Source organism: Octopus sinensis, linkage group LG3 (genome assembly GCF_006345805.1).
Source record: "Octopus sinensis linkage group LG3, ASM634580v1, whole genome shotgun sequence".
NCBI lineage: Eukaryota > Metazoa > Mollusca > Cephalopoda > Octopoda > Octopodidae > Octopus > Octopus sinensis.
In genome coordinates this window covers 130,012,105-130,084,193 of record NC_042999.1, presented here as the reverse complement: position 1 = coordinate 130,084,193, position 72,089 = coordinate 130,012,105, and the positions used below count along the sequence as shown (strand labels likewise).

At 36.1% G+C, this 72,089-nt stretch overlaps 1 protein-coding gene across 2 annotated transcripts; it reads right to left on the bottom strand.

The window, feature by feature from the left end:
- Positions 1-13,872: 13,872 nt before the first annotated feature.
- On the bottom strand, positions 13,873-50,779 carry LOC115209346 (thioredoxin reductase 1, cytoplasmic). 2 transcript variants are annotated; one of them, XM_036501326.1, is made up of 19 exons: positions 50,771-50,779; positions 40,306-40,437; positions 38,240-38,300; positions 35,862-35,948; positions 34,250-34,377; positions 32,883-32,955; positions 32,226-32,294; positions 31,312-31,359; positions 30,313-30,350; positions 29,420-29,524; positions 29,179-29,294; positions 28,790-29,015; positions 27,120-27,206; positions 24,320-24,396; positions 22,125-22,281; positions 20,543-20,647; positions 19,911-20,006; positions 15,168-15,302; positions 13,873-14,056 (listed from the first exon to the last, which is right to left on the bottom strand). In XM_036501326.1, exons 2-19 carry the CDS (start codon positions 40,411-40,413, stop codon positions 13,994-13,996), a joined length of 1,779 nt encoding a protein of 592 aa, XP_036357219.1. In that variant the 5' UTR covers positions 40,414-40,437; positions 50,771-50,779; the 3' UTR covers positions 13,873-13,993. The 2 variants fall into 2 exon arrangements, with proteins under 2 accessions (XP_036357219.1, XP_036357218.1); XM_036501325.1 differs by lacking the exon at positions 50,771-50,779 and adding an exon at positions 50,192-50,319 and having other exon boundaries at positions 40,306-40,438.
- Between the last annotated feature and the right edge of the window lie 21,310 nt (positions 50,780-72,089).

Sequence of the window (72,089 nt, the reverse complement as noted above, 5' to 3'; positions counted from 1 at the left end):
TTGCAAACCTGGCTCCTCGAAAACTTAGGACAGCACTACAGTGTCTGCCAATCAAGCAAGCATTAAACTATTTCCATACGCCTCTTTCTACTCACCTCAGTAGTAAAATTTCTGTCCATCTCTCTAGATTGGCAGATAGTTCGCTATATAGATGCTTAGCTAGATTATCTAACAAGCGAACAAATACATGATATTTAAGGCAGGCAATTTGTACCAGTAACATGTTCTAGTGATCATTCGCACAAATTATGCAAAGATTCAAGTGTTGCTCGTAGCTCTACGCGGTTATTGTTGCCTAAATGTTAACCATGAAGCTTTGTTTCTAACATTTTTTAGAAAGATAATTCAGAGAATCGAAATAAAAAAAGCAAACACACATGAAGTGAAAGTTATATATGTAATGAAAGCTTCCACGGAAATGGTGATGTCAACAGGTTCAACAGTAGAATGAAAATCGAAGGTAGGAGTTGAAGAATAATCTAGGCAGCCACTGAGTGTGGTATATAATCACTTTGACAAAATATGCTGAACTGTAGCTTTAAAAAACTGCATTATTCATGTGCTTAAGTAAGACGAGAGTAGCATATGACTCCAAAACTCAAAAATGGATCTCCCTTTGCAAATACCTCAAAAAGAAACGCTGTAATTATCAGCAAAAAGTTATACATATGTAAGTTTTCTGTGGACTTGAAAGCGATGCAAACATCGATTCGAGATCATTATATGATGCGACATTTTGAAGTTTTCTTCTATAAGCTATATTAATCTAAAGACACATTCTCAGAAAGCTCCAAACATTCACGAAAAGGTGCCTCAGAAACAATTTTAACATAAGGTATCCAGAAACGTTGAACAACAAAGACATCTGGATCAAAAACAAGCGAAAACCCATCGACCAACAAAGAGCGAGGCTTATGTATGTAGAGATGAGTGAACTATATGTTAACAAGACCAGAGAGATTTTTGACAAGGGAAACTTTGGATTGGAACTCAAGAGGCAAAAGGAAGGTAAGGCACTCGAGAATAATCTGGTGGAGAACGATAGAAGAACTGAAGATAACAGGGGTGACATAAGTCAAGTGGAAAGGAAAATAAAGGACAGCGCATTGGAAAATTGCTGAGAAGAGATTATATGTTCCGCCAGGAATCCGAATAATTCATGATGATGTTAATAAATATACAATATACAAGGGAAGAACTGTCCGAAATAAACGTAAACTAGAAATATTGGTGGAACATTTCCATCGAAGTTTCCACAAATTATAAAAACAACAGGCCTGGCAGAAAATAAATATATTGAGCATTCATTAAAAACCAGTGGGAAAGAGAACAGTTAAGGTTCAATGCTTTTAACCAACATTTTTTAAAACCATATTATGAATTATTATATAATTATTTAGGTACTTTACGCAAGGAAAGTTAAAGTTCCCAGCTATAAAACATATCTGCTGTATTCTTAAGATTTAATCTGAGTGGGACATAGAAATAAGGGGTTTTTGTTTTTGTTCTTTTTTTTAAATTCAGCATAAACTGTAGTCGATACCTAAATCTCAATTATAAAACTTTACGTCTGTGTGAAAAAAAACACCTTATTATTTATGAGAAGAATTCGAAGAATTAAAATGGTAAGTGGCTCAAATGATATTGAAGTAAAAGAATGAGAGACTTACGTAAATCGTGGAAATTGAGGGATAGCAAATGAAAAATATGATGAACAACAATTAAATTATGAAAATCAATAGAACTAGAATAAAACAAAGAAATACTAGCAAATATGTAAATATAATTTGATGTGTCAGGATAAGGAGAGGACGAAGAATGCCAGGAAATGGCAGAGATAGAGAGGGTAAGAAATTTTTTTTTTAATATTACTGGAAAAGAAGAGTTGAAAAGAAATTAAATGCTCAGTCTTGGTGAGAAATTTAAATCAATTCAGAATATAGAGTTAAAGGCTACATTTGGGTGTCACTGCATCAAGTACCCTGTTTCGATACCCGGTTGTACCCATTTCCTTTTCGACTTCAAAGCTCATGAGAAAGGCAAGAGATATTCCTTCTCATTTTCTCTCATAATCGTGTAGCAGGAAGTGAGCTCTCGATCAACTGAATTTGCAGCACTTCTCGGTAAGAAGCAATTAAAACAATCTCTCTCTCTCTCTCTCTCTCTCTCTCTCTCACTCTCTCATTCACTCATTTTCTTTGCATAGAACAAACCCAGAATGAAATCATCTGTTGTCTATTCTCACTTAAGATAGTCTTGTCACGTTTCAATCGAAGAAGACATGGATTCCACCGGGTTACAAAGCACGTTATAATGCAGGAGTCAGTCCTGATTTAATTAGACTTGAAGCTCCAAAATACTAACAGGGCACAATATGTCTACAAATGGTCCTAATACCATGAAACGTGATTCTTAAGTATGCTTAGGCATGGATTAATTAATTAATTATGAGATAATCAACTTGCGTAAATAATTAATTTAATTAGACTTTAAGCTCCAGTAATGAATTACATTGACTATTACTCCTTAGAGACAAGTGATACTTAAATGAAAAACTTAAGAAAAAAACTGGTATGGAAAAACAAATTAAGAAGTTTTAATTAGTCACGTAATTAGTAATTAATTAGACTTTCTGCTCCAGCGTCAATTACTTCGCAGAAATGTTCACTAAACCCAACTGAATCTATTCATGTCACTTAAGAACCATATTAGGTGTGGATTTCTAATTTAAGAAGCATTTTCTACTAATCACTATACACTAATTAAGAGGAAACATACAGAAACACTGTTTTCAAGCCACGTGATGAATGCAACATAGAATCATGTCTTAGACAGAGTTAATCTTATATGAACATCGTGTTTTGAGGCACCGGACTTCTTCAACAGATAAGTGATAATTAAGCTGATTTTTCGCATTGCCGCACTGATTCTTCATCCATCTTCGGGTTGGGTATAGAGATGTGAAAACAGCTATTAGGAGAATCGCGCTGGTTTGAGTATGAAGCTGTAAAAACAGCTATGAAAGAGAAAATTCGATCGAGATCGATTCAACGAAATTCAAATTCTCCCTGCCTTTTCTCGCTAAAATCCTTTGTATTTAAGACTTTCGTTGAAAGTTCTAGAACTTATCACGAGGACAAAAATTCTAATTGACTGAAATGAGGTCTGCACGCATGATAAACTCGTGATTTACATGTGATCGGAAATTGAGTTAAAACAACTGCCATAAGTTCATGAACTTACATTGATAGAGTCACCCAGCTTTTATGTCAAAAAAATTAAGAAAACTCAAAATCTAGCAAGGCAGTATACAGAAACTTGAAACGAAAGTGAAATATCTTCTCTTGCACTTTTGGGGTGCAAGTTGGTGCAATCACTTTCCGTTGCTTTAATATCCAGATTCTACCAGTCAGAAACAACAAAACGCAGACGTAAAAAATATATATCTACTTTATTCTCTTATGACAGTAACAAATAAGTGGTGGACTTGGTATCCCTTTGGTATGGATGTGTCTCAGCTGAACTTTATCGCTGTAGAATTTACAGTGTTCAAATGCTAACGACACTGGTCAAAGATGGCGTCCGGAGAAAGGAAGATGATGTGGTCGGCAACAAATGTCAGGGAGAAACGAAGATAATACGCGTCCTCTTCTATGAAAAGGCTGACTGCTGCTATCAAATCCGGACAGAGAGAAATATACGTGTTGTACCTTCGATAGCCGTGTCTCAAGTCACTGCTTACTGGACGCTAGTGGTCAACGTCCTACGATCCCCTTGCCTCGCGGCTAAACTGCCACGTAGGCAAATGGTCCTACTTCCGGTGGTGAAAGCACCAACCTCGCACGCGCGAAACAGAAATGGACGGTGCGCGAGCGCGCACCGTTATATAGGATCACTACAAAGCTCCCCTCCAGTGCATAAGCACGACACAAAATTCCTTGTAGTGACTATAAAACTCAAGGTGGATAACAGATAACCAAATAGCAAAAAATATACAAAAATGGCAGAATTTATAACATACATAAGAAATTTACCAAAAGGAAAAAAGAGAAAAAATACTCAAAATGAGCAAAATCAAAAGTGCATGCGTGAAGGTGGATACGTCACAAAGTATAGAGCCTTCCGCTGAAGGGAGCGGAAGGAAAGCAAACTCACAGTTAATGAACCTAGGCGAAGTTAAATCCAACTCCTCTAAAGGTAGTTGATCCTGCGAAATAGCAGTTAAATCAATTGCTGCAGGAGAGAAAATGGAATCGACAGATAGATCGCCAGTAACACAAAAGGCAGACAGTGCTTCGGCTAAAAGTGAAAGGTTAGCAAGGTGACAGTGCAAGCATGCTGGTGTGATGCGCGAGACAGATAATTTTCTCTGTTAATTACGTGACCAACAGGGGTCTAACAGGGAAAAATTACGCCTATACATGGGCGCAGCGCATGTGAACATCCGACGTTCTAGGAGTCGGGAAAAGAATTAAGCTAACGCAAACGTGTTGCAAAAACAAGGCAGTACACGTGCAGAGCAAAGGTGCATGAATGCAATAGGGCTTGCCAGACCGAAAAACAGCAATGAATATGCCTCGTTCGTGCAGGAACAAAAGTGTGACATGCTGGCGCGTTATAATGGACAAACAACCCTCTCTATGTATACGTGACCCCTAGGGTCTTACAGAAATGAGGTGTGTCCACAAAGGCAAATTAGCATGGAAAAAACAAGCGAGAAAAGGCATGTGTGACGTATGTATGTGAGAGAGATAGCATTTATGTGTGTGTACGTGTGTGCGACAGAAATACAAACAAGGTGAATGCGAGCAAAATAAAAATACAGCGCATAGGAAAAAAGTCTCTCAGAGCTATTTCAGACAAGATGGAGTTAATTTACCAGTCCGTAATAGCCTGATGCATAATAGCAGTTCGTTCTGTAACAGAATGTTGAGATCACAAATGCAGATGCCGGTTGAACACATGTCGTGTAGCGGTTGTGGCTTCAATGCTGTGACAGGTTAACTGGGTACAGAAGAATCTCGCAGATAGACTGTGCTGTTAATTCCGGTGTGTATACACGAACAGCGAGTGGGCTAAACTTCCGCGAGTTGCTATTTACATCTTGTTGAGGTCGACGGTGTTGAAGGCGACGGTGATGAAGGCGACTGTGGTGGACTTGAGACACATTGTTCTTAGTGGTGATGGCGACGAAGATAGCGACGACGTGAAGTCGAAAGACGACGATGGCGATGACGGTAGAGAAAAGACATCGATGATATGATGGCGTCCGTCATTATTGTTGAAGAATAAGAAAGGCTCCTTCTATAACTGTTTGAGGGGACCGGAAACAAATCGTCGAAAGATGAATGCGTAGAGTTGATCGTGTTCGGACTTGGCAGAAAAACTGGATTTTTTTGTTGTTAAGTGATCTCTGGTTTAAGACCAGAATCACGTCGGAGGTCACCAGTGTAACGAAAGTGAACGTCTTCTCTTGCACTTTTGGGGTGCAAGTTGGTGCAATCACTTTCCGTTGCTTTAATATCCAGATTCTACCAGTCAGAAACAACAAAACGCAGACGTAAAAAATATATATCTACTTTATTCTCTTATGACAGTAACAAATAAGTGGTGGACTTGGTATCCCTTTGGTATGGATGTGTCTCAGCTGAACTTCATCGCTGTAGAATTTACAGTGTTCAAATGCTAACGACACTGGTCAAAGATGGCGTCCGGAGAAAGGAAGATGATGTGGTCGGCAACAAATGTCAGGGAGAAACGAAGATAATACGCGTCCTCTTCTATGAAAAGGCTGACTGCTGCTATCAAATCCGGACAGAGAGAAATATACGTGTTGTACCTTCGATAGCCGTGTCTCAAGTCACTGCTTACTGGACGCTAGTGGTCAACGTCCTACGATCCCCTTGCCACGCGGCTAAACTGCCACGTAGGCAAATGGTCCTACTTCCGGTGGTGAAAGCACCAACCTCGCACGCGCGAAACAGAAATGGACGGTGCGCGAGCGCGCACCGTTATATAGGATCACTACAAACTATTTATAGTGTTAGAAGTGCTGTAGAATGAGGAAATCAGTTTCGATTTGCAGTTAGACACAATGCCTTCTTCAGACTAACTTACTTCACTTCTACAAATTCACTAAAAATATCAAATTTTGTATATCTTAGATATTAAAATTTTTTTTACCTCATTCATAAAATAATCGGTTGCAGTTTCTATGAGGAATAATATGGGGGAGGAGTCGTAGAACTGCAGGTAAGATTTTTCTTCTTTGAGAAGGATAACAGGAGTGAAGATACCAGATAGAAATGTTCATTACAGAATGTTCTTGCAAGAATAAAAAGAAACATCAGAGAGTATTTCAGTTAAAATATTCATCCTTGGAATCATTTTTATTCTGATTAAGTTTTCCAACGTGATATTTTTTCACGCGCAAACATTTTGGTCACCTTATACATATTTATATACAGCAAAATTAACTGGATTGAATTCATTAATGACAGACAGATGAAATTGCAAGTGCAGCAGCTTACACGTTTGTGCGCGTACATGCGTGTGGCTGTTTCTTCACGCGCGCACGTGTGCGTGTGTGTATGGGCATGTGTATGTGTGTGCAATGTAATGTAGTATATCGTCGTACTTCGCTAACACTTCAAGATTCAAATGGTATTCATGTCTTGTGATTATATCAGTATTTGATATTATATCAGTATTTAATATTGACTGTTCACAGTGTTTCTCTTTCTAAGAATTCAGGCTTTTCACCCGGCACCGCGCAGTAACCAGGCTAGTATTGAAGTTATAATTTCATCCCCAAACCTAGTTTCTATCGACACCATAACTGTTATCTGCATACTCATCGGATCGCCCGACCACTTGCCTAATCGGAACTACGATGCCTTCTATCTCCTGGACCTTATGGTACGTCAAGACAGCAAACTGGTTGGAACGCCGCTAGTTTTTCGCTGGGTAAGCCGGACAACAAATGTGTTTCATTCTTAACCCATCCGAGATAATTAAGCAGATGGTGGAAACCATCTTCTAAGGCAATGGTTTTTAACCATTTTCGTCGTCTTACCCCCTGAGACTCTCCAGGGTATTACCGTGATACATATAATAAATTTTGTAACGGTGACTCCTATAATAAATTTTGTAATGGTGAACTTTGTGCAAAGGTAAGTTAAAACTTCTCTGAGAAGATCCTAATTTATTGAAAATATTATAAATAAATGACCTTGAAAAATGCTACAAGTGCTAAAAAACGCATGGAGCTACTGTACATCATACAAAACCTATACATTCACTCAGTGAGATGATTGATATTGTTTTGTAATCAAAAGTACATCAAAGCATGCCTTCGTTTTCAGTGCCATCATTGCTGAGAATCCAGCCTCGCAGCTATAGGTCGAGGGGGACTGGATCAGCATGATCGTGCAGGCATCGAAAGAAGAGAAAAATCGTTTCAGTTTCGCCCAAAATGTCGGAATCCATTGTTCAGAAAAATCGACTTTCAACTGAATATCCTCACGAATTTGAAGCAATTCTACCTTCGCAGCAACATGAATATCACTGATGGCACTGTCCTTCGCTGAAAAAGGTCTGTAGATCCACGCATCAATACAGCGGTCATCTAATCCTAGGAAGTTAGCGTCATTGCCAGAAGACGAGCTATCTCTTTACGGAAACTGCATTCAACTTCTAGCATAAAATCCAAGATAGTTGTCATCTGAGGGAACGCTGCAACGCAATATGAAATAAATTATTTTCTCCCAAACCCTCCGTGACCCACTCCCCCCGAGAAACCCCAAATGACCTTCTCACCCCACAAGGGTCATGACGCCCGGGTTAAGAGCCGCTGTTCTAAGGCGTATTCCTTCAAATCTCCCACATAAACAAAGCTCATAATCTCAGCAGGACAAGCTAATAACGATACCTACAACGCCTGATGAGTAAAAAATCCACTTCTACCAATTAAGTGTCTTTTATCTACAACTGCAACTCATTCAAGACTACCAACTGCCGTCTTCGTGCATTGCACAGCATGCAAAACTTCCCCACCTCTCAAATTGCAGCTGATTCTTCTGGTCTCTTGTCAACAACCAACTTAACGGGATACATCTATCCACTATTCCTAAAGAGAAAGCTTCCGCATTTTCTACTAATTTGCAACTGACTCGACATCGTACACATGCGGCAAAAAAGTTTATTTGCATAAAACATTTCAGCGAGTGAAAAGTAAGGAAAAATGTAAGACTTATTTTGAAATGAGTTCGCCAAATGAACTTGTGGTGGCAGCTTGGGCACAAGCTCAATGTCGTTAATGCCTCCTCTGTTTATAAGACCACAGTGCACGTTGCACACTGGACATATGTGAGAATTCTTTAACAATCCACGGCGGACACGCCAAGCAATACCAGTTGCTGAATCTGACAAAGATCGAGCCAGTGTCTTAATTCTATGCCTTTCATTGATTATAATCAATGAAAGATGATTATCTGCTGATTTGTAAGTACTTAGTTAAGATTTACAATAAAACGAGGAGCAGTAGCAGGTCCACGAGACATGCTTATTAAGTTGAAATGAAACTGAGAATAAAACAACTAATTTTACGAACGTAAAATAGGAAATTACCTACTTTCTGCCACTTCAAACCATCGAAAACCAACGGATCTGTCTCCTCCAGTACTCTCACTGTGTGCAAGAGCTAGCCTATATATTCACCAAACTTTTCAGTGTTACAGTCTCCAGGATTTATGCTAAACTTTGAAACCTGCTGTGTGTCCTATCTCCAAGAAGATCAAATCATCTTCTTTCACAACTTTTAATCCATCAATCCCATTTTTATTATCTGAAAGGTAATTTAAAACAATTTCAAAAAACTAATGTTCTCCAGCATCATGAGCTCCTTTTCCCCCTCAACAACCATCTAATATTTCCATTGGGCCAACTGTCTGGGTTGTGCAGTGCCAATCACTCCATTCCCCACTGCCCCCGTGGTCTATCGACCATAAGAAATTTTGTGAAAATAATATCTTTACTCTTAACATTAGCAAACAGTTGGACCGCATCTGGCATGAAACTATCCTGCTAAAAGTTCTTTCGTCTTTTGTCTTTTGGATCAAAGCTTTCCTGCTAGATCACATCAGCACAGCGTGCAAAAATAGGATTCCTTCCGAGCCAAATCCCAAGTCTGGTGTACCCCAGGGCTCACAGAAATGAGGTATGTCGCTCACACTCGTCATTAACAATTCTGCTTACAGTCATCTAATAACTCATTCTAATGCAGATTATACATTTCCATAGATGTGTCATCCGTACACAACCTAAACGTCGCATGAGAAACCTGCATTTCCTCACTAAACAAAGACCTTCAAAGCATTCTCCAACAAGGACATGACATACCTTCTTCAACAGCGCAGTAACAGCCACTGCACAATCAAGGTAGCATCTTTTTTTAAATCCAATGTCTCTAATCTTGGACAATACACAAATAAAACCATCAAAATCGCTCGTTTCCTAATAACAAAAACCGAATCCCAGAGGCTAACTCACCTCCTCAGAACTAAAAATATTTCCTCGCTACAAAGCTCGGGAAGCCCTCAATGGAATATTGTTTCTACATTTGGAACATTTTCGTCACATTAGAAATTCCTGAAGGTCACGTAACTTATTGGCAGATAGTCCTCACTAACACACTCAGTTTTCTATCCCACAAAGGTAAGACCAGAATTTCCGACATACGTGCCTTAGCACCTATTTTTGGCGATTTTGAAATCTTTGCATCTCTTGCTCAGCCCGGAATAGTTGGGGACGCGATGGTGGTGCTGTTTTGTAAAGGACCCGAACAGTATCGAAGGTGGTACCTTTAGACTTGTCACCTGCCGGAGCAAGGTGGCTGAATTTCTTCGCTCCCAGAGAAAGTCCTGCACTTTATCGCTCGTGGGCGATTGGGACACCATCCTGAATGTACGTCTGGACTGTGTGGGGTTAGCTGATAGAAGGGTGTAAAAGCTTCACAAACCTGCACTCTTTTCTCACTGACTAACAGGTACCGAATGAATGTTCCAGTTGCGCCAATGTAGACATGGGTTCACAGCATTGTGTTATTCAAATCGAATCTATATAATGTATACTGGATAGGAATAGCAGAGATTGTCAACAATTCAATTGTCGGCTACACAGACCACAAGTTTGTGATCTGTTCAGTCGACCTAAAAAGGCTGTATAGACGGAAACCTGGTTACAGGAAGATGAACGTATCTTTACTCGTGCGCCTAGTTTACAGAGAGTTGATTAAAGAACTAGTTAAGAGGCGGTTGACAGGGGTAGTCGTCAACAACCAATGGTGGTAAACCCTGAAAATGGTAACAAAATCTATTAGGTTCAGTAAAGAAATAGTGACAGAGAATTCTAGGGTAGAGAGAAAGCTAGTTAATAGCCTAGAAAAGGAATTGCTACTAGCGTGCTGACATCGAAATTAGCTCTTGACCGGTTCATCAACGCTAAGCACGAAGATTGTGTTGTCAGAGCTAGGATGCACGCTCTAAAACATGAAAGAATGAAAGCCATTCGAGGGACCTGAACTACAACAGTAAAACGTGGAAACAAAGCCACAATTCGGTCTTTGACAATCGGAAAGAACACATACGACTCGATTCCAAGCAGATGTGTATGGCTTTTCAATGGTAATTCGCTCAGCTATTTGGAGATGGAGCGGAAGCAGGATTGGATCTTACAGTCTATCTTAACAGCCTACCGCAGCTCTCGACCGGGGATATAGAGTTCTGCAAAAGGTCGATAACAGCTAACGAAATACGGAAAGCGATGGAGGAGGGAGAAGTTGTCGGGGCTAGACGGTCTGCTCCACGTGCTTTACCTTCATATGCCAGACTTGCTCGGGCACCTCTCGATAACTGACAATGGAATGGGAGAATTCCCAGTCCTGTAAAAAATGAAGTGGTACTGCTAAGACCCTGAACGGGGGGGGGGGATATTCTAACTACTTCCAGTCCCCATTAACCGTGTTAAATGCAGAGCTGAAGATTTTGGTTAAGATGATAGCTAAGTTGACGGTTGCCATCGTCACTCTGGCAGGTGAAACATTGACTTGTGGCATACCAAGTAGATCTATCTGCGACATCCATCTCGCGAGATACACCATAGAAAGGGTGGGTAAAGAACCTACCATGAGTGGAGTTCTGATCAATTTAGATCAGTTGAAAGTTTACGATAGGATCGACCAGCAATAGTTGGCGGACATTTGCTTAGTGGTCAGAGTAAATGGCCACTTGTCGGAACTGTTCATATCAAGCGTGCAGTCCGTCAAGGGTGTTTACTTTCGTAACTTCTGTACAAACTGACTCTAGAGCCACTATTGCAGAAGCTGAAAGTTTTGAGCGAAAACCCGCAGCAACTAGGAGGAAGACCTGTATTTGCATACGCAGACGTCATCGAAATAGCGTTAGACACCAGACACATTGAGGTGATCGGCACAATTCTGTTACTTCTATCAGTGACAAGAGCGAAAATTAACCTGAAGTTGTTGGGTCTGTGGCTAGGCACCCGGAGAGGTCCATATCATCCAACATCGTCTTAAGGCGCTGGACGGACGGAGCCGTTCCTCTGATAGAGTTGCAATCCTGGATCAAGGGTAGACCGAAGCAAGATGCATGGTACTTTGAGTACTGTCAGGCGCTCACAGCCCTTAGCTAGTCAGAAAAGCAAAGGGTGGATCTTCTGCCATGATGTTGTATACAGGATTAGTGGTAAGAGTGAGATGCCCTCGGAGAAACAGCGTCGATGAAAGTCAATTAACAGGTCTTTTCCTGAGGATTTTCCGGCCGGAACCCATGGATAATTTCCAGAAATCCCTCACCCAGCAGTGTTACCGAGAGGCATTGCAGGTCAGGGATAAACTTTGCAAATATGGTAGTGTCGTCAACTGTGCACTGAAGGACGAAACAATCATGCACACGCCAGTACAGTAATCGAGCATTACTGACTTGTAGATTATGTCAAACAGCTGCTTTCACGTGTAGGATGGATCCGGATATCGACCGAATCCATCGTAAAGACAGGTACATCGCCTTCCTTTGGTTGGGAAGGACAGGCAATTTTCTTCTGTTTAGTGGTTGTGATGAATGAGGTTGAAAAGATTGAAGATAGAGCTTTCCTTTTCAATTAAATCTGCATCGATTTTTTCAGGTTCCACTTTGAAAATAATCGTTGAGAGAAAGGTGTTGCCCTTAAATTTGTTGAAAGGTGGGTGAATGTTGCAAGAATAATCGAACCTAACCCTTACTTTAAATGTGTGCCTGTAGGATGAGAAGTATGGCGAAGAAGGACACTTGCCAGGGTACTCCTGGTGAGTAAGTTCAGTCAGGATGTATAGGGGTTGCCTCAGATTGTTTCCCACCCACCCATTGGGGAAATTGTTATAATTTTCTTAACTGTTGCTGCTTTTATTGTTTATACATATTTATGTAAATTCCCACTGCTCTTTGTCTTTATATTGTCTTAAATGTTTTTTGGAGCCCTTGTAGCCAATAACATTTTTTCTTCTAATCCACCAGCATCAGTTCTGCCTTTCATTTCACTGGTGTTGATAAAATAAATGCATTCTTAACTGGCACAAAGTCAAATTTGTACTGAAGAAGGTATATATAAGTCAATTAAATCCAACTCCCATCAGTACATACCTAGTATTTTATTGGTACTAGAATGAGAAAAAATAAAACCAGCCCTAACGGGATTTCAAGACAGACAAGAGAAGATTTAGTCACATCATTATACTGTTTATACTGTCACAAACATCTACCATGAAATAATGAGTGTAAAAATATTTTTTAAATACTAACCTACTTCATTAGATAATTAATAAAATTACCTTAGCAAACAACCAGTAACAATAATGATAGTGATATATATTTTTTTTTCCTTTATTGATTTCCACCAAATACAGAATAAGAACCCGTAATTAAATCAGCATCAATAATATAATCAGAAGGCACAAAACTATAAGCCAACATGTGATCAAGGAATTTCTAACTGATTTGATTCCACTTTGAATTTTTAGAAAAAGTGTATTCTTAAAATAAAATTCTTTTATTGTATTAATATTCAATGTTTCAAGAAATCCTGTCATTAAAATATTCAAGTATTTCTTTTTCTCTATAACACATTAACCTATGACTGCCCTTGGTTCTATAGTTTTGGTTCTATAATTATTGAAAAAAATACAGTAGTAAAACATTGTTTTTTTTCTACTCTAGGCACAAGGCCTGAAATTTTGGGGGAAGGGGCCAGTCGATTAGATCAACTCCAGTATGTAACTGGTACTTAATTTATCGACCCTGAAAGAATGAAAGGCAAAGATGACCTTGGCAGAATTTGAACAAAGAGCAAAGACAGACAAAATACCGCTAAGCATTCTGCCAGCTCACGGCCTTAGTAGGAAAACATTTTAAAATAATTTCTTTAATAGGCACAAGGCCAATTTCGTCAGAATAGTGGTTTAATGCAATGATTTCACTTGATAAGATACTGGTATTTATTTTACCAAGTATCAGATGAAAACACCAACCAACAAAACTGAGAAGGAAAAACCAAAAGGGACAGTAATGTATTTTAGTCTAATATATAGCCTTAGCCCTTTCCCAACACCCCACTAATATAGTGAATTCAAATTTGCAAAAGTTGTACTAAAGTTTTTGATACATATAGATGAATATTTTGTTGACAGAATTTCTAAGATATGGCACAATACTGGTTACAGGATCAGATCAGTTTCTTCCTCAAATGAAGGATTTCAAAAACATAATCGTCATAGAAGCATATTACAAATGCAAGTAACCAATTTAGCACCACACTGTTTTGGTCAATGCTGCTGCCCACACCTTGGTAAAAGATTATTGAAGATGTTTCATTCAGTAATGAAACAAACTATCTCACTTTAAATACTTTACCAAGGTGTATAGAGGGCAGCAGCAAATTAACCTCAGCAACCACCAGCTTCTACGGACATCCCACTACTTTTACTGGTAGCCAGGGTAGTAAAAACCTGAAAAACAAAAAAAAGATATTACTAAACATCTGTTTGATTTCACCAATACAAAATACATGACATAAAATTCAGCAAATTATTGTATCTATCATCATTATTTAACATCCATTTTCCCTGCTGGCATGGATTAGATGGTTTGACAAGCCAACCCATGCAAGTATATATGTGCATACATACATTTGTATAAACATATATTCAAACACAGCTTAAGGCAGCTCTTCAAAGCAAGGCATTTAGCCATGGCCAGGACTTTTTTCACAGAAGATGGATATAAACATCATTTGATTGGTAGTGATTCTTGTTTATAACCATCCATATATATACACACACTGGACTTCTTTCAGTTTCCATCTACCAAATAAAATTCAACAAGCTTTGAAGGCACTTGCCCAAGGTTTCACACAGTAGGATTGAACCAGAAACTACAAGCTTTTTATAGACAACCATATTCATGCCTATACATATATATTTAACATGTTTGCATACACTCAGACATGGGAAGGTATTTTGCTATGGAAATAGTCTCAAGAAAAAAATTTCCTACTAGACAATGTGTAAAAACCAAATGGAGCTGTAAATAACACCATTGGATTGCAGAACTCGAATATTTCTGCACTGTACACATGAATATGGCTATGAATACCAAATCTGTCATTCACAAAGCAAAAGATCAACTTGTTCTTAGATTAGAACAGCAAACAGTACATACACTGATGAGTGTGAAGCATGGAGTGTACTTGAACGTATTAAATATGACTCTATATGAATATATTTTTATTCAATGCTGCTTTGCGTGACTTCAGTTAATTCTAGCTTGACCAAGCTTTAAACTCACATCAGCAAATATACTGTTTGCTGTCCTAAATATAGTAATAAAGTTCCCACACTCAGTACTATCCTCCAAAGACTGAGCTATAATGGATAATGCATTTTTTTTTTGTTGCATCAGATACACCTAACTGAAAAACCAGCTGAGAATGTTTGCAAGTAACTCAACATTTAAGTAAACAATAGAATACATTTATCATCAGGTGATATGCAAAAGGTACAACTTACACATCACAGATTTGTACCCAGATAAAAAAATCAGCAAATTAGACATACTTACTTCAGAACAGGTTGGATGAATTCCAACAGTAGCATCAAAGTCCTTCTTTGTAGCTCCTAACCGCAGAGCTACAGCATATCCTTGGGTCACTTCACCAGCATTTGGGCCAGCATAATGAAACCCAATAACTTTATCCTGAAAACAAATTATTCATTAATTATTGATCCATATAACAATTTTATCTTATTGTTCTCTCTGTTCATCTCCCATATCTTAAAAAGAGCTAGAATAAGTGAAGTACACTAAACAACCCTTTAAGAATTAAATGCCTTCCATTTCAATCATATTCTGATTAGATCTGCAAATTTAGACATGTACATGAACACCAAAACCTTGCACAGATAAATGTTATTTTACAATATCATCCAATATGGAATAAGAATGTTTTCTAAAATTAATCTATTGACAAGAATAAACACCTGCAGCAGGATACAAATCAAATGAATGGAGAAGTACTAACCATTCTTCCTTCACAACAGAGGAAACTAATTTTTTTAAAAATACAAATTATTTTTCCAAATCTTGTACCCAAAGTATAAGAAACAATAACACTTTGTAACAAAAAAATTATTTTTTTCTTTTATCTTTGGCCAGCAAGTGTTATTTTCTATTTACTTCTATCTAGAAATCAAAGGAAGTGACTACTATTCCCTTCAAGCAATGCTTTTGTGACCATGAATGTTTTGAAACTGACTTATTTTCCATTACATTTTAGACAGATTCAATAATGAGTTGCTGAAGCAGAAATATCATTATAGCAAATATTCTGCTCAATACCACAAATTTGTTTGTCAATTGCTTGACTTTAACCACTTGAGCATGTTCCTTAGTGAGCCGCAATTTGTGCACCTCTGATTATGAGCAAGAGTAGTGGGGGAGCATCATAGCCATATGATCAGAGGGATTCTTTGGGGTTTGAACAAATATAACAAAAGCAAAGTTACAAAATCGTGTTACAGTGTAATTTATAATTCCATTTGCATGGCACTAAGTTCTAAAATGTAATTTCAAGTTTTTCAATGCACAACAAAACCATATGTATAAGTAGAAAGGCAAGATAAATACAAGTAGGTTAAATGAGTATATTTACAGGGAATACAAAAGACAAAAGCTGCCAAGATAAGACATAACTCCTTTCATGTAATTTGTATTCTTTTCTTTCCTCTGTATTTTGCATTGCTTATAAATATATGCATTAAGCCTACTTGTGTTCAACTTGTTTCTACTTACATACCACTGTGAAGATTGCTCTTTCAACTAAGTTTCTACACCAGAAGCACATACCCGGGATATAGGAACTAGATTTTAAGTTCTCAATTATAAATGCTACCAAAAGGATATACATAGCATGCTTCCTTTGCATTCTCCAACACACTATATATGCATTGGCATATACAGATACGTATGAATTTCGATATATATATATATATATATATATATATATATATATATATATATATACATGCATATATATGTATATACACATATATACACACATATATATGTATATACACACATATGTATATACACATATATACTCATACACATATATATATATACATAGATACACAAATATATACACACACATACATATACATGTTTACATATAACCATGCGCATACATATACACATGTGCATACATATACAAACATGTATACATGCATCTACACACACACACATATATATGCACACATACATATACACATACATATATAGGACACATGTATACACATGCATTCAAGTATATATACACATACTCAAACATATATATACATACACTCATACATATATACACACACATACATACACACACACAAACACTCAGACACACACTCTTACAGCTGTTTCCAGGATATTTATATCGCTTCATCAGAGACAGTGTGAGAGGATGGTTAAGAAATAGTTAATTTAGATAAGATATAAAATAGAGAGTGAGGTGGAGGAAAGAAAAATAAATGTGAGATGTGTACGGATATTGCATTTGTAGATCCATTTTTTAGGCAGAATGGTAATCATATAAGATTCCAATGCCTTATGAGTAAAATTCAATAGTATTTTTAAAATTGGTCATGCACATATATATATATATATACATATATATAAACATATTACTTATACACATATATACACGCATATAACATATATACACATATACATACATATACACATATATACACATACATACACACATACATTCACATATATACATACACACACATACATACATATATATACACATATACATACAATACATATATACACATACAATACATATATACACATATATATATATATATACACATATATACATATACACACATATATGCATACATATACATACATATACATATATACAGATATTACACATATTTCACACACACACACATAGATATTACACACATACACACACAAACACATTTCACTACATCCTATTTACACTTGATTACAGGATTGTATCGAACTATTAATAATCATTAGTCAATGAAGACAAATTGCAATTAAATTTTGAACATGAAAGGTTATATTAAATATATAATCAATAAGCTATATCATAGCCAAATACTGTTTACATTTAACTGTATGTACTTTCAAAATATGGATGTATTTCATAACCTGATCATGCAAAATATGTATATGTGTGCACGCACACACACACACACACTGTAGTGCATAAATTGTTCAGAAATCTTTGATAACACAAATCTGCATGACTAAACACTATACATGATTATGAAATCCTTAATGTGAATATTTTGTCTGATTATTTTATCAAAAATGGTTTGGTATTTAATTGCATATCCAAAAATATTTTGCTGACCCCCAACAAAGCTCATATATAACTCACTAACTACTATCACACATATATCTGAGATGATGCTGCCACAGTCTTTTCTTTTCTTGCAGCTGTAATACAGCTGTTTTACATTTCCAATAAATCAAGAGAAAATTGTGTGTGTGTGTGTGTGTGTGTGTGTAAAGGGGTGCTGAAAAGTTCATGACTTTGGGTAAAAGAAGATACAAGAGGATCAGTTAATTATGATGTTATTGAACATATTCCTCTCTCAGATTCACACACTTATATTGCAGTGGTCGTTCAGTTTTTCTAAACCCTGTAAGAGAACTCACATGGTTGGGCCTTCAGCCAAGCCTTTCGCAAGCCAAGTACTTTTCAGCACCGCCTCATATATATTTTATTCTACTACATCCTATATACTCTTGATCACAGAATTGCATCATGCTCAATAATTGTAAATCAAGACAAATTTTGATTAAATTGGGACATCAAAAGCCAGGTTATTCAGATAGGGATTGCAGCGGGCAGCAGAAGAGATTAACTGAGCCAACAGAGCTTCATATATTGATAGTGAGCAGAGGAATCCTGAAAGATCAACATGTCAGGATTATGAAGCTCTATCAAGAGCATAACTGCAACACATCCATAGAGGTTGCATCCATGGTCGTGTAATCAGCTAATAAAAGAGTCAATGACTCCAGCGTGAAGACTATCCCCATGACCCACTTGGAATAGCTGGCAGGATAGCAACAGAGCCGTGGAAATTTGTGCAAGCAGCATGACCAAGATGATGATGATATAGATAGCCTACAATTTGTATTATAACTAAAAGGTATACAAGCAGTTAATTCAGTAAATACCCATAATATTAAACAGATCACTGACTGTAATTGCACAGGTATTAGAGTTTGGGACTTATTTCTGCTTAAGTCAATTCTAGGTACAGCAATAAAATTGGCATGGAGAGAATGACAAAAATTTTCTTAAGATTTAGCAAGAAGTGGAGGGAAGCAGTACCCATAAACTTTTTACAGTGCCCCCAAAATTGGTTGGAGAGGAAAGGGAAGAAACCTGAAACCTGATCCAAATGCTTGCATCAGAGAGGACTCCACTAAAGGCACCCAAATACCAGTTTCTGTTAAACTGGGTTATAAATTACAATTACCTGTCAAGTGTCAGTAAATGAATCCATTGGATTTTTCCAGTCTCCATCAACTGAATAGGATTGAAGACACGACTGTGATTAAAGAGCAACCTTCTTAACCATAAAGCAATGTACATGCCTATAAAAGAATCTAATCATTAATACAAAGTGTGTGTAAATTTATTTTATATATATATATATACAGTCATCATTTTATGTCTGTTGACCATGTTGGTATGAGTTGGATGGTCTGAAGAGAAATGACAAGTTGGAGAACTGCATCAGGCTCCAGTCTGATTTGGTAAAGTTTCTACAGTTGGATGCCCTTCCTATTGCTAACCACTTTACAAAGTGTGTGGAGTGCTTTTATGTGGCATCACACAGGCATTTCTACATGGCACTATGCAGGCGCTTACATGTGTGTGTGTGTGTGTATGTATATATAATACATATATATATGCCTTCAATGTGAGTTGGATGCAGGTGATCAATATCCAACTTCGATGACCATTGCCAGTTGACCAACAAGAAAGCTACAACCAGCCAAATACTGTATGTGACAATTCAAGTTGCCTACCACCCCAAGTCATCACCAAGGAATCACCCTAGGGTAGAATGAATGTAGATGCTCTTCCAAAACTAGTCAGACAGAACAAGCTTGTTAATCCAATGAAAATACAAGCTGTAGCTATTTTCAGCAAAAAATGTTTTATTAAAAGTACACACATGCACACACCAAACAGAATTTTTTTTAATTACTTCACAAAATATGACATGAACGAATATAAACATTTCAAAAACTTACATTCTTAGATTTCTGACAAATTAATTTCACATAGCATTCTTTGGCACTACGTTGAGGAACAGTATATTCAAGAGGTATAAAATTACTATGATAGACCTGAAATAAAATAAACAGAAAAATTTTTGACTAATTTATGACTAATCCTCATATCTTAAAGAAAACTATTTCTAACTCAAATATATCTGAGAGATTCCCAAGAACTAATGCATTTTATTAAACTAGAATAATTTGATTTTTTCTATAATTTCCTTCCACATCTCTTCAGTGAAAAACTAAGTAGCTTCACATAGAATCTTAGATGTAAACATCTAAGTTGAAATACCTTTTTGATAAACAGTCCCTCACATTTCAAACTTTTCATAAATTACATTATAGAAGGGAATTGACTAACATTGGAAGGGTTTAGCTCTCAAAGTTCAGCATGGAATATTCCATCAAAGATTCTATCAGAACATCATAATTTACTTTTATTAAATATTTTACTTGCAGGTATGAGACAATGTCTCTACAGAGAACTAATATGGTCTCATAATTTAAACATGTTAGAATTGAACAATTTTTTTTATTTTACAATTTTTGGAAAATAATCAACGAAAGTAAAAAAAAAATGTGTAGTAAAAATCACAGCTAACCTCAATATCATCACCATACTTCTCTAATGCAGTGTCTTCTGAAATTCCAATGCAACCATATTCAAGAGGTGTGAAAACAGTTGTTGCTATAAAGTTGTAGTCACACTAAAGAAATGAAACAGTTAAAAGAAAAAAAAATCCATTTATTTCACACACAAACACAAAATTCAATTTACTTTCCATTTATCATGAATATATAAAACACCTTATTTAATGGCAACAGATTTAAATTGAAATGATCTGAATTTTATCAAAAAATAACAAAATAAATAAAAGCCATTTTTTCACCTGAACCCTGCCACCAAACAAATTAACAAAAACAACACAAACAAAAAAATAATCCCACAATAATTGGACAATATTAACAATCAAAGTGAAATTTTTTTCATTAGTCCAAAGAAAAATATCAATGAAGTTGGAATTATGTATTTTGTTTTACTTCATTAATATCAACAGTATTTAATTTCTTTGTGTGTAAGGGAGATAATCATTTTACGACTAGTCACTACTACACAAGAATAATTACTTGCTAACTTAGCCTTTTATTTTTAACACCACTGGCAGAAACTAGTCAAAATAAAAATTCAAGTTTTTTTCTTAAGATATTAATAACACAGAAAGAGCATAACAGATGACAATGAATTTTTCCAACACACTAGAGAGAATGAAAATTTAGAGGAAGAAAATTACGTAAACAAATGAACTATCAAGGCTATGCATGAGTCACCAAGTTGTCAGGATCCACACAAAAATTAGATACAAGGCAGAAATAACTCTCTATAAAATTCATTTTTCATGATTTTTATACAGTCCAGCATGAAAACAATCCACTGATCAGGTAACATGGAAAAAAAAAAACCTGTAAAAATCATTTAAAACAGGATAAAATGAGCCACTGAAAGTAGCACTTAGGAATTAATATATACATAGCTTGTTCTCAAACATGTCATCTGGACCATTTGAGATAATTTAAGAAAATTTTAGCTAAATAGTAAATGAGCGCTCTTCCATCCTCATGATTAACCCAATTAAATTTTTAATTCACATGATGTATGAATCTGGTTAAGCTCAAGTAATTAATGAATCAAAAAGAATTAAAAACATCTCACAAGGAATAACTCAAATGTTTGTCCTGCTGATAGCTTCGACTGGCTAAAACGTGTACATAATAATGTACAATAAGTATAAAGAGGATATTTTATGCTTGTTTAACAGATTTGCATGACAGTCACAATATTTGCTGCTAACAAGACTTACTGCCAACAATACAAAATCTCATAATTTATCACCTATTATGTAAATTTGGTTATTACATATTCTACTTCATTGCATAGAAATTTCAATCACTGAGATTATGCAAATAAGCCAAATTAAAGTTGGTTTTCTCTCTCAATTGATCAAAATTATTATAACCTAGTAAACAGAATATACTTTGACCTTCTTTGAGCACAGAAGGAAAGACAGCGTTTTCAGCAATTTGGATAATGAAATTGTGAAGGGAAGTCACAAAACTTCAAATGGCTTTTTAAAAAAAAAAATTGTAATATAATGCAACTATGTTATTGTAAATCAAACAACTTACCAATGTTTTGTCTGTAGTAAACAAACGACGAGCAAGTAAAATTCCAGCCTGAATGGCAACTGGAGTCAGCTCTGGTTTTCCATCCGAAACATCCCCAACAGCATGGATGTATGGAACATTACTCATTTCAGACTCATTACAAATAATTTTATTATTTCTTTAAGAAAAAAAAAAGCAAAGATATGCAGTAGATAAATCAACTATATAATAGTTTATCTTACAAAGAAATAAACAACACAATTAAAACCACATATCAAAATTTAATGTAAGGTTTAATATTTCAATACATTTTATCTTCAAAATTACTATGGACTGTCATGCTGGCATAAATATACTTTTACTATGGAAGCAGACATATTTTCTTGTTCACACCAAAACCAAGCCTTTAAAAAATAGAAAAATATAAATCTATTTCTCAATTCATATTACTTTATAGTAAAGATCAGGGACTCCAATACTTTCAAGAACAACAAAAACTGAAAATTATTATTTGCTGTAATTGCTGGAAGACTGAAAATATTTCTAATTTTGGCACAAGGCCAGCAATTTTGTGGGAAGAGGGCATGCTGATTATACAGACCCCAGTAGTTGACTGGTACCTCTCTTATTACCCAACAAAAGGATGAAAGGCAAGGTCAACCTTGACAGACAGAGAAATACAGCAAAGTGCTTTTGCCAGCGTGCTGTCTTAAGACTAAGAATAATAACTGCTGACTAATACTGTCATAGTTTCCTCACTGAATAATTATTTCTCATCAGCTTTTTAAAGTGTCTTACACTAAATGTGTTATGGCTAACTAACCTATTTTATATCACAAATACTGGGAATATATCTATGTTTTTGTCTCATACCATTTTGAAATTACTTGAAATGATTTAAATTTTACATTCTAATTGTACAAGAATCATATTCATTAAATAAGTCATCTAATAACTTGTGAATATAGTAGACAAAAAAAAACAATATAAAGCCTCCCTTCTCTCAGTCATATATATTTATAAGTTGTTTTTATGCCAAATTCTATTAGAAATAATTTAACATTAAACTGAAGAATTATTAAATACTATTTTTAGAATTACATATTTATCATATTTTTACAAGAGGAGTGCCTTTGAAGTTTCAGCCTACTGCCCTTTGTCATATGTTTCTGCACATAGCACAAGTGTTTCTATATGAATGCTTACATTCCATGCTTCACATGAAAAAGCAATTGATGGTGTTGATATTTCCCTGTTAAATCATACAGTAGCTCTACATCTTCAAGAAACTTCTTGACTTGAAAAATAGATAAAAGTAGTGACAGGAAGGGTATCCAGGTGTTTAAAAATGCCTCAATAATATGCATTCATCTAACCTATGTTAACTTAGGAAAATGTGCATAAAATAATATATATACACATACATAACATCACCAACCTCATCTTTTTTTTTAAGTTACTTTTCCAGTACACAAGACCTATTGAGACATTATTTCACAGGCAAATGACGTTCCTATTTTTCAAATAAGGTACTCTTATTTTACCAGTCTTCATGTGGAGATATTGAACCACAAGATGTATTGTTTACAGGAGGGATAAAAATAACATCACTTTCATCCATCCAATGTGAATATGAAGATACACAAAAGTAAACTCACATGCATGCCCAAACAATCATACAAGCAAGTGTGTATATTTATACATATATAACAGGCTTCCTGAGGGTTTCCATCAATCCTATTACAAGGTATTCATCAACATTCAATCTGTAGAAGATACTTGCTCAATGCACCACAAAATGAGTGTGTGTATATATATAATATATATATATAAGAATACTCAACACATTCTGACATGTTGACAAGACTTCTTGAAACGCAATAAGCAAAAATTATCCAAATATCATTATAAGAAAAGTGATGGTTTAAATATTCTACAAACAAAAATTCCACCATAAAAAAATCCATTGGTCATGTGGATTTTTTTTTTTATCAGAAACTTTTTAAAAAATGTATTTGGATTTCAAATATTCTTTTCTACTCTCGGCACAAGGCCGAAATTTGAGGAGGGGGGGGGCTAGTCGATTAGATCAACCTCAGTATGCAACTGGTACTTAATTTATCGACCCCCAAAAGGATGAAAGGCAAAGTCAACCTTGGCAGAATTTGAACACAGAACGTAAAGACAGATGATGGGGATTTCAAATATTAACTCACTTTGGGTTTACTTTGACACCTACAGAGTCAAGATTCAAATCTTTGGTTAGAGCTTGTCTTCCAATAGCCAAAACTACCTAGAAAATAGGAACATATATAGACATAAACGTTCAGAAAGAGTTCTATCATACATATTTTTTATTTTTTTAATTTCATTTTATTATTTAATCCTTTAGCATTTAAACCTGAGATGATGTATGATTAATTTAAAACAATGTGAATAAATAAACTTTACATTTGACAGAATGTGAATGCTACAGGGTTAAATATATATTATATTACCATTATTTAAATATATATATATATGTGTGTGTGTGTGTGTGTGTGTGTGTGTGTACCTATTTCTGTCCTCTTTTTCCCCTTTCTCTCTAGCCAGGTAACCATGTACCTCCTCTATATCAAGACACCTGTTTCTACCTCTGTTACACTAACCATTCACCATCTGACACAAGATCACCTCCTCCAAAGCAAGACACCTGCTTCTGCTTCTCTGTCACTCTGAAAATTCCTTGTCTTACAAGTTACTTGATGACCCTGCCAGTACTGGTGCCATGTAAAAAGCATCCAGTCCACACTGAAGTGGTTGGCATTTGGAAGGTCATCCAGCAATAAAAATCATGCCAAAACTGACCTTGCCTGTGCTGGTGACACATACAAAGCACTCAGTCCACTCTGCAGAGTGGTTGGTGTTAGGAAGGGCATCCAGCTGTAAAAACCTTGCCAAAACAGACAGTAGCCTGTCAACTGTCCTACCTATGCATGCACAGAAGACGGACATTAAACAACAATGAAGATGATGGATATATATATACATACATACATACATACACACATATATCATCATCATTGTTTAACGTCCGCTTTCCATGCTAGCATGGGTTGGATGATTTTGGCGAACCAGGCTCCAATCTTGATCTGACAGAGTTTCTACAGCTGGATGCCCTTCCTAACACCAACCACTCCGAGAGTGTAGTGGGTGCTTTTACATGCCACAGGCACAAGTGACAGTCAGGCGGTACTGGCAATGGCCACGCCCAAATGGTGCTTTTTTTTTTACATGCCACTTGCACAAGTGCCAGTCTGATTTTGTTCATCTAGATTTAAGTCCCATGCCTACATAGCAAATAACCATTAGATTTCAATTGCATAAAGATACGAAACAGCCTTTTATCGACACAATGCACCCATTATAATACACTATCCTGATAACTTACAACCATTTTATATTTTAAGGGTGATGCAAAGAGTAATATCACCAACACAAAATAATTTGCTTCTCAATTAGAGACCGAGATAATTAGATTAGTAGAAAAATTAATATATTTTAACTGGCAGACCGGAACTACCATTTTCACACTACCACTTTTAATGTGAAAATCAGGTATACCCACTCAAAATTTCATTATCCATAACAGTGGATAGCAGTTTTAAATACCAATATCTTTTGTTCAAAATTTTTTTTTTTTGAGATATGTAAAGTTTATTGAAGCAATGTGATTTGCAGAAAATACCAATTCTAATTTTTGGTAGATTTATAAAACCACTGCTGGAATAACCATAAAATTTTATTCTGCAGTCAGTTAAAGGGTTAAAAGATGGGTTTTACTATATGCATACATATATGGGCTTCATTAAGTTTCCATCGACTAAATCTACATATAACGCTTTGGTTGGCTAATAAAAGATACTTGCCCAAGGTGCCATGCAGTGAGAGTAAACCAAAAACCATGTGGTCAAGAAACTCCTTATCATAAACATGCATGCTATTTGACAAAGTGAAAGTTGTTGCTTTGACTATCTGCTTTATAAATTAACCTCTGAGACATAAGCAAGATTATCATAATTTAACGTCCGCTTTCCATGCTGGCATGGGTTGGACAGTCTGACTGAGGACTGGCAAGCCAGACAGCTGCACCAGGTTCCAATCTGATCTGGCAGAGTTTCTACAGCTGGATGCCCTTCCTAACGCCACCCACTCCAAGAGTGTAGTGGGTACTTTTACATGTCATCAGCACAAGGGCCATGCGCAAATAGTGCTTTTTATGTGCCACTGACACGGGAGCCAGTCAGCAGCCCTGGCAACGATCACGCTCGAATGGTGCTTTTAATGTTCCACTGCCACAGGTGCCAGTCAGGTGGTGCTGTCATTGGCCACATTAGCCAATTTGAATTTGATTGTGATTCTACTTGCCTCAACAGGTCTTCACAAGCGACGCATAAGTAGGCTGGTTACACCGCTGGCATAGGCTACGGGTTATGGTCTCACTTGGCTTGCCAGGTCTTCTCAAACACGGCATATTTCCAAAGATCTCAGTTACTAGTCATTGCCTCGATGAGGCCTTATGTTTGAAGGTCGTGCTTCACCACCTCATCCCAGGTCTTCCTGGATCTACCTCTTCCACAGATTACCCTCAACTGCTGGGTGTGAAACTTTTTTACACAGCTGTCCTCATCCATTCACACCACATGTCCATACCAGCACAGTCGTCTCTCTTGCACACCACATCTGATGCTTCTTAGGTCCAACTTTTCTCTCAAGGCACACTGTCGTGTATGCACACTGACATTACACATCCAGTGGAGCATGCTGGCTTCATTTCTTGCAAGCTGCCGCATGTTCTCAGCAGTCATGGCTCATGTTTTACTGCCATGTAGCATGGCTGTTCGTACACATGCATCGTAATCTACCTTTTACTCTGAGCGAGAGGCCCATTGTCACCAGCAGAGGTAGGAGCATTGAATTTTAATTTAAGTTGTATGGCATAAAAATGCAATATTATCTAAAATGATTTTTGCTTACTGTATCAAATTCTTCTGATTTTTCTTCAGACTCTGTAGCATAGGTGACTTTTAACCTTCCAGGTTCACCAGCCTTAAGTTGTTCAACCTGCATATAAAAATAGTGTCGTTGAAATGCACTTTTTAAGAAACAAAAACAAAAAATGCATAAAATTTTCCACATTTTCAAAATTATTGTAAGAAACTTACTGAAACCCTACTTTCAAACTTCTAAGCTACAAAACTAAAGTCCTCATAAACAAGCAGACTAAAGAGATAACTATATTTATTGCAACAACACTTGTTCTAAAATCTCTGAAAATCTTCAAATGATTATGCTACTTTTCCAAACTAATGATTTTCAGAGATAAAGGCTACTGAACCTTAACACATCTCAAAATAGACCAAATATATATATATATATATATATAAATTTCAGTAAAATTTAGATTCAGTTGAATATGGTACTTAAGTTAAAGGCATCAGAATTTAGTATGGCATAATCCATATAATTCAAAATGGGGTGATTACAATCAAAATAAGCAACAAGGATATTCAGAGGTAATGCAGCACGATTGCTTCATGCGACTCCATTTAATTGAACAATGCAAATATTAAAATTGATGTAATATTTTCATTGTTCAATTAAATGGAGTCGCATGAAACGATCGTACTGCATTACCTCTGGATATCCTTGTTGCTTATTTTGATTGACAATCAGTGTTAGTGTGCTTAGACCCTTGTAAATTAATGGTTCAGCAAAAGTACCAGACTTTAAAAAATAAGTACTGGAATTTATTCATTTGACTAGAATTCTTCAAGATGGTGTCATAGTGTGGCTGTAGTCTAATGCCTGAAACAAGATAAAATATATATATATTATCATTGCCAAATCAGACTAGAGCCTAGTGCACCTTCCATGGCTTACCAGACCCCGGTCGAACCATCCAACCCATGCCAGCATGGAAAACGGACGTATGATGATGATGATGATATATATATATATATATATATATATATATGATTGTCAAGCAGTGGAGGTGGAGCAAACAGAAACACAAATACATTCTCCAAACAATAGCACAGAATATTCAGTTACCATATAAACAGGTCAGAAATTAAACAATCACCAAAATGGCATGCACATTTTGTGCTTTAGTTGACTTATCATTAATTCTGGAAAAGGAAATCAGATGTTTCCTGTGAAACAGATGACAAACTGTAAAGCAGTCGATCAGGAGTTTCACTTTCTTCTGCATGTTAAAAAGCATAAAGGATGTGTTTACATTCTTGTAATTTCCTATCACAGCTAAGAGGCTTTCTAATATTTAAATATACTGGATCATATGCACTAAATATTATCCCACAGCTTCACTACAACCATTTTGGTGGGAGGGACCAGGTGATTACACTGACCCCAGTGCTCAATTAGTACTTTATTTCACTAACCCCAAAATGATAAAAAGCAAAGTTGACCTCAACAGTATTTGAACTCAGGATGTAAAGCTGGAAGAAATGCCAAAAAGCATTTTGTTGTTTTGTTGAGCAAGCTAACAATTTTACCAGTTCATCATCTTAAAATCAACTAACATGAAAGCTGGAACATTATAGAGAACCAAATTGAATATCGATTGACAATCAACCTGCATAAATATAAAATGAGCAATTTGGCAAAAGACAAAATATGATTACCTTTTTTACTTGACCCTTCTTAATAAACTTTATTCCATGATCCTCCATATTGTCACCAATTAATTCTGCCATTTGTCTATCAAAACCACGCAGCAAAATAGAGCGGACCATAACAGTTACATCTAATCCAAAAGCTCGCAGAAAACCTGCACACTCAAGGGAAATATATGAAGCTCCCACAAGAAGAGTCTTTCCAGGACAATAAGGCAAAGAAAACAAGTCATCACTGAAAAATAACAGGAAATACTATCTTAATCATGTCTCTTTAATATTCAGACACTGAAAACCAACAGATAAAAGGTAACAGCTGACAGAGGAAAGACAAATACTCATATAGAAGAATGAGAGATAGAAGTATTATGAACTGACACATAAGAGCAAATAATTACCTTGTGATACAATATTCTTCTGCTCCAGGACATTCCAAATAGTTTGGTCGCAATCCAGTAGAAATTAGAAAATGCTCAGCAGTGAGTGAAATCACTTTGCCTTTCTTGTCAGTTGCCTATAGACAAGGGAAACAAAATGGTTCACAATCCAATTATTTAGACAATATATCAGACTATATTTCAAACCAATAAACTGAAAAAATTACAAAATATAACTGGACAATTATCACTGAACATTTACCTCAATTTTATGTGGCCCAACAAACTTGGCATAAGCATTATAATAGGTTACTTTCTTCTCTCTTAGCTGAACTCGATAACCCCAGTTCAGGGAACCAATGTGATCCTGAATTAAACAAATGCAAATAATTAGTTTTAGAATTTCAATTAATAAAAGAACATCTACAAATGGGCTCATAAGAGCAACTCACCTATTTATAGTGTTAAAAACTTGATTGTTATATGTGGAGATACCAACAAACACACAGAGTAGAAATTGGGTAGTGAATGCAGAGGACATGCAAAGATTGGAGAGGAATGAAACTAGTATGTTCTGTTGGATGTGTAATGTCAATGTGCATGTACAGCAAAGCCTTAAAGTGTTGAGAAAAAAATTAGAACCAGATGTGGTGTGCAAGAGAGACGAGTGTGCTGGTTTGGTCTTGTGACAAATGTATGTAAGGACAGTTGCATAAAGAAATGTTGATTGCTTACATTGGATTGAACTTGTAGAAGAGGGAGGCCCAGGAAGACATGGGACAAAGTACTGAAGGTTGAACCCCAGAGAGATGAAAGGGATTGAGAGGATTGACAATTCTCTGTGCTCACAAGGACCTGCCTACTACAGCAAAAATGATTTCTCAAAACATTTTAAGCTTATAACCTTTCTGCTCTGCCAAGCACTACCTATGTCTCATTCCCTTGCACCCAATCCTCCATCACTCCTTTATCCAATTTAAACCTTAACTGGAACTAAACACTGGTAACAGTTAATACACCAAAAAGCTATAAGATTCCCAGAAACAAATTTTGATTCATTTTAAAATTCTTTTCTAAATTTATCTACAAGATTTTGATACACCCAATTTATTCAGTCGTTTATGTATTTAGAGTGAGTATAAAATTAAATTTTACCTGTATAGCATTTTTCATGACATCCCAATTATGATCACCTGAAAATAGATGTCAAATGTTATACTAAACATACTATTGCTAAGCAGTGAGAAAAACTGAGTTTACAAAGGAGACGTCAAAGGAATATATGTGTTCGGTATTGAAGAGGACATGCCTAATCCAAGCAAGTATGGAAAAGAGGACATAAATCTATATAAGATCATTTTTATATCTATTATTATTATTATAAATATAAGATAATTTTTATGTCTGTTTATTATGTTTATATAATAAACAAAAATTATATATGCAATAATGAGTAATTAATTATCAACAATGCACATTTTTTGTCTGACTGACAAGAAAAACAGTCATCACTAGACATGGTCTATCAAATAGATTTGAACCTGAAAAGTCAAACTTGTTATCTAATTGTTTACTCCAAAGAGCAGTAGTTAGTGGCCTGTTTTGTGTTGGCTGAAGGAATACCTGGAATCAAAATTCATTGAACAATTTCAGCAAAATATAGAGAAAGTGTTCTGTCACTATCAACTGTCTAGAAATAGATGGAAAAATTTGTTAAATGATTGAGCAAGTATTACTCATCAAAAAGCTGCTAGGCTGTTGACTGTCTTCTGCTGAAGACAATACTAAACTTTTGTTCAGATGAATGAAAGGCAAACATTATGCAAACTAGTCATGGCTCTGCTTCTGAAATCATTCACAACAGACTAAGCATTAGTAAAGTCTGTGTAATATGAGTGCCAAAACAACTTATAAAATTGCACAAAGAAAATCATTTTAAAATTTACCAATGACCTTGGAAAAACTATGATAACAAAGGTGACACTCTTGTAATGTAAATCTTCACTGGTGACAAAACATGAATAGACCAATACAATTCAAGAGTGATTGGCCTCCAAAGAGATAAATTACTGGCTTCTTTAAATGCATGAACAAATAAAAATTCATTTAAAAATATATATACTAGCAAAAAACAAAAAATCTTTCAAATCTTACTTAGTTCTGCTGACCAACCATAAGCTTTACTGTCTTTTCCACCTTCACCTGTGAAAAATAGAGTTTGGTAAAATGAGCTGACAATTTTGAATAAAGTATATTGTAAACAACCCCTTCAAAATATACATCTATAATAGAGTATGTTGCTTGGCATTGAATCCAGTTACGTAAATCTATCTCTTTGGCATTACAATACTGTTCACTATGTTGAAATGTGAGAAAATATAAATGCAAGTTGAAAGTATTTTTTGTTTGTTTTTTAAGATTCAGAAAATAAACTCAAAGTGGAATCAGAATGAATGTTAGATAGTGTACCTCAATTCTTACCATAACAAGGAAGTAAACAGAAATCAAGGTTTATTATGTAAGGAACACAAAAAAAATTCACTAATGAGGAATTGTTAGGTTGTGTGGAGATCAAGAAATGAATATACCTCAGAGTAAAAAAACATCTCTGGGAAGCATTCTGCATTTGAAAAACTGATTAAATAAAATTAGTCTTGCCATCAATGTCTATTTTCCAAAACTTTTTATTTCAATTCCACTGTATGTCAACTTAAGAAAATTAATCAGTATAATAGTTATTTTTACATCCAATTTTCTATCCTTGCATGAGTGAAATGGTTCATTTATCAAAAACAGTTCAAGTACATTCATTGTTACAGTTGGCTGCACTTCCTGCTATAAAACAACTCAACTCTGAATTGAACCCCACCTCCCCCATTTGTTTTTGTTTTTTATATATTAGCCAGCCAAACAAGAGCAACCAGAATTTTGTGCTTGGGGTAAAGACCTAGATTAATGGTTGTAGCCCAACTTTCTAGCCTCACAAACACTACTTAAAGGATAGTAAAATGATGTTCTCTTATCAGGTTTAAAAAATTAGGCCCATGAAAGAAAAAAGTAAAACTTACCCAAAAGAGCAGCTTGATGCATTAGTTTTTTTGGAATACACCCTACATTGACACAAGTGCCTCCAAGACCTACAATAAAAAGAAATATATTTCAACTAAAATGGCCAGAAAGGGTAGCATAATAAACAACAGTGAAAAGATGTAAATGTGTATGTATGTGCAGGAATACATATCTGAGTATAAGCATACAAATACAGAATATAAATGCTTCTCTATGATGTTGACAAAGTGTCTGCTTTTATTACAATTTACAATATCTGGTGCTACAGTAACAAGAACTTATATTTGTAACGAACTTTTTATCAAATTGCTAAGAAATGGAAAAATTAATAATGCTGATGGAGCTTATCAAAGTGTCAGTGCAAACTGACTGGAATAAGATGCAAATGGTGGATGGAAGAAAAATTGAAAAATAAAAGCAAGAATTTTTAAATAACAGTTCTATTAAATCTAAAATGTTTGAGAACTGCAATCATACATATAAATTACTCTTTTGCTCAAGTGATTACCATCAAACGAGGCTTTAAGAACAAGGTGTCCCTAGAAGCTAAATTTAACAATATGTCTTCCTAACAAAACTCAAGAGGCCAATATTAAGATCATGCAAAAAAATGGCTCAAGAGAATAAATCTTTATGGAAAAAGTACAGTTACTTACCCCAGGTTGTGCCTAAAGGTGTTGGTTTAACAAAATCAAAAATAGCAACTTTTTTATCAAATGAAGCAGCTTCCTGAAAGATCAAGGGATTTTGTTAAAAAAGAAAACTACACATGGTATTGTTAGTTAGAAAAATCATTGCCAAAAGAGAAATAATTAAAACCTTCCAAATAAGCAGATTAATAATTACAAACTTTCAAAAATACAAACTAAAGATAAAATAAACATTACTAATTAACACTGAATATACTAATAATAGTTAATATTGGTTCCAAATTTTGGCACAAAACCAGAAAGTTCAGAGGAGAGGTAAGTCAATTACAGCAACCCCACTGTTCAGCTGGTACTTATTTTATTGACCCTGAAAGGATGAAAGGTAAAGTCAACATCAGCAGAATTTGAACTCAAAGACAAACAGAATGCTGCTAAGCATTTTGCCCACTGAGCTATAAGAATTCTGCCAGCTTGCCATCCTAATAATAATATTGATTATGAATCAATCATGTAGGTTCAACAAAATAAGGATTTTAAAAATATCCATTTATAGAGATTAAGGAATCAGATACACTACAAGATTCCTTTTTATTCTCTTTCTCTCTAACACAAACATGAAGGACAAAAATTTATAACCATTTGAAATGGTTATAAATGCAAATTGTATAAAGAGTAGGCAATCTTGATACTTGGGAGCAACCCCATAGGGTCCAGTGCTTGTTTAACATAACTTCACCCAAGCTTTGTTTGCTTAGCAGCTTAGTCTTTGTTATTACATCTTTATTATGAAGCATTATTTTGAAGCCAGATTCTGTAGCTATATAAAATGCTACTATTATCATTTCATTTTAAGAGACAGTAATATTTTGCTTTTCTTTTTTGCGAAAGACTGCTTATTCAGTGTATCAGACCAGTCACGTACATACAACCTCTACCCCCACCCCACCAAGACAATATTAAAAATTCAGCACCACAGAACATTTTCAATGACAGCAATTACTCAATTGCTTTATCATCAGACTAATGTAAACAATTCATGCCTAATCGTGACATTTTCTTGATGGATCAAAAATTCCATAGATGACAGCAACAATGTATTAAACAATACAGTCAACTCAATTAAAGACAAACAATCAAATGTTACACGCTACAGAACTAACCTAATTTATGACTGCTTTACATAGCAACTTTATATAGCAATTGATGATTACATGATAAAAACTTTTAGTATTCTTTAATTCTTGTAATTATGTGTTAAAATAAATTTTTGCCTTTTATCCTTCTCAACTTCATTTTCAAGAATACAATGAAAATACTGAAAGCAGGCCGACATTTTCATTTGTGAATCATTTTAAAACAAAAAAAATACATACCTTAGCTGCTGCTAAACCACCAGATCCACCACCAATGACAATTAAATCAAAATCATAAGATTCTTTAGATGATATCATTTCCAGCAGCTTACCACTTTTATGAAGTGCTGCTGTGTCATCATAGCCACCTAGAGTGGAGAAAGAAATTATTCATATTGAAATTGCAATCAAGTTTATTGTAAATATACTAAATGTACCTGCCGTGACCCATTGGGTCACAAACATTTCAAGTTGAAAATGTCAATGTGCAACGAGAAAGGAAAAAATGGTGTTTCAAACTTCATGCAACAAAATTCTTAAATACAGTTCTCCTGCCTTTGATGTAACAACATAAACACAGACAAGGGTTTCTTCTTTGAAAACGTTCAAATGGCCTTTGACCTTTTTTCTTCACTTTCTTCTTTGCAATTCTTTGTTCCTACTGCTCCAAGTGAAAAACATGGGTACTTCAGCATAAAATAATGTTTTTGCAAAGTCATCATTGATGCACAGTGAAAAGAATTCTGTCAATGTTGTTCCCATGTCATTCATTGACAGCCATATATATTATCCTCATAATTTCTGAGCAATATTCTTTGTTCATCTGGTAGATGAACTTGCAGTCAAACTATTGCAGGTTCTCCTTCATGAATTGAAAATCCTAAAGTGGTTGCAACTGCTTCAGATGGGGCAGTATACCTACCCATTAAATATTGACTAATTTCATTATCATCGTTTTTTTTGAAGAGTAGTTTGGTCATTTCCTTTCAGCATGTATTTGATGACATACTTAATTGATCTCACTAAGGCAACGATTTCAACATTGCAGTGGCACTTGAATGTTCTTAAAAGAGTTTCATTATAAGGTACAACCCATTTGTTGTTGTTTGTTTTCCATTCTTATGAAATTCAACTCCTCCCACTGCAATTGATCTTTATCTACATAGAGATAGTCTCTCTGTTTTTCTGCCTTTTGATTATTTTTATCTAAAAAAAAAAAAAATAGTAATTTTCCCCTTTAAGAAAAAAAATATCCAGTACTCATGATTCAAAAAATATCTCAAAAATATAGGGAAAATTTCTATCTTTCGTGTCTCTGGTACTCAAAGAAAAAAGGATGGTAGTTGACATGACTCTGAAGTGTCAATATTTTCACTTTGATGTTTTTTTTCTTAAAGGGGGAAATGACTATTTTATTTGTAATCTTTATCATCTTAATCAAAGAGCAGGAAAACAAACTGATTTTTAGTATAATATGTCAAAAGAAAGCTAATTCCTGGAGCACTAGGTGCATAAACCAGAGAGGAAAGAATGGCTTAGAGAGTGACATAGCTAGATAATGAAGTATCAAGTTTTAATATAGTTTTACTTGGAAATCATAATATTAACACCTTAGCATTTAAACTGGCCATATCTGACCAAATATTCTACCCATTTTATATTCAAACCAGTTAAGTCTGGCCTCTGACACTTACCCTATAATGTCATTCTAAAAATAAACAAATCTTGAAGATACAAGATAATGCACAATTAAAAACCATGTAAATGAGCATTACATTTGACAATAATTTGAATGCTAAGGGGTTAAAGTATTCAATTAAAATATTTCAAATGAAAAGAAAATCCTCTTTACCAATATGTTTTTTATTGATGAAGATATTTGGAACAGTCCTCTGGCCACTCATCTCTTTCAAAGTTGAATGAATATTATCACCATTTGCTAAAAAGATAGACATAAAATGTAAAGATTAACAATAGAAACTTAGAAGCAAACAATTAGCTGAAAAATAAAAGTTAAAATAAACTGCTTTAATAAATTGTGTTAGACAATTGCTGGTGCCATGTAAAAAGTGCCTGTGCTAGTGCCAAGTAAAAAGCACCCAGTACACTCTGTAAAATGGTTGGTGTTAGGAAGGGCATCTGGCCATAGAAACCTTGCCAAAACAGACAATTGGAGCATGATGCAGCTCTTCAACTTCCCAGCTCCTGTAAGTGCCCAACCCTTGCCGCCATAAAAAACAGACATTAAATTATGACGATGACAATGAACTTTTCTAAGATTATAATATTTTATGATTTCTCTAAAAACTTATTCAATTAAAAAGAACGATAACCTCATCATCATTTTCCCATATTTGCATGGGTCAGACAAAATTTGCTGAAGATGGTTTTCTATGCTTGGACAAGCTTCCTGTCACTGTCCCACCACCTGTTTCCAAGCAAGGTAATATTTCTTCATGGCCAGACAAGATTTTCATGGAAGATTGGAAATAACATTGCTTGTACAATGGTGGCACTTATTTATAACCATCATGTGAAGTCAACAAAAGACAGGACACATACCCCTAACCACACACATGATGGGCTTCTTTTAGTTTCCATCTCACAAAGCTTTGATCAACCCAGGACTATAGTAGAAGACACTTGCCCAAGGTGTCACGCAGTGCCAGAACCCAAAACTATATGATTTGGAAGTGAGCTTCTTAATTACACAACCACCCCTGATTGCATAATTAAAAAAGGCAACAGCTTATACATAAAGTAGTTCTGTATCTTATGTTTTAAGCAGATGATATAGTCAATAAGGTAGGCCTTGATTATCTAGCCTATATCAGATTGTAACATAAATTCCTCTAAGTATCACTTAGATCATCCTAGCAGGGCTTTACTCTCATTCAATGAAGCAGCTGCAAGTTGGAATAGGCCTTGTGGCAGGTCCTACAACAGATGGCTGGGCATGATTGGAGATCTCCAGAGGGGATGGCACAAGACAACCAGCAATGGAGAGTACTGGTGGACATGGTCAGTTCTAAGCATGATGACATCTCTAGGACCACTAACCTGAGACAACCCCAACCCTATCAAGCAAGAGTATGAAGCAAGCAAGCAAGCCGCAAGCAGCTCACAAGGTCCTGTATATCACTGGTTTTAATATCATTTAGCAAAGGAGAGAAAATCTTCCTCTGGATAGGATGCATTATATTTAACATCCCCAATGAACTTGGTATCTATTCTTAATCTATATTATAAATTGGACATGGGCGATCATTGTATTCTTTCTTGTCTTGAGGTTCACAGCCAAACAGCTGGGTGGATTCACGTGAAAAATGGCACACATGTGCAGACAAGTGCATACATTGGAATGCGGTTTGTATTTTTTCTTAGCCCCCATACTTACTGAGAAAATTGATCAAAACTTTTCTCAAGGAATTTCCGTTTGTTCCACCGTTGAAACAACCAGTTGCTCACACAACTGGCATATACCATTTCGCTAGCAACAAGGGGAGTACAGGATGACAGTCAGCCAAAACTTTCGCTATGCTGTCTCTCTTCTTCTCTCTCACATACACACGTCCAAGCATGCACGCACACACATACACATCTATTTCATATATCTTTCAATTTCTGCTCTCTGCAAATAAAATTTTAATGGATACAACTGCTTACAAAATAGGGATTAATGTATAATTTCTTTCTATGTTCATAATTAAATCAATGTTTTAATGATTAGACAGAGGTCCAATAGAATAGCTCTCAGAAACAGACTACGTACAAATTCTTTCTTCACATCTCCTGAAGCTGTTTTCTGACAAGGGGGAGGCTCTAATCAAAACAGGGAACCCAAAATGATAAGGTTGAGAAATGCTGTTATAGATTATGCCTAACTGAAAACGATCACAGCCACATCATCCAAACAGACCGGGTGAAACCGGGCTTAGCTTCAGTAGGTATATAAAATGAAAGCCATAAATAAAAAGAGCAACTAAATACCTAAAGTCTGCAGTAGATTTAAACTGAAAACTAATGATTAAGCAGTGTGATTCCTTATCCACTCAATCATTCTACTTCAACAACTTATCTTACACTCAAAATCACAGCAAGTCATAAGGTACCTGAAGGTAGCTGATCTCAAAATTAAACAATCTAGAGATCAAACACCCAGAAAATATGTTATAACATACAATAGGATTTCTATTTCTTTAATGAGATTTTAAGATATAAGAATCTTACCAATTTGATCAAGTTCTATCTTTTTGTACTCTACACCCAAAGAGTCAAATATCTGCTGTGCCTGTAAAAGATAAAAGAAAATTATATCTAAGTAATTCTTGTTAAAAAATTGTTTTAATATTCTTCATAATCACAATAATTTAACCCTTTTGCTACCAAATTTCTCTTGGTATACACTACCTTATTTCAAGTAATTTTGAAAACAATGAAAAATTTTGTAAAATAATTGTCACTATAAAGCCAGTGTTTGGAACATAAACTGATATTTAATTTTAATGGATGGTTTTAACTTAAAACACTTCAAAACAGGAAGCTTGTATTGCAAAACGAGGAGTGGTTTCAGATGGGCTGGTATCAAAAAAGGGTTATGGTTATAAAAATGAAGTACTAAAATTAAAAAGTCTAGTATTAAGCAAAGATCAGAAACAAAGCTTTCTACAAACATTATAAAACATCTAACTTGTACTTTTCTTTTAATTTGTACCACATTTTTAGAATTTTTTTAATTAGGCCTTTGAGCTTAAGACACAGTGAATGATATGTCACTGAATACAAACAAGCAATTTATGGGACACAAGTTTAATACTTTATATTTGTAATTAGAGTATATTTTGATAATGCTTATTTCTCAATTAGACATGAAGCTTGAAAGTTCTGAGAGTGAAGGAAAAATAAGACTATCTTCGAACATTAGGCCTCACTGAGGCAATGACTAGTGACCAAGACCTTTGGAAATATGCAGTGTGTGAGAAGACCCGAAAGCCAAGCGAGACCATAACCCATGGCCTATGCTAGGGGTGTAACCAGCCCACTTATGCGTACCTTTCCTTCATTGGACACTAAACTGCTTGCAAAGACCTGTTGAAGCAAGTGAAATCGAAATCAAACCAAATTCGCAAATTCGATGACTGGCACCCGTACCAGTGGAGTGCTAAGCGCACCATCCGAGCATGATTGCTGCCAGAGCAGCTGACTGGCTTCCGTACCAGCGGAACATAAAAAGCACAATTCAAACGTGATTGTGACCAGCATCACCTTACTGGCACTTGTGCCAGTGACACTTGAAAAACATTCGAGCGAGGTCAGTGCCAGCGCTGCTGGACTGGCTCCTGTGCAGGTGGCACGTAAAAAACACCACTTGAGCGTGGCTGTTGCCAATATCGCTTGACTAGCCCTCGTGCCAGTGGTATGTAAAAGCACCCACTACACTCTCGGAGTGGTTGGCATTAGGAAGGGCATCCAGCTGTAGAAACTCTGCCAGATCAAGATTGGAGCCTGGTGCAGCCATCTGGTTCGCCAGACCTCAGTCTAATCGTCCAACCCATGCTAGCATGGAAAGTGAACATTAAACGATGATGATGATTTCTAATCCATTGCTATCTTTATGCTGTACTCAATTGTTCTGCCAATGAACAACATCCTACTTCAATACCTGGTGTAAGAAAGTTAACATTTGGAAAATTTTTTTAAATAACTACCTCTTCTGGTTAACACACACAATGACATACATACAATAAGGTCAGAAATAAAATGGATAAGTTAGTGTGATTAACAGTTTCTTGTTTCAAATAGAGTATCTTGTAATTTTATAAATTGACTTGGGGTAACCATATACATCTTGAAATCCAAGATAAGCATTGGAAAAGTACATCTCTTGGACAGTCCTGAGCATTTTTGTTTTTCCAGTTTTTCTCTTTTTAACAGGCTAGCTTTTGCCCAATCAGACAAGATTCCTTTCTCCACATCACATATAATCCAAGACAAATGCAAGGGCCAATACAGCTAGCCACCAGTGTCGTGGCACTGCAAAGAACCAGAATAGATACTGTAAAGCCATCCCATGCAATGCGCTAATAATTTTGCCAATCCACTACCCGAGACTGATACTCTTTTTTTTTCTTTTTTTTTTTTGAGCTTTAAAAAGGATAAAACACAGTTAAACTCAAGAGCACAAAGATCCAGAATAAATACAAGACATTCTATCCAACACTCCAACAACACTGCCTATACACTACTTTCTAAATTGACTTAGATTAATTAGTTATATAAGACATGCATATAGTTACCTTTGTGCAAAATGGACATGTTGATTTACTGAATATCATTACTTTGTTTTTGTCAATATAATCATTAATCATCTCCATTAGGGAACCTGAACCCCCTATAGGAGCCATAATGTCTGCTATTCTGATAAAAACCTGCAAGAGAAAATTAACAAAATTAAATGAAGTTAGACATTGATAAGAATTTTTTTTTTTAATTTCTAAGAGAGTATATATCCTAAAATACCATAAAATTATTTATTTTAGTCTTTGGTCAGTAAGTGTTATTTTCTATTTGTTTTTATCTAGAAATTGAAGGAAATTACAACTATTCCCTTCAAACTTTGCTTCTGTGACCTGTACATCAATGTTTTGAAACTGACATAGCTTCCATTGCATTTCAGATAGATTCTGCACTGAACTGCTGAAGTAGAAATATTATATAAATATTCTGCTCAATACCACAGATTTGCTTGACCTTAACCACTTGAGCAAGTCCCTTAGTGGCTATCATGAGCAGGAGTAGCAGGGGAACATCATAGCTATGTGTTGAGAGGGATTCTTTAAGATTTCAATAAATGTAACAAAAGCAAAGTTAGCAGGAAATATTAGTCATTTATCATACTTTCTACAGATAAGCAAATGGGAAATAACAGTTGCTACCCAAGACAAAAATCGTGTTACACAGTGTAATTTACCAATATCCCCACAAACACATACTCAAATACACATGTAATGAAGGGAGGTAACCTAAACACTCCCGAAGACAACATATGAAGCAATAGCTGATTTTTAAAGTTATTCAATGGGAAATGGGCAAATTTCATGTTATCGGGAAGAAGTTCGAATTACACATTAACAAATCTATTTCCTTAGTAAAGAGCAGGGTCATTTGATTCAGCTATACTGAACTAGTATGCTGTTTTTGACCTACCACAACCTTTTATAACTTTTCGATCTAGTTTCATTAATTTTGCTTTTAGTATCTATTTTGACGCCTTCCTGAGTTTTTGATGATGATGAATCGCTCTTTGTAACCAAGATATACCCCTGCTGTGCACCAAGACATGGTGCACAGTAGGGACATCATTAATGGACCTTCCACAATCTTTACACCTCATCTTTCAAACATGGAGTGTTAGCACAGTCAGTAGGCTGGCAGCTATTGTGATCATACTGTGCCTTTTAAAATTTATTCAGTTTGAAAATACAAAAATCACATCATGAACTTGTTTTTCTCTATAATTTATATGTAACTTCCTGCACGCAGGTTACATCATAATCTTCGATATGAATGCTTCAAAGCATTGTCACTCTTAAACTAGAAAAAAAACTTCAAATAGCAAAAATAGCTGAAGGAAATTATGACGCAGTCAAGCAAATTTTGCAAGAAAAATTAAGCACTGCATCAAGAAATTGAAGAGCATTTAGAAGGGAAAAAAATTGCTGGTATTTGTTTGATAGAAGAGAATGAAAACATTTTCATTATCTGAGAGAATGTTATTATAGTGTTTCAAATAAAATATGTTGTCAATCTCTGAAACTAAAGCAAACTGTGATTCTTAATTCTTATATGAAGGCAAGTCATAATTGGCTTACACATTTTATAAATTGTCATTCTACTAGTACATGTTGCAGATTCATTGATCAATATATGCCTAAAGGCTTTGAAAAAGCACATATTCAATTTCAACAATGTTATCATTGGTTTGCAAAAGAAAAACCAAGTGTTGTACAGTAATTTCTTGCTATAGCTGACAGTAGTAATATTTTGTAATATTCAAAGAAAATGCTGCCTGAAGAGAGTAAATTTGCGCATAATGTTCAATGAAAGGATCCTCAGCAATATGGATGGAAAGTTACAAGAGCCATAATATACTTGTCATTCCTTGTTAGTTCACATGCATTTTACAGCCACTGGACATCTATATCAATAAATCCTTTAAATAAAAAGTTGAAAACAGTATATTTTGAATGTATAAAATCACAATCATAACTTTACTGCCTCAGGTAGTAAAGCCTTCAATGTAAGAAATTTTATTGTGGATAAAGAAAGCACAGACATGACTTATTTAGAAGCTTGCTTCCCAACCACTTGATTCCAAGTTTAGTCCCACATGACACCTAGGGCAAGTGTCTTCTACTATAGCTGCAAGCAAACCAAAGCTTTGTGAGTGGATTCAATTGACATCAAAAGAAACTTGTCACACATATGTATATGTGTGTGAGTTTGGGACTCCTTGTCTTGATGTTGAGTGATTATTGTAAACAAGTGTCACCGTCAGTCAAGTGTCTATTTCCAATTTTCCATGAAAACATGTCTAACAATGGGGAAATATTACCTCACTTGAAAACAGTGAGTTGGTGACAGGAAGAGCATTCAGTCCGCCTCAAATTCTGTCCAAACATATGAACATGGAAAAATGGATGTGAAAACAATGAAGATAAAAAGCAGCATGAGAACATCAATTTTAATCTGATAGTTCAAAGTTAACAAAAATGTTAAGAAATCGCTGATGATGATGATAATGAAAATACGAGTGAACAGCTGGTGGAAAGCAATTGTGATTCAAAGACTAAAAACAGTGGATTAATGTGATGATATTAAAACAAAAAACAATGATAAACACTTCAATGACATTTCAATGAGAAACACTTGTAGCAAAATCACACATTACATATGGACACATTTTTTATATTAAAAACAATTCCTCTATTGTGTATTATACAAAGGCAAATATGGTGATCTAATTAAGGCCTATGGCATGGGTTTCAAATTTTAGCACATGTTCAGCAATTTCAGGGGAGGGCGTAAATCATTTGCATCAATCCCATTGCTCAACTGGTATTTATTTTATCAACCTTGAAATGAAAGGTAAAGTAGACCTTGGTGGGCAGACGAAATTCCACTAAGCATTTTGCCCAGTGTGCAAACAATTCTGCCAACTTACCACTTTATTTAAGGCATATGATATTCTAACTTTTTAATTATTGTTTTGTTCAAAAGATCATGAACAATAGCCTTCCCTGAAGAAAAGGTTAGTATAAAAATATCATTACTTATTAATAATGTTCAGTAATGTTAAATAACAAAACAGTTGTTTCTCATATTCTTTTACAATACATCCATCCTACATCCTTAAAAAAATGGATACATTAGATCAATAATCTAAAACTGGTGTACTTTAGATCAATAATCCAGCATCATGTTAAATTTTTATTTTATTTTATTTTCTAGTCATGAATGCAGGCTGTGTGTCTTACATTAAAATGTATGTGATCAAGAAACTGTCTTAATTCCAGTAAAAAGAACTAAAACATTGGATAACAAAAGTAAATCATGTATATTCATGATGTACAGTAGTGCTACAAGAATATTTTATTCACTATTTTTTTAATAAAATTAAGAAATTTATTCAATAGTTTTTAAGAAAAAAATTGATTGTAATTGTGATTTAGGTATTTTGTCACCAACTTTTTTTGTTTTGTTTTGTTTCAATAAGACATATTCAGTTCTATTTTTTAACTAACAACCACAATAACAATGTTTTGTTTCACATTTTTTCTTCTAAACTGGTCTCAACCAGCAACGTCTCATCCTTTGCTGATGACACCAAGGTCATGAGACAAATCAAAGACGAGGTGGATACAGAGGCCTTACAAAAGGACCTGACCACCATATATAAATGGCAGGAAACAAACAACATGTTCAATGATAAGAAGTTTGAACTAATTCGCTACGGAACAAATCAAGATCTGAAAAATACAACAAACTACAGAAACCCATCAGGACAACAAATAATGGAAAAACAGTATGTGAAAGATTTAGGCATCCACATGGGAACCAACCTAAAATTCAGAGAACACCTTGACTCAGTCTGTCTTACTGCAAGAAAGTACAGCGGGTGGATCTTGCGCACCTTCAAATCAAGAGATACCTCAACAATGAAAACCCTCTGGAACAGTATGATACTTCCGAGGATTGACTACTGTTCTCAGTTGTGGTCACCAACAACAAAGGGCCAACTATCTAAGATGGAATCGCTCCAAAGAAATTTTACCTCATACTTCTCAGAAACGAGGGACCTGGACTATTGGCAAAGACTCAAAACCTTGAGGATGTACTCAATAGAAAGAAGATTTGAGCGATACCGAATTATATACATTTGGAAAATGATAGAGCAGAAGGTGCCAAACTTTGGTATCAAAACCTACCACTCACTGCGCCACGGAAGACGCTGCCAGCTGCCACCAATCAACAAAAAGGCTGGCCAGGCAGCAAAAACCCTGCGAGAATCAAGTCTGTTGGTTCGAGGAGCACAACTGTTCAACTCCATTCCGGTACATGTCAGAAATCTATCAGGATGCAGTGTGGAATCATTCAAATTGCAACTGGATAGATACTTAAGCACCATTAGAGATGAACCCCATCTCCCAGGATATACACAACGAGCACAAACTGACTCAAACTCGCTCCTACACATGTCAAAATTAAGCAGAGAATACAACCTGGCAACCACACCAGACTCTGAGGGTGGAGTCTTCGACTTGGCCTGAGCATGGACTCAAACCCAAATGAAATGAAATGAAATGAAATGAAATAGTCTTTTAGGCCTGTTAGGTTAAATAATTTATACTACACTATGAGAAAATTATTCCTTTTTTTTTCTGCCCTGTATAAAAAGCCAGAGGCTAAACAAAAAAAAAACATTTAATTATATTCAACATCAGAGAAGATATTTAAAACTTTCACTAGGGTCAACAAGTACATCACGTTTTCCTCATAAATTCAAAAGATAGAAACAAAAACCAGAAGTACATTAACATGATCATTTAAAAGATGTATATTAAATATATTAAGGCACAGACATGACTGTGTGGGTAAGAAGCTTGCTTCTAAACCACATGGTTTTAGATTCAGTCCCATCAAATGCCACTTTGGAAAGTGTTTTCTACTATAACCATGGGATAAGCAAAGCCTTGTAAATGGATCTGGTTGATGGACACTAAAAGAAGCCCCCATGGGTGTATGTGAGTGAGTGTATACTTGTATCCCTGTCTTGATATCACATAACTTATTTTTTGAGTGTCACTCATTTTCAATATCCTGTGCAAACATGTCTGACCACAGGGAAAAAATTACCTCACTTGGAAACAGGAAGGGCATCTTGCCATAGAAAATCTCCCTCAATAAACTTCATCAGACCCATGCAAGCATGAAAAGATGGACGATAAAACAATAACAATGATGCTGAAAGTATATATTTAACAAGACAGACCTGTTTATAGTTTTATCTTTTACTTGTTTCAGTCATTAGACTGAGGTCATGCTACTTTGAATTTTCAGTCCAATGAATCGATCCCAGTACTTACTTTTTTGTTATACTTGGTACTTATTCTATCCATATCCTTTGCTGAACCGCTAGGATTAGGGACAAGTTGTCAAGTGGTAGTGGGGGACAAACACAGACACAAAGACAGACAGGTATACGATGGGCTTCTTTCAGTTTCTATCTACCAAATCCACTCTTTAGGTTTCGGTTAGCCTGAAGTGTCCAAGGTGCTACAAAGTGGGACAGAATCCAGAACCATGTTGTTGGGAAGGAAGCTTCTTACTACACACAGCCACGCTTGCATCTATTAGACTTATAAGACTTTATTTTTTAGCTATATGAAGGGATTTTTTTTTTTTTTGCTTCGACACCTATACAGAAACAAAAAGTATCTAACAGTAGAGTCACTACTATACTAACAAAACAACTGTTCTTTTATTCTTTTGTTTCAGTCAGTTCACTGCGGCCATTCTGGAGCACCACCTTAAAGGACTTTAGTCAAAGAAATGGACCCCAGGACTTATTCTTTGTAAACCTCATACTTATTCTAACAGTCTTTTATGCCAATCCGCTAAGTTACGGGAGCATAAACAAACCAGCATTGGTTGTCTAGCGATAGCGAGGGGTACATACATATATACTACGGGCTACTTTCAGTTTCCGTCTACCAAATCCACTCACAAGGCTTTGGTCGGCCCGAGGATATAGTAGAAAAACACTTGTCCAAGGTGCCACGCAGTGGGACTGAACCATGTGGTTGGGAAGCAAGCTTCTTACCACACAGCCACGCCGATTTTTTAAACTTAGAAACCAATATTAATCATACATATCTGAAGTATTATAGATCTCCTGCGTCAACCTTGCTGCCCGCAACGTAGAGGAGAGAAAAATAAATAAATACAAGGGCCTGACCGGCCGCTATCAGTTTCTGCTCGGCACCGTTGAGACCTCAGATGTTCTTGGACTCCGCACTATCGGGATAACGGTGACCCGTCTGAGAAATGAGACTCGTGAGGTAGACTGGTTGCTGCAGCCGACTGTTATTCTTGTTCTCCTTGTACTATATATATACATTCAATCATTCTCGTTTTAATGTAAACTTTACCACGCTTGAATGGATCAGACTGAATTCTTGAGGGAGATTTTGCACGGTCAGAAGCATTTCCTGTCACCAACCCTCGTTTGTTTCCAGGCAAGGTAATATTTACCTATGGACGGACTCGTTTTCATGGAAGACTGGAAACAAGGAACACCGCTTGCATGGTGACGTGAGTTTACAATTATCGTGAGAAAATTAGGACAAGGACACATATATTCCGAGTTCAGTCCCATTGCATGTCCACTTTGAGTAAGTGTCTTCTACTATAGTCTCAGGCCCACCAATGCTTTGTGAGTGGATTTGTTAGAACGGAAACTAAAAGAAGCTTGTCATATATTTTATATATATATATCATATACATACATATGTATATATGTGTGTCCCACCACATCTTGAAAAACGGTGTTTGTGTTGACGTCCCTATAACTTGGCAGTTCGGCAAAAGATTCGGATAGAATAATGCGAGATTTTCAAAAAGTCTTGAGGTCGATTTGCTAGACTTAAAAACCCTTTAATGCGGTGCTCCAGCATGTCTGCAGTCAATTGACTGAAACAAGATTATATATATATGCGCAGGTGTGGCAAGAAGCTTCCCAACTACGTGGTTCCGGGTTCAGTCCCACTGCATGGCACCTTGGGTATTTTCTACTATAGCTTCGAGTCGACCAAAGCCTTGTTAGTGGATTTGGTGGACGGAAATAGAAAAGAAGCCCGTCATGTGTATGTGTGTGTATATGCGTGCGTGTCCACCATCATCGCTTGACAACCGATGTTGGTGTGTTTACGTCCCCGTAACTTAGCTGTTCGGCAAAAAAAATTTAATAGGATAAGTACCAAGCTTACAAAGAATAAGTCCTGGGATCGATTTCTTCGACTAAACGGCAGAACTCCAACATGGCCACAGTCAAATGACAAACATGTAAAAGAATAAAATATATACACACACACGACGAGTTTCTTCCCGTTTCCGTTTACTAAAGTCACTCACATGGAAGACACCTGCCCATGGAAACCACGTGGTTCAGAAGCGGACTTCTAAACTACATGGCCATGCCTTCGTTTGTGCGTGTAGGTTAAAGAGTGTATATTTTGATAACATTTTTTAATTTTTTTCTTCATCACTTTTCCCCATCCAGACTGTTTACTCGTGGCTCTTTAAAATGCTGCTTGTTAAATGATACTTTGCAAAAATTCACTTTCGAGTGTGGAAATTTGGAAAATCTTTTCACACACACACCATCCCCATCCCACATTTTTTTTTAAGCAAAAAGAATTTTGGTAAATGGGGTGAAAATTTGAAAGCTGAAATTTCTGTTGTTGAAAACATGGGAATCGAGTGTCGATATTTCCAATTTCAATTTATGGTCAAAACCGAAAGAAAGCTGATATAAATCTGAAAAGGTAAAAAAATGCTGAAGTTCTGGAAATCGGTACTAATAAGAGCAGGGGGTGATAAACCGAAACTGCCCACCCACCTAAAAAAAATTTTCCATCGCCGTTTCACAACCGGTGTTGGTTTGTTTACGTCCCCCGTAACTTACCTGTTCGACCGAGGCCGATACAATAAGTACCAGACCTTAAGAAAACAAGCACTGTGGTCGATTTGTTCGACTAAACCCTTCAAGGCGGTGCCCCAGCATGATCACAGTCTAATGACTGAAACAAGACAAAGGATGAAAGATAAGTTCTAACCTTTACCCTCGAAAACGTATCACTGCAAAATTTCGCTTAAAAAATTATGCCTATTGTATTTTCCAGAAGGTTATAACAAAATCAGGGGTGGAGCACCAATCTGTAGAATTGCCAAAAATTAGACCGCAAGCACTACTTTCTAATATAATTAAACTTCTCTGACTACCAAACGAAATTACACTAACCGCCGATTGGCGAAAGTAGAGTCCTTAACTCAAAATTCGCCCTCCTCTTTTCTTTTGAAAAATGTTGAATAAATTTTCCTTGTTTTATTTAAAATAAAACATGAACTGATTAAACATTCTCAGGAGTAGTAAACGCAAGTCCGATCGATTTACTTTCAGTACTGAAAACTTTTAGTGAAATTAAGACACTTTTTCATATTAATACATAACAACAGAAAATGCAACTACCTCCGATAACAAAAAAAGCACTCTGAACTATAAGCAAAATATCCGAGTTGGATATTTTTCAGACAGTGCAACTAAAACTAATTATCTTTTCCTCTTTTAAAGACTATAGAGTGTCATTTGAAAATTAACATTCTTTTAATATCTACAATTTTACCTGAAAAAAAAAATCCTTTTAGGTCCTAAAGGTATCAATTTACAAAATAAACAGACGATATTGCAGGCCAGTAAGTATACGGCAAACAATTCATAAGTTTGTTTCACGCTTCACTTGACACAGAGGTCAATAAATACAAAAAACATTTAGGTATTACATTTTAGAATATTCGTCTTGCCTATAATTTCATTCAAATTTTGAGTGCGTTATAGGAAACAACAGCTGACGGTACTTATTTTATGATGGTCTTTTCGCTTTAGGGGCATATGGGTTCGGAATTGAAAATGTAATGGTATGAAGCGTAAATGTTCAAGAATAGACTTGACGATGACTTCGAGGAGATTTCAACTTAGAATCAGGCGTAATTTACAAATACCGAAGGCATTTTGTCCGATACACTAACGATACTGACAGCCTGATTAGCACTGTCGAAGTCGAAAATTCTATTAGATACAGTAAAAGAGATATTTTGAACACTTCATAAAATGAATTACAAGGACTGTTAATAGCTGGCGAAATAAACAGAAAAGAGGAAGGTAGATTGATAATATAGGTTTCAAATTTTGGTACAAAACCGGCAATTTCGTGGGAGGGAGAAAATTGATTACATCGACACCAGTGCTTAGCTGGTACTTATTTTATCGACCAGGAAAAATAAAGTAAAGTCGACTTCGCTGGCATTTGAACTCAGAAAGTAAAGAAAGACGAAATGCTGCTACCTCGCAGTCCTACAGGTAATATTAACAGGAGAAATTTAAAATACAATGAATGTATAAAGGCGACACAAGAGATGAGCTGGCGATTTGACATTCATGTGACCAAACGATACCTGATTATCCACAAGATAAAAAATTATACTTATCTAAACTCGTTAAGCTAAAGTGTGAGTGTGTGTGTGTGTGTGTGTATATATATATATATATATATATATACACACACACACCAACTAAACTTACGAGAGTACATGTTAAGTAAACAATTTTAACCCTACTCTTGCTGTCTGTTAAAAGTAGACATCGTGATTAAACCATAGTTTTTCGTCCATAACCAGAAAAATGTATTATATATAGTTATCTTACTTTTAAAAACAACACTATCATGTTTAATAGCAATATGGTTAGCGATAACAGAGACACTAACTACCTAAATTCTAATAACCAAATGTTTAAACGTTGTGAAGGATAGTTTACATTCGATATTCTGAGAAGTTGACTTACCAAACAAGCGATACAAACAAGGAAGATCCGTTCACTGACTGATGCAGCAACTCGTCTAACCTGAATTAGCGCTAAATTCTGATTTGTCAGCCTCACCAATCAGAAAGCAGATATTATCACCTCCTACTTTTTGCAAGTAAGAGGAATGGGAGAGGAGTTGTAACAAAGAGAGTGGCTAGAGCAAAATTGCTGTGTCATAATGATATTGGTTTAAGAATCAACAATAGTAAAATGTATGGGTGGGTACTTCACTACTTGATTCTTTTAACCCTTTTACCAACCCGTCAAACTACAATATTCTAGAACTACTTCTTTATACAGTTGCTGTCTTTTAAGTAAAAATAAATATCGAGCTGAAATTTATCTACAGAAAGGTAATATGAAAAGCAGAAAAGACGGAATTGATAACGAAATTTTTTCTACTTTAAACATAGCAGAAATATTGGACGGTCTTTCGAAATTTGTACATATAATATGGTGGACAAAGTGAAACAAATTGTACTGACTGAAAATGAAAGCAATGTCTAGTTTTAGTTAGTGTATATATGTATCCTTGTACGTGTATGTGCAAGAATACTCACGTTTATACTACAGCTTTATGGTTTTTATTATTTTGTTTGTTATTTTGTCCTTCCTTATCTTCTGTCCAGAAAATGTTGAAATTATTAATGTGACACACTTACACAAGTGTGCCCTCCACTGACTTTGTTTCCTCATAACTTTCGGGGGGGGGGTCAATATTTTTTAATGAAAATTTCTACAAATACGCATCAGATAATGTAGATTCCGATTATATCGGAATGTGTTGTGAAATGTTTTCCGAGGATGTAGAGGGGAGTTTCGGAAAATTCACGCGATTTGACTTTGTTTCCTCATAACTTTCAGAAAATGGGCATTTTTATGACTATCTTTCAGATGGTGAAGATTATGATTATATCAGAATTTAATATGAAAACAAACTGACACACATCACAAATACATTATTTACATTTGACGGATATTTGTCCTCATCTTGTTTGTTGTTAACACAACGTTTCGGCTGTTATACCCTCCAGCCTTCATCAGGTGTCTTGGGGAAATTTTGAACCTGGGTTCGAAATCCTAAGATATTTTTCGATGTTATTATTATTATTATTCAAGTCACTGCTTGGAATCGAACTCAGAATCTTGGGATTAGTAGCCCGCACTCTTAACCACAATGCCCGTGGGTAATTATGGAGTAAATTTTAGGTCGTATAAATCTAATACTTTCCTATCCTTCCTTAATACCGGTTCCCATATGCTATTCATATCTGCACTCGGTCTGCTTAGGAGGTTGTTGTGTTTTAACATATGCACTGCTTCTTTTTTTACAGTGGTGTTCTCTATTATTTTAACTTCATCCCACAGGGGGAGGTGATCTCCATTTTTCCATACATGATCAGCTATACCCGATTTATCAATATCTCCTCGTGTCACAGCTTTGTGATGTTCGTTTACCCTTATTTTAAGGGAGCGGCATGTTTCACCTTTGTATAACCTACCACAGCTGCATGGGATGGAGTACACGCAGTCTTTGGTCATATTCTTTTCTATTGGTGGTTTTACTCAAAGGAATATGACCAAAAACTGCATGTACTCCATCCCATGCAGCAGTGGTAGGTTATACAAAGGCGAAACATGCCGCCACCCTCAAAATAAGGGTAGACAAATATTGCAAAGCTGTAACACAAGGAGATATTGATAAATCAGGTATAGCTGATCATGTATGGAAAAATATAGAACAAGTTGGATGAAGTTAAAATAATAGACAGAGAACACTACTGGAAAATACGAAAACTAAAAGAAGCAGCACATGCTAGGACACAACTTCCTAAGCAGACCATGTGCGGATATGAGTAGCATATGGAAACCGGTATTAAGGAAGGATAGGAAAATATTAGATTTTTAAGACCTAAAATTCATAATTGCCCATGGGCATATGGCATAGCGGTTAAGAGCACGGGCTACAAACCCCAAGATTCCAAACAGTGACCTAGATAATAATAATAATAATAATAATAATAATAACATTGAAAAACACCTTAGGAATGAGAACCCACGTTCGAAATTTCCCCAAGACACTTGATGAAGGCTGGGGGGTATATCAGCCAAAACGTTGTGTTAACAAGATGAGGACAAATATCCATCAAAAGTAAATAATGTACATAATTCCTCATCTCTTAAATATAGAACTGTACACATCACATATATCTAGAAAATGAAGCTTGAAATTTCAGAGCGCACCATTTTTTTAATATTTTCTTTTTCAGTTTAGCACCCCATCCCGGACAGCTCCATAGGGAAATGACTTCTATGCCTGAACTCATAAATGCAGAGACCTGCCATGTGTGTGTGTATGCATCCTAGTGCCTGTTTCTCATCATGTGACAAACCATTGGTTTGTTTACATTCCTGTGATTTAGCAGTTTGGCACAATAAGACAAATAAAATAAATACTGGGGGTCAAGTTGATTACATTAACCTTTCAAAGCGGAACCCCAGCACCAATTGAAATGAGTAAAAAAGAAAAAGAATATTATATTTCAAAAGCTGTTATCACTTTCATTGAAATATGGAAAGATTAAATACAAGTGCTAAATATAGCAGTCAGTCAACTTAGAGAACTATATCATCATCATCATCTAATGTTCGTTTTTCATGCTGGTATGCATTGGAGGGTTTGATAGGAGCTAGCTAGGCAGAAGATTACACCAGGCTTCACTGTCCGTGTTGGCCAACTTATAAAAATGCCAATAAAACAATTTTCTGGAATATTATTTTATTTCTCTGAAGAAAGAAAACTGCAAACTACAAATATCATTAGCATTCAGGTATCATCTCAAATGACATTCTTCTAAAACTCTTGGCAGCATGGAGAATTGTGAAAGTTAATACTTTATAGTTAGTTTTCATGGTACAATATATGAGAATTGAGAGACAAAATTTGTGTAGTAAATTTCTTACTGCATTGTGTGAGACACTTCATACCATGTTACTGATGTTCATCATCATCATCATTTAACATCCATTGCCCATGCTAGCATGAGTTGGATGGTTTGACCAGGGCAGGTAAGCTGGAAGGCTGCACCAACTCCAGTCTGATTTGGCATGATTTTCTATGGCTGGATGCCCTTCCTAACTCCAACCACTCTGAGAGTGTAATGGGTGCTTTTACGTACCATCAGCACGGATGCCATTTGCGTGACACCAGTATCTGTCACGACAGTGATTTTACTTGGCTTAATGGGTCTTCTTCTCATGTACAACATAATGCCAAAGGTCTCAGTCATTGCCTCCATGAGGCCCAACACTTGAAAGCTCAGCCACTTTGCCTCCCTGAGGCCCAATGCTCAAAAGGAACTCAGCCACTTTTAAAACAAGGAATGTTTATCTTGTGAGTGGAATTTTCTGAGACATTGTAAAGGAACAAGAATTAAGGCTTCCTGCTGCAGTCATTATCAAGTTTTTGAATTTTTGAGTCCTTTATAATCTTACTGTTCATGAGAAAAGGTTAAAAAGTCCCTTCTATTTTTAATGTATATGAGTGGTCCATTTTTTTTTTTTTTACTATTATCTTTAACCATTTAAATCTTCTTGTAAAATGGTCTCTGCTCCTTGCAGCCTCAGCCCCATCCCATGGCTCACTCTTCTCTCCATTCTCTTCACTCTTGTTGCATCCAACATCCTTTTCTCAACACTAACTACTGTCCAGTCCTTCTTCTCCAGAAAATTGGTCTTCTGGAATTTTCTCCCTGCTGATGTCTTTTTTGCAGATGTTGACATAGAATAGTTTAAATGGAACAGTAATAGCATCAATCTCACAAATTTCAATAATTAATTCATCTTTATCCAAAATGGCTAACCTCAACTTTTTAAAAAGCCTTGAAGTAATTGAGCCCCACTAAGGTTTTTTTTACTACCTTAGGAATTACTTGTCAATTCCTAATCTTCTTACAGATTCCTGTCATCCCTCTTTGATGATTTGATATTCAGGAAACTTGAATACTAGGTCAATGTCAAACTCTCCCCAGACTCCTGTGACCAAGCTACTTTGCCCAAATGATTTGGGGGATCTAGGTCTGTGCAAGTGCTCATCTTTATCTCTTCCCTGTTTTCTTTCCTCCATCCACGTTTGCTCTCCTTTGATAGGCAACAGCTTCTCCTCTCCAACATTGACTAATTCCAACAGGGAGATTGATGAAGCTCTATTACAGTGGAGAGAGCTGGGTTTGTCAGCTTCGGTTACAGTGGAGGATGACGGATGCAGAGAGTATGGGACAATTTGCATTCTAAAGGTCACTCAGATCATGTAATCTGCCTACCATGTTGACTACAACATCCATGTCTACAGCACACACATGAATAGTCTTCACCCTATTTTCTAGAGCATGTAGTACGTGAACCACAACCCTAGTAACTGCCTCCATATCAATGTAGTTTTGCAAGGGAATGCCAGTGCCAGTTGATACCACAGTTTACTTAATGTAACATGTGTAACTTCAACAGGAAGCCAGTTAAACTGTAGTACCTTGAGAAACAAAAAAGTAAAAAAGAATTCCTTGTTATTCATCAGATAACAAAGGAATTCAATTCAATTACATGACAGATTGGTCTTTCTGTTAACAGTACTGTAACTGGAATAATCAACAATATTCTCAAATTAACACAAACACTTGGAAACATCTTACAAAGTTTGTCATCAGTTAATAAATGTAGTAATTTCAAAGGTTTCAGTCTTGAATTTTCAAAATTTACTTTATACAATGACAGTAAATGTTGCATTTCTATCAACATTAAGATTAATTGGATATATTCTTCTATCATAGACAACTTCAAAACACTGGCTTCACTTCACTAACACTTTGACCAACCTACTGCATGTGCATCTCATTATCTTCTCTCTCTCTCTCTCTCTCTCTCTCTCTCTCTCTCTCTCTCTCTCTCTCTCTCTCTCTCTCTCTCTCTCTCATTACATACCTAATAAATAGAAATAATATAATAATCTTGAATCCACAACTTGAGAGCTAGCTGGTTATAAATTATTTATATGACATTATTGTCTTTACAACTTTTTTACAAATAGCTGTTGTAAAGACAATAATAACATGAACTGTTCTGGCTTATTTTACCAAATAGATTAATGATATTTTGCTTGTAAACACCACAATTTGTAAAACTAAAATATATTTTTTTAATTGGTAACAACATTGTTAACATCAGTTTGAGTTCAAAGCAAAACAAAAACTGTGTTAAACGTGATATGTTATCAAAGAAATCAGTAAACATGTTACTGAGTGGAGATTACATCAGAAAATAACCTAATTAATGATTTTATATTGGACCTCCTAAAATACCTTTCTTTGTTTATCCTTTATACTTATATTGATGACACAAATATATTGCTACACCTATATTGTTATCAAAACTTTATCACTTTGTGATTCTATACAAACCTTAGGTGAAACATATTTATGAACATGATTATAGACATGACTCAAGTTATATAGCTGTAGGTCTATACACATAATGACAATGCATCTGTTACTCTGTACACAATCATACCAAAACACTTGCACTGACACACATACTAAGGATATCTCTATATTAACAATATATCTGTAATACAAGGCACACACTCTTAACACACCTGTTAATTTCAGATATATTTGTATTAATGACACATCGACAAACATGTCAATACTGGTAGTGTTTATGTTTTTTTTGTTTTAATGAACACTATTCTTTCTTATAACTGAAGGCATGTGACTTAGTGTTTAGGGTAATCAGGTCATGAGTTTGAAAATTGGCAGTGCATTGTGTCCTTGAGCAAAACATTTTACTTCACGTTGCTCCAGTCCACTCAACTGGCAAAAATTAGTAGTACCTGTAATTCAAAAGGCCACCCTTGTCACATTCTGTGTCACACTGAATATCTCTGGGAACAACATTAAGGGTATGCGTGTCTGTGGAGTGCTCAGCCACTTGCATATTAATTTCATGAGCAAGCTGTCCAGTGACTGGATCAACTGGAACCATCATCATTGTAACTGAGGGAATGCCAGTTAATTCTTTCTTATATTAAAAGCTTGTTTTCTCTATTTGCAAAAGTCCTTCTTGAATACCGACATCCAGATTATTGTCCCTTCACCATTTCCATTTTCTTACTTCTCTGAAAATTGTTACTGTTCACTGTGACAATTCTAAGAAATTTAGTAATTGATGAGATTTTAAGACCATTGGTATTTATAGCTCAGCATCTTTTTAGGCCACCCATAGCAGAAATGTTGGAGAGAGAGAATTTCCACACAAATAACTATGTAATCAGGTCTCTACATTAAAAGAAGCGAATTATTTCTTATATATATAAACAAAGCCTCAAAATTTAGAGGTGGATAGAGCTGATTAAATATACCCAAGTTCTCAACTTATTTTATTAGTCCTGGAAGAATAAAGAGGAAATTTAACTTCAATATGATCTTAATTAGAACATAGATGTATGGATGGCATTTTGTCCACAACACTTCTAATTTAGCCAATCTATACTATACTTAAGAGATCAAACTTACAGTGCTCTGGGAGGACAGAGTTGATATTTCTCACCAGCTAAAGAAAACCAAATATCAGGACTTGGTCAACAAGGCCCTTGCCAAGAGATGGTACTCAGCCTCATTCTTTATTGATGTCAGCTGCAGTCAAACCGTCCAGCCCATGCCAGCATGGAAAACGAATGTTAAACGATGATGATGACTGTATTCATTTGTAGTCTATAAAATTTTAGCAATGTGCTTGTTTTAATAAAAGATTAATTTCAAACTTCCAGAATTTAAAGTAGCAGCACAGTCCACTAATTAGAAAACCATAAAAACCTTTCCCTCTTCATTAAGAATTTTTTGTTTTCCATATATTTTGTTATTTATGTTGTTTTACCATCTTTAGAAATGTTTATTGAAGATGGTTAATTGAACAAATATTGTCTCCTCCCTTTCTTCACACTCTTGTAGTATCAGTCAATATTTTTCATTTTTTTCTCAAATATCTAATTAAGCATGATGACCAAATTGAAGAAAACACCTTTTTCATTCCAGAACACCAATGCTAATTCTTTGTCCTTTGCCATCCCTTACTTTGAAAGAGTTTTTTCTTTTTCGTGTGATATTTGCTATTAGAATGGTCAACATTTTAAATTGAATCTACAATCAATTTTACAGTTATCATTGAAATAAATTAACATAAAACAATATCTTCATTACAATTGTGACCTCTGTCTTTTACTACATCCATGTTAGCTTATTTACTGTATTCACTTCTCCAAATCTTGATATCCAGGCTATTTTATTTTTTATCCTATTCCTAACAATCCATCTCCCTAAAATTGCATTTCACTGAACTGGTTTTCACACTTGTTAATCATTCTCCATGAATTTACAACATTTCAAACTTAGTATTATCTAAATAAACAGAACAAAGTACTATAACATGAGAAAATCCTTTGTTTTTAAATTAAGAAAATTAAAAGAAAGTGAAGAAAATTTGATAAAAAAAACTCTGCGTTATAATCAATAAATATAAATTGTTTCTCTGCCAGCTGTACATTTGGTGTGCCTCATCAACACATCAATTTAGATATTAACCCTCAAAAACATGGAAGTGACTGCAGTGGTTCTTTTTGTGTCAAAGCCATTTTTATTTTTAAAAATTACTTAATTTAAATCAATGGTGATGTAGATCAACACTATATTTTGAACTCTTATCCTAAGGTTTTCGGTTTAAAATAAAAATCATTTTGAGTTTGGGCTTTAAAGTTTAAAAAGTTCCATGGGAAACATAGACTAGACCACTGTGACCCTGTTGACAGTTTTTATTATTTTATAAATAAAAATAATAAATTCGTATGAAGAAACATGTTCTCAAGTTTTCCTTTAAGTTTGGAAATTTCTATGACACCTTTGACCTGCTGATTATATACTATTCAGTGAGACAAGGTACATGAAGGTGGCCAATGTTTTTCAATCTAATTGATACAGCAGCATACAATACTTTTTTGATATATCTTGAAAAGCACCCGCAATCAGTGGTGACTGGCCCGATGGCAAGTGGGCCCCAGTGCCATTAGAATCTATATATGAGACCCATGTTAGTATCTAAGGGTCCCATCCACTCAAGTCTGAGAATTTTTTTATTCACTTCTGGAAGAATGAATTAATTATTTCAGCCTGGCTGTGTTTGAGGACAGTTGAAAAGAATACTTTTAACAAAAAAAAATTGATTGCATTGTAGTTGCGAGTGGACCCCTTAGTTTCCTGGGAACCAATATTTTTAGACCCTGTCCACCACTGACCACAATTCAAACAGAACAAACTCCAGTTTTGACACAAATTTCTTAAAATGCTGGCTGAAGAACCTGAAGAAAACATTTCAGTATCCAAAAGAGAATTAGTTGTCAAAAATAACAACTTTTTGCATGTGAAAGCCACAAAGATGAAACGGTTTTGTACTTGAACTGTGTAAATTTATATTTTTTTATGTTTTGTATATATTTTTCAATGAAAATTTAACTTGAACCAGTGTGGTCACCTTCATATGTTAATATAACATATTTTTCTCTTTTTTCATGTTTTCTAGGGTTAATTCAAACCAACAAACCAATCCTTTAAAAGCTGAGATACGGTTAGAAAGAAATTAATATTTATTATGTGACAAAGCTTAACATTGTTAAGATAAAGCTAACAAAACAGATATTGTTTGCATATTGTATCCGCTGTAAAATCCATGTCATCATGAAGTCATTAGCTTATCTGGGCAATGAGATGTTTGATTGAATACGAAGGTATCTCTCATGTGACATTTGCAAGACAAGAAGTCTTTGGGGGTACATGCAGTAGTCGTCTACTTACTAGAACAATTGCTGAGTTATATTTGCAGAACATTTTATTCAAAATTCATTTAAAATTAGTGGTGTCTATGTTACCTTTGAAACTCATGACAGTGCATTTGAACAATCATTTAAAGATATTAGGTCAATTTTATTATTTGATTTTTTTTTTTAACATTCATACGTCTTTTCACTTTTTGCACGAGAACATACACATTTTAATCTGGAAACGCCTACTTTCATACGAAGTGTGATAAAATCTAAGTGAAAGTTGTTGTTTTCTTTTCTTTTTTCTAAATTGTTTTTTATTTTGCCGTCATTTGACTGCGGCCATGCTAGAGTACTACCTAGTACTACTTAGTCGAACAAATCGATCCCAGTACTTATTCGCACATGATAACACACATGTATGCCTAGTACTTATTCTATCGGTCACTTTTGCCGACCTTCTAAGTTACGGGGACGTAAATATAACATCGGTTGTCAAGCGATGGGGGGGAGGACAAACACACACACACACACACATATATATATATATACATACATACGACGGGCTTCTTTCAGTTTCCGTCTACCAAATCCACTCACAAGGTTTTGGTTGGCCCGAGGCTATAGTAGAAGACATTTGCCTAAGGTGTCATGCAGTGGAACTGAACCCGGGACCATGTAGTTGGTAAGCAAGTTACACTGAAGAAATAGTTGAACGGGGAAATCCCAAGGTACCCGTAACAATCGTGAAGTAGATAATGATTTGGGGGAAAGAAATTACTTCTAACAAATTGTTCACACAATTCATGATATTGATTGAACATTTGAATTTCTTACATCAGTGGAGTTAATTCATTATTCAAGATTTTTGAGTTATGATCAGCCAATACTTTTTGTCAGTCAGGGATCATGAAACTTCGTCACTTCTCTACAAGACTTCAGCTCACATCGTGTACACAAGCAAAATGAAGTTAATGTATTTATTTATCAAATATATCATTCAGTGCAATTATACATCCGCCTAACACTACTCTGTTTAGATAGCCACACATTGTGGGAGATTATTATTTGAAATTAAATGTTTGGAGACTGCGATGGCACGTTTTGAATTTTTCCGTCGTTTGGCGACATATTCAATTGTATTTGTATCCACCAGTAAAAGTAGTAAGTAATGACCTCGTATGGCACTTTTTGGTTAAGCAAGGCATTTTCAGGAACGTATGGAGAACGCTAATGGAACTATCGCTATATTTCATGGAATTTAATCGTTTGTTTTACTTTAAAAAACATTATTTTGTAGTTGTTGTTGAATCGCAATCTCGGTACAAGTACCCGCAATCTCTCCATTGTATAAAATATAGGACACCCGCAGTTATTTTCTTAAAAAGCAATATAAATAATTAAGTATTCCGGCGTCCTTTTTTTTTTATTTACTTGCAAAATTTTCATTTTGGGATACTTATGGACAGTGGTCTCCATAACAACGACAAAGGGTGTGTAGTGAATATACGAAGTCTTTGCTGTACAACAAATGTTCTTCAATCAGGGTGTGAACTTGTTTATACAAACGAAAGAGCAATGTGTTAGATAATATTGCTTGAATTTTTTAACTATTTACTTCTTGTCTTGCAAATGTCACATGAGACATACACTCCTTCGTATTAAGTCAAATACATCATCGCCCACAAAAGCTAATAACTTCCCGTTGGCAAACGGATCTTACAGTAGATATACGATGCAAACAATACCTGTTGAATCAGCCCCACATTAACAATGTTAAGCATTGTCACGTAATAAATATTAATTTGTTTCTATTTCTCAGCTTTGAAATGATCGGTTTGCTGATTTGTGATTAAAAAAATTCCCTCTTTGATTTTACAATAACTTACCTGTAAGATGAAACAACAGTAAGGAAAAGAAGAGATTAGAACAATGTCCACTATACCAGGACTACCAATTATCCTGCAATACTTGCGAGCAGAGCTGTACCCACGAATAAGTAAATTATCGTTAAGTTCCCTCACTTTTGATCTTACGTGGATAGTTGCTCCAGTTATTGGACTACGGTCATGCTGGAGCACGACCCTCAATGGTTTAGTCGAATAAATGTACACCAGGACATGTTTTTTTTTTGTCTAGTACTCATGCTATCGATCTGTTGTGGTGAAAAGCTAATTTACGAGGATGTAAATAAACCAACGTCGATTGTAACGTGGTTTTGGGGGCGGGGACAAAGATAAACATATACATATAGGAAGTCAACTTGGGACCGAGTAACTAACTAAACTTAGTAAGTCCATGCAAAAATTCCAAGAGTCCACACAGTTCTTGTGCATGAATTTGAGTGGATAAAGTGTTGCACAGCACTAAACCCACTTTTCAATGTTATCAACTATAATCAAACCAGTAGCACAGAGGTTGAGACGACTGCACTTCAGGATTTTTATGAGTTTACCTCCTCCTAGTAGGAATTTCTTACAAGAACTAGGGAGTTCTTCACATCCAGTAGTTCATATGCTAGTCAGACCATAGCTACTACCCAGGGTCAGAGTGGGCCTAGGGACAGTTATGGTTTAGAGGCGGTTCCACTCTCCTCAAACACTGGAACTCTTGTACTGTATGATAATATATATATGGGCATACATTGTCCTGGGTATGACTTTAACATATATATGACAGGCTTCTATAGGTTTTCATCTCCCAAATACATGCACAAGGCTAGGGTCAATAGTAGAAAACACTTGCCCAAGGTCCCAAGCACTGGGACTGAACCCAGTAGGAAGCAAACATCTTAACATGCAATCACACTATATATATATATATATATATATGTATATATATATATATATATATATATCCTACGACCAGCCAGACTATCGGATGTTGTTATACATCGCTGATCACAATATACTTTGCATCGTTTCAACTTTTGAATGATGCCATCCTTATTGCGAATAGGCCAACATTCCTCCTGACTGGAAGGTTACTCTGTTGCAGCGTTACTCATGTATAAGTTGATTGGACTGGAGTAACATGGAATGACATGTTTTGCTCAAGAAAAACACTCCAGTCAGTCCGAGAATCAAACCATGATCGAGCGATCATAAGTGCAACACTCTAACCATGTGCCTTCACACACACATAGAAGCAATATATGTGATTTAGAGACGCTCTGTGTAGAAAACACATAGTAGTGCTCAAATAATTTGAACTTAAACTTTGAAGCCTTTAATGAGGACTAGGCCCACGGAATAAAGAATGGCGATAAGAGAAATCCATGTGAGCTGATATGGAGAGAGTGATGAAGATAAACACGATTAGTCTTGATAAATATATATATATATATATATGATCAAAATAAGCAACAAGGATATCCAGAGGTAATGCAGTACGATTGTTTCATGTGATTCCATTTAATTGAACAATGCAAATATTACATCAATTTAAAATGTAGATCAATCTTCAGCTGCATAAAAATATAGAATTTAGTTAAATTTGAAGGATTCATTTGTATAGTTTTCTTATTATCCAAAATCACAAAGAGGATAAGTAGATAGACAAAGAACATATTTCATCAACAACATCATTGTTGTAATTGAGATTTTTTTCAAAGGAAGACATCTATATATATATATATATATATATATATATATATATATATATATATATATATTATATATATATATATCCAACCTATGTCCAACCCATGGACAACAATGTTAAATGATGATCATGATCATGATATATTAAACTGTTAAGAGTAGATATTAGACCTTGATGTTAGCCTGATTGTCTATTCCTTATGCAGGGTTTGACCACCTTGTGCACTTACACCATAGGTCTACCATGGCATTTGATGTGGTTTTTTAAACCAGGCAACATATTGAAAAGACACCCACATAGATTGCATACCTGATTTGGACCACCATGAACTGCAATTAAGTTCTGATTTTTGTGGATCTTAAAATGTATTTTGAGGCCTCCATTGGATATGCAGACCTTATGGCATTGAAAGGTGTGCACAGATATATAGACAGAGTAGTTGGTGGAGGTTCATTTTTTATGGGTCTGCAAATATGAGAATGTTATTTTATATATTTTTGTATATATATCATCATCATCATCATCTTCGTTTAGCGTCCGCTTTCCATGCTAGCATGGGTTGGACGGTTCAACTGGGGTCTGGGAAGCCAGAAGGCTGCACCAGGCCCAGTCTGATCTGGCAATGTTTCTACGGCTGGATGCCCTTACTAAGGCCAACCACACCGTGTGTGTAGTGGGTGCTTTTTATGTGCCACCTGCACAGGTGCCAGACGAGGCTGGCAAACGGCTACGATCGGATGGTGCTTTTTACATGCCACCGGCACAGGGGCCAGACGAGGCTGGCAATGGCCACAATCGGATGGTGCTTTTTACGTGCCACGGGCACGGGGGCCAGTCAGGGCACCGCTGCCAACAGCCACGTTCGGATGTTTCTCTTACGTACCACCGGCACTGGTATCACAGCTGCAATTCCATTGATGTTGATTGATTTCGATTTTCACTTGCCTCAACAGGTCTTCATAAGTAGAGTTTTGTGTCCCAAGAAGGAAAGGTATGCATAAGTGGACTGGCTACATCCCATGTAGAGGCCACGGGTTATGGTCTCACTTGTCCTGCCGGGTCTTCTCACGCACAGCATACTTCCAAAGGTCTCGGTCTCTAGTCATTTCCTCAGTGAGACCTAAAGTTCGAAGGTCATGCTTCACCACCTCGTCCCAGGTTTTCCTGGTTCTGCCTCTTGCATACACACATAGATGTATATGAATATAGATAGATACAATGACTAAATATATTCAGAAGATAAACACATATGTACAAGCACATAGATATATGTATGCTTTGACAAATAAATTTTCTTTTACATGGAGAATACAAAATGCAGAAGACTAAGAGAGAATGCATAGTTTTTTAACTCGACAGCTGTTTCTGGGAGTTCGGAATTACATAATAGTTTTTTTATGTTTATAATTAGCAGATGGAATGTGCAAAAAAATATGGATATGCAACCTGTCTATGAATATAAAAAAACATTACAATAATACCAGCTTCCTTCATTAGGATGAGAAGATTGGCAGATAGCTGTTCACATTGTGATGCAAGGGATTTAAATGTTGAATGGGAGAATAGGAAGACAGAAGTAAAAGGCAGGGAAAGGGAAGATGCAGAAGACTTAGGGAGGGGGAGTGAAGAGGTAGAGGAAGAGCAATAAGAGATAAGAAATACAAGGCAGGGATAGGGTGGGGAGAGGAGCAATTAAGTGATTGAATAGAAGTAAAAGTTGGGAGTTGAAGGGTGAGGGAGATAGGTCAGTATTGTGAAAGGGAACACACCATTGGTGGGGCATGATGTCAAGCAGATTTTTAATCAATGAGGGATGGTTGAGGTTAAAGAAAACTAAAGGAAGATGCAATGAATGAAGCTGGGAAAAGGAGTGGTAGTAGAGGAGGAGGGCTGCTGAGATATAGAAAGAATATGGGGAGAATGTAGAGGGGCAAATTTTGAAACAAAGAGGAAGCTGGTTATAGATGAAGCCAGAAAGAGGCAAGGAAGGAATTCGAGGATTGATGGTGGGGTAGCACCAGAGGGAGATATTCTCAGTTATGGAAAAAGATACAAAGGAAATAGAGAAAGAGAAGGGGTATGTTGTTAGCATAGCTAAGTAGTAAGTTAGGGCTAAATCATAATTAGGAGATTATAGAGACTTTATGGAATGGGCAAACAAAAATTATAATTTGTGATTATGTCAGAGAACCAATTAAGAAAAGAAGGGTTGTATAGGTGGAGGATAGCAAGCAATTCCTTTGAACACAGTTTATAAACCCAGAGGTTAGTCTTGTACAGGGAAGCCTCACAGACTGTGGATAAGGATAAGGTATAGAGAATATTTCAGGACTTGAAGAAGTGTATGTATGTTGCCAAGAAGATAGAGAGTCTAGAAGCACTATTTGAGAATAAATTCATGTGGATCCAATAGAGGCACTTGACAGGGCCAGCTCAAGGTACCGGAAATTCAGGCAGTCAGCTGGGGTGCCATTAGCTAGATGGTACAAAGGAGGGCATGACAAAGGCATGGAAATTTCCATAACTGTCAGATTGTACATGCGAAGTTCAGCTTGCTTAGGACACCAGCAACCCTAGGACTGGCCCTGGCACTTGAAATTGATAGTGCTACCAATTTGGACCCTAGCCTAGTGGGGACATGGTGTTATTATCCAGCATTTATATACTATATTGTACCGTAAACAGAAGCTTTCAAGCGAACAGAGCTGGAAGACCTTGAAATTGCAGGTTTTCTTTCCAGCAGCAGGTTTAGAATTTATTCCTATTGTGATCTGGTTCATATGGACTGTTATCTCCAAAGAAGGACCAGAGGTGTTATTATTACTGGTGTTGGGCTGGGAGAGGGTGTCACTGTTGTTATGTGTAGTCATGTTGCTAGTAGTAGGGGCAGTAGTACCATGGTTAGTATTATTGAACTGGATAGGATTCCCAAGGGTTGTATTATCGGACTAGTGAGACCATACTCGTGGCCTCTACCTGGTATGTAGCCAGTCGACTTATACATACCTTTCCTTCTTGGGACACAAAACTCCACTTGTGAAGACCCGTTGAGGCAAGTGGAAATCAAATCAAATCAGATATCAGAAATCAGAACGAAAATCGAAGTCGATCAACATCAATGGAACTTGCAGCTGTGATACCAGTGCCGGTGACAAGTAAGCGAACCGTCTGATCGTGGCCGTTGCCAGCGCCGCCCCAACTGGCCTCCGTGCCGGTGGCATGTAAAAAGCACCATCCGTTCGTGGCCATTGCCAGCTTCGCCTGGCCCCCGTGCTTGTGGCACGTAAAAAGCACCTTCCGTCCGTGGCCGTTTGCCAGCCTCGTCTGGCACCTGTGCAGGTGGCACGTAAAAAGCACCCACTACACTCATGGAGTGGTTGGCATTAGGAAGGGCATCCAGCCGTAGAAACACTGCCCGATCAGACTGGGCCTGATGCAGCCTTCTGGCTTCCCAGACCACAGCTGAACCGTCCAACCCATGCTACCATGGAAAACAGACGCTAAATGATGATGATGATGTTGGGGTGAGGTCCAGGAGGATAGATCAAAGGGTCTACCATTGGGAATTGACAGTTAAGTTCTTGTTGCTGGTGATAAATTAATTAATGTCAGATACACTTCCCTACCCTTATTTCACTATGACCATAAAATCAGCCATACCTACATGAAAAAATGTCTCAGAAGATGCTAGTAAGATAATGATATAAAGGCGAGCTGAGAAAGAGGAGGGGCAGGGATGGCTTAACATATGATTATCAACTAAAATGGGCTTAGAATGGAAAACAAAGGAGATCACATTGAGACCTAAGTGTGGGAATTAGGAATACGGGGTGGGGAGGAAATGAACATCTAACTTAGCAAAATTTATCTATTAAAATGAGTTAAAAACCTTTAGAGCTGCAAGGAAGCACAAATGTGCTTTGTTGCAGCTCTGAGGGTTTTTAACTCTTATTTCTAGCACTTAAAGGGCTACCCAGCAACCTCAGTCACAATTAGTATGTGTCTATATATTTTTTTACTTGTTTCAGTCATTTGACTGTGGCCATGCTGGAGCACCGCCTTAAGTTGAACAAATCGACCCCAGGACTTATTCTTTGCAAGCCTAGTACTTAGTCTATTGGTCTTTTTTGCCAAACCGCTAAGTTAGGGGACATAAGCACACCAACATTGGTTGTCAAGCGATGGTGGGCGGACAAATACACATACATACGACAGGCTTCTTTCAGTTTCCGTTTATCAAATCCTCTCACAAGGCTTTGGTCGGCTTGGGACTTTAGTAGAAGACACTTGCCCAAGGTGGGACTGAACCTGAAACCATGTGGTTGGGAAGCAAGCTACGTACTACACAGCCACGCCTGCGCCTACATGTATGATGATGATGATTGCTACATTCTGTCAGAAGAGTGCCATCTTTTTTTTTAACTTGCGTGATTACGTGAACATAAGTAGCTATCTTGCTCAGCTTTCGGCCTGCAGCGACGTTCGCAAATGAGCTATTTAGTTTACTTTTTAGTCCATATGCACTATGGGACACACGATTGCAGAACCAGTTCACAAGCAGCTCGATTTCTTCCCGGCTCATGTTTACTTAGATGGCTGACAGATGAAATTGTTCTCACATTGCATCTTAATTCTTGCAGAGTTTCTGCACTTAGTGTATTTAGGTTCCGCTTATGGAGCGTATATATATATATAATCCAGAGAAGAAGCAAACTCTAAGACGCAGAACAATTAATATTATAGTGGTGTTGTATGACGCTAATTAAATGTTTGTGCTTAAACTTACATCGTTTGAAATAGCTAAATCAGTGAAAAGGAATATAATTTACAAAAGAAATTTTTTTAAAAAATAGGAGAAAGAAAAAAAAACATCATTGCAGCACCATATGCTTCAATTGGCCGCACACCACAAGTTTCATCGGAACCTACAGAAGCAAGATACCCACACACACTTGTATATATATATGTATATATGTGTCTTAAGACTGCACGTTCAATACTACTTATATGGACTTTCACACCATTTAAATGTTTCAAATGAAACATCATTTCAAAAGAAATATATTACGAGGTTATGAAAGAACTTCTAAACATCTTAATGTTTTTTAACTAAACGCAGAACTTCCACGGGTACCGCTAATATCTAATGTGTGTATGAGAGAGAGAGAGAGAGAGAGACAGTGAGAGTGAGGTAGAAAAACTCAAATCATACTTGGTTACGAGTGAGAAGCTTAGAAGATAATTATCTTGAGTTGATAGCAACACTATTGAATCAGGGTGTACGTAGGGGAGAGGTTGTTTCCCTGACAATAAGAAAAGGACACAGAACATCCGTGTAAGTGAATTATTTATAGTACTTAGAAACTTAAAGTAAACTTTCGTTTAGAATATCACCAGACACCCTTGTATGCAAACAAGGATCGGTTGCTGGCATAGCAAATGTTTCCGTGATGAATTATGCCAATGATTTTATGACAGTTAATTTATTAAACACAGGTTTGTCTCGGCAGATCAAATTGTAACATGAATGTACTTTCAGAAACAAGGAAATGATTATGAAATTCACCAAGGATATCAATGACAAGTGAGTAAGCGCCGTGGTAGAGCATTTTACTAAACAAATTTGTTTGAAGCCTAGCCTAATCAATATAAAAAAAAAATGACGAAAACGCGTAGGTGTGGGCAGAAAGGCGGTGAGCTGGCAGAAACGTTAGCACGCCGGGCGAATTGCGTAGCCGTATTTCGTCTGCTGTTACGTTCTGAGTTCAAATTCCGCCGAGGTCGACTTTGCCTTTCATCCTTTCGGGGTCGATTAAATAAGTACCAATTACGCACTGGGGTTGATATAATCGACTTAATCCGTTTGTATGTCCTTATTTGTCCTCTCTGTGTTTAGCCCCTTGTGGGTAGTAAAGAAATAGGTATTTCGTCTGCCGCTACGTTCTGAGTTCAAATTCCACCGAGGTCGACTTTGCCTTTCATCCTTTCGGGGTCGATTAAATAAGAACCAGTTACGCACTGGGGTCGATATAATCGACTTAATCCATTTGTCTGTCTTTGTTTGTCCTCTTTGTGTTTAGCCCCTTGTAGGTAGTAAAGAAATAGGTATTTCATCTGTCTTTACTTTCCTAGTTCAAATTCCACCGAGGTCGACTTTACCTTTCATCCTTTCGGGGGTCGATAAATTAAGTACCAGTTTTGCACTGGGGTCGATGTAATCGACTTAATCCCTTTGTCTGTCCTTGTGTGTCCCCTCTATGTTTAGCCCCTAGTGGGCAATAAAGAAATAAGAAAGTCTGGTCCAAATGTTTGCAAAAGTGAGTTCTGCTCAAGTTACACAAAGCGCCAAATCTGATACACAATTGTTCGTGAAACTCCTTGAATTTAGAAACTTCAAAACCAATATTCATATCACACGAAACTGTTGTATAACATTTATTTTGAGAAATAAAAGTCAAATTTTCAAATCATGTTTTACTATCTGTTACGAAAAGAGATGCAGAAAGACAAAAAAAACGGAAGTGAGATAGTACTCTCTCTCTCTCTCTCTCTCTCTCTCACTCTCTCTCTCTCTATCTATCTATCTATCTCTCGTGCATAGTGGAATAGACTAATATGGGGAATGTGAAGCACACACCAAGAAAGGAAATTGATGGTGATCAAAAGCCATAGTCTATTGCAGCATTCTTTTGTATTAAAGAGACACAAGATTCACCCCCACCCACCCATGAAAAGATTTATGTTCATGACAATATTAAATAATATACCAACATGCGACGTTGGTCTCTAAATTTCTAATGATGTATACTTGGAAGAATTTCAATAGCTACCCATCCATCCTTTCATCTACATACAACTAATATATGTACAAGCATGGTTAACTGAAACAAAATAATCATGCATTTCAACACAAAGAATCTCTTGAGTGACCTACTCGAAACTTCAGAGTAGATTTATGAGGGTCAGCTGAAAAGTTCATTGGCTGACCAAGATACTCTCATGGAATGTGACCAAATGTGGTTTATTTTTCAGCATAGGCCCCCTTGCAGTCAACACACTTTTTCCGTGTTGTAGTACTTGGATCCAATTGGTGAAGAAGCTTTCATCCTGTTGGTCAAAAAAAGTCATCAACTGCAGAAATGTTTTTTCATGATGAGGTACAGATGATAGTCAGATGGGGTCCAATCAGATTAGGGAGGGTGATCAACCAGTTCAAAGCCACAGTCACACACAACAGCCATTGAAACCAAGGAATTGTGTGCTAGAACATTGTTCTGATCAAACAACACCCCTTTCATCAGTTTTCCCGAGCATTTGGTCTTGACAGCTTTTCATAAATGCCTCAGCAAGTTGGCATAGTACTTTCCATTGATGGTGTGGTCCTTTTGCAGATAGTCAATAAACACAATGTCTTTTGAATCCCAAAAAACTGAGGCCATCACCTTCCCTGCAGATGGCCTTCTTTGGAGCAGGTGAGGAAGGGTGTTTCCACTGTCTGGATTGTCTCTTTGCCTCTGACCCAAAGTGATGAAGCCGACACTCATCCTGAGTTAGGAAACATTCAAGGAAACCAGCTGGATCTGCCTCAAACAATGTCAGACTTTTCTGTGATGTGATCAGCCTGATGTGCTTTTGATCAGATGTCAGAAGATGTGGCACCCACTGAGCAGAAACTTTCTTCATACCAAGTTCATTGTGCAGATTATTTATTTCTTTATTGCCCACAGGGGACTAAACACAGAGGGGACAAACAAGGACAGACAAAAGGATTAAGTTAATTACATCAACCCCAGTGTATAACTGGTACTTATTTAATCGACCCCGAAAGAATGAAAGGCAAAGTAGACCTCGGTGGAATTTGAACTCAGAACGTAATGGCAGATGAAATACCTATTTCTTTACTACCCACAAGGGGCTAAACACAGAGAGGACAAACAAGGACAGACAAACGGATTAAGTCGATTGTATCAACCCCAGTGTGTAACTGGTACTTAATTTATCGACCCTGAAAGGATGAAAGGCAAAGTCAACCTTGGCAGAATTTGAACTCAAAACGTAACGGCAGACGAAATACTGTTAAACATTTTGCCTGGCATGCTAATGATTCTGCCAGCTCACCACCCTGCAGAATATTCTCAACTCTCTCATGGGATATGCTAATAGCATTGGCTATTTGATTTATAGCCATCCACCTGTCATCCATCACTATGTGGTGAACACAAAAAATGTTTTCCTCCAGTGTGGCAGTTGCTGGACCTCCAGACCTTAGGTTATTTTCAAGATTCCTTTCCTCTCCTAAGTTAAGCTGCCTACATTTGCATTGTTGATAAAGCTGGAGCGTCATCTCCTAATCTACCAACAATGTCAGCATGAATGTCCTCAGGGGACAAACCATTTTTCTGTAGATACTTGAAAACTCAATGATACCAAATTTTGTTCATTTTCATGAGAAATCACTGGCTATAAGAAACAACTATATTGCAATCATAGCCTTATATGGATATTACAGGTACACTACCAATTTTCCAGTTACTGATAGTTTGTTACCTCTTTTAATCTAAATATATTTATGAGTGCACACATAAATTTCCCGCAACACACCAGACATAAAAGGTATTGTATGTCATTTGCAATCAGCTCAATAACTAGATACCTTTCATTGCTGCAGTCCCAGTGATTTTAAGAAATTCCTAGTCTGTATTACTTTCATATATATGCCAGCTGCCAATCACAGTGCAAGTGATAGTGATTGTATAAAGCATAAAAATGTGTCTATATCAATGCAGGAAGGGTATAGAAAGGTGAGAGAATTTGATCATGGTGTTTCTGTATATAAACTGTGTGAGACATATGGTATTGGTTCATCAACTGTATAACCATATTTAAATTAAAAGGCCAATTCAAGTATTACTTCAAAACCTGCATTAGTATGGCAAAGTGAGATCCATTTTTGTTCCTGCCCAGATCTAAAACAAAAAGTTCTGAAAAATCGGTTGTGTACAATATTATTTTGTAGACATTAGTTTCTATTTCTAACCAGTTTTAAGAGCTTTACAGGACCCCAGACTAATCAATACACTGGCCTCTATAGTATTAATTTACTGAACGCAAGCCATGGCACACATTGATCAGAACTGGACCCCTAGATTCATTGAATCCCAGGGCGACTACCCAGTTTACCCGTATTTTAAGACAGCACAGTTTCTAACAATTTTTCATTTTTTACAAACAAGTTTTGCTGGCTTCTAAAAAATTCTGTCAATCATTTTATGATATTGTATTGTCTTGAGTAGGATGGCAACAATATTGAGTTCAGTGTCTTGTTGTCAACAATAACAAAAGAACACAGAACATCAGTGTGTAATTCAATTATTAATTGTATTTTGAAATTTACAGAAAACGTTTGTTTATTATGT

What these genes read in the sequence shown, in the direction of transcription:
- LOC115209346 (XM_036501326.1), bottom strand. Translation starts at nt 40,413, where the DNA reads ATGGCTCCTATAGGGGGTTCAGGTTCCCTAATGGAGATGATTAATGAT. An exon ending in ACCTTTAGGCACAACCTGGG is followed by an intron (nt 32,295 to 32,882) that starts GTAAGTAACTGT and finishes TTTTTATTGTAG; the next exon opens with GTCTTGGAGGCACTTGTGTC. An exon ending in GCATCAAGCTGCTCTTTTGG is followed by an intron (nt 31,360 to 32,225) that starts GTAAGTTTTACT and finishes TATTTTTCACAG; the next exon opens with GTGAAGGTGGAAAAGACAGT.